The sequence below is a fragment of the Arvicanthis niloticus genome, chromosome 6 (assembly GCF_011762505.2).
Source record: "Arvicanthis niloticus isolate mArvNil1 chromosome 6, mArvNil1.pat.X, whole genome shotgun sequence".
In the NCBI taxonomy this organism is placed as follows: domain Eukaryota; kingdom Metazoa; phylum Chordata; class Mammalia; order Rodentia; family Muridae; genus Arvicanthis; species Arvicanthis niloticus.
In genome coordinates, this window is record NC_047663.1 from 57,042,964 (window position 1) to 57,115,052 (window position 72,089).

Consider the following 72,089-nt stretch of genomic DNA (forward strand, 5'->3'; position numbering starts at 1 on the left):
TGCTGCAGGTGAAGATATAAGGTGCTTTTCTCCAAAATATGTGGCAGAATAAAGACACCAAAATAGGTCTGTTTATACATATGTCACATAGTCTATTGTCCCACCCTGCCTCTCTGCTAGAGTTATTTGAAGGAGACAGAAAAAATAAGTCCTCGATAGCTTTAAGTCAGCTGCATCTCATTAAAATTATGGGACATTTTCACAAAAGCTGGATAAACCTTAACGACTCAGAATTGTTCAGGAGTCGGGGCCTATAACCAGTGTTATTGAGTATGCTTCTAGAGTGGGCTTCAACACAGGTTGGTCACTTCAACAAATGCTGGTGCTTCTCTGTATTGTTAAAATTTAAAATTAACTGGTGGGCAGGTTTTATATGTGTGAGACAGACTTTATAAGACTGTTTATTTATTGTTATTAAAATTAATATTAGTTACAGATAGAAAATGAAAGGCCAGTTCTTCCTCATGATTCCAATTTCTGCTCACTTATTACAATGTTCTACACAATAATAGAATAGTATATTTCTTCGCTCCTAGGAACATCTGTGAACAGATGCTGAAAGGCTTCTGCTGACACCTCATGTGACAGCTGACTGCCATTGTCCTAGGCAGGAAGGGGCAAACCACTGCACAGTGTCATTTCCTAGCTGATTCTCAAAGTCTTGACTTTAAAGCACTGAATTCATTTCTTCATAGCTCCTATATTGAAAGCAAATGGCTAGAGAGTTCTACACAGAGACTCTAGCTTAAACGTAAATTACAAATAAAATTCAGTTTCCCCTCCAGCCTCTCATGGGAGATCCTCGTCCACTGACTGTTTGTCCAAATGACCATAAAGTAGAGCGTAAATGGCACTCCCTTCGAAAGTATGCTCTCAACAGGAGACCAGATACCCTGAATCTGATAGACAAGAAAGTGAGGGATAGGCTTGACCTCAATGTCACAGAAGAGGACTTTCTGAACAGCCACTGATAGCATAAACACTAAAATCATCAATTATTAATTGGGACCTCATAAAACTGAAAAGCCATTCAACAAAGGGCACCATCATTCAGCAAAGCAGTAGGCTACAGAATGGGAAAATGTCTGATAGACAGTTAGTATCTAAAATACATAAAGAACTTTAAAAAATGATCATCAACAACAACAACAAAATAATCCAGTTAAAAACAGTGCCCAAACTAAGCAGAGAGTTCTCTAAAGAACAAACATAAACAGCCGAGACAGCTTTAAAGAAATGTTTAACATGCTTAGTTGAACATCAGGGAAATGCAAATCAAAACTACTTTAAGATTTCATTTTACACCCGTCAGGATGGTCAAGATCAATAAAACAAATGATAGCTCATGCTGTGGAAGATGTGGAATAAGGGGAACATTAGTTCATTGATAATAGGACTGCAAACTTGTAGAGCACTGTCTTAGTCATTGCTTTATTGACTAATAAATAATAATGTGAAGAGACATTATGAGCAAGGTGACTATTGTGAGAGAAAGCATTTCATTGGGGGCTTACAGTTTCAGAAATTTAGCTTATCATCATCACGGAAGGGAACTTGGTGGCATGCAGGTAGTAACTGAGAGCTACGTTATGAACTATAGGCAGAGGGGGGAAAGAAGAAGAGGAAGAGAGGGTGAGGGAGAGTGAGGGAAAGAGAGAGAGACAGAGACAGAGAGACAGAGGGGAGAGAGAGGGAGAGGGAGAGAGAGAGAGAGAGAGAGAGAGAGAGAGAGAGAGAGAGAGAGAGAGACCCTGAGACTTTGAGACTCTGAGCCTGGCGTGGGCTTTTGAAATGTCAAAGCCCACCCACAATAACACTTCCTCCAACAAAGCCACACCTTTAATCTTTTTAAAATACTGTCATCCCATGGTGACTAAACATTCAAATACATGAGATTATGGGGGCATTCTTATTCAAACCATCACAACCACTATGGAAATCAATGGAATTGCTCTTCAGGAAGCTGGGTATCCATCTGTCTCAAGATCAGCTTATACTACTCTTGGGCATATAACCCAAGGATTCTATGTCCTACTACAGAGACACTGGCTCAACCATGTTCATTGTTGTTCAGTTCATAATAGCCAGAAAGCAGAAACAGCTTAGATGTCTGTCAACAGAAGAATAAATAAAGAAAATGTGGTACATGTGTAGAATGATACAATAATAAAATATTATTCAGCTATTAAGAAACAAAATCATGAAATTCAAATGCAAATGAATGTAATGAGGAAAGCAGTCTTTCTTGGTGAGGTAACCAAGACCCCAAACCACAAATATTGTTGGTTTACACTTTTATGTGGATGTTAGCTTTTAAGCTTCCAATATGTTTGCTACAATCCAAATAACCACATGGATTAGGTACCTAATTGGGTACTAGGGAGGAGAAAATACAACATATTTTTGTGATGTGGCAATGGTGAAAGTAGAATAGGAGGACTGAATAGGGAACAAGATGGAAGAGGAAAGCAAAGCAGAGACTATAGGGAGAAACAGCTAACAGTAAAAGGCCATTAGAAAAACCATCTGGAAGCCTACCACTGTAGAAGTATCCTAAAATAGAAACAGGTATAAAAGCATTCCCAATAGAGTCATCAAAAAGCAGAAGGGACAATGTCCCAACTAGATATCATATGCCACCAAATAAAACCTGCAGTGCCAAGAATGCATTAGAGCTTGTTAAGTCGTTGGCCAAAGAGGCCCCAAGGAAAGCCTCAAGCATTACAGTGTTTTGTCAAAGCTACTGGTTGCTGTGTACAACATGATGGAAAGTCCCTATTACTGAAGTCAACATTTAAACGTGCAATTGAACAGAGAAGTCAAGATGGTACCTAACTAGCAGCTTCCCTCTACTGACTTAGCATTCATGGTGCTTGTCTTAGTCAGGGTTTGTACTCCTGCGCAAAACATCATGACCAAGAAGCAAGTTGGGGAGGAAAGGGTTTATTCAGCTTGTACTTCCATGTTGCTCTTCATTACCAAAGGAAGTCGGGACAGAAACTCAAACAGGGCAGGAACTTGGATGCAGAAGCTGACACAGAGGCCATGGAGGGTGCTGCTTACTGGATTGCTTCCCCTGGCTTTCTCAGCTTGCTTTCTTATAGAAACTAGAACTACCAGCCTGGGGATGGCACCACCCACAATGGGCTAGGCACTCTTCCCCCTTGATCACTAATTAAGAAGATGCCTTATGGCTGGATCTCATGGAGGCATTTCCTCAAGGGAGGTTCCTTTCTCTGTGATAACTCCAGCTTGTGTCAAGTTGACACAAAAAACCAGCCAGCACAGTGCTGGAAAGTACTCTGCATGCTACCAGAGGATGAAGGAAATCATCAATATTTTTCACCTACAAAACCTGTGATCTTTAACAGTGACTTATTTACAAGATACCATGGTGCATTGTCATGGCCCGAGCTGCCCCACGTTTGGGGGCCAAAAATGTCAAGGACCCCTCTATCAATGTTGGAACCTGCACTGCCAAAAGCCTTGGGGGATAAACTGTTAGAGCCCTCACTGCCCCAAGCTGCTCCAGTCCATGGGTCGGGGTTCAGCAAGAGAGAGAGAGAGTGAGGACGGACTTAAAGAATGGAGACCAGACAGAGTGTGATTCAACCCCGTTTATTCTTCAGTCTCTCTTCTTCTCTACAAGTCCCTAGTTCCTAGTCCAAGTTTCAAGTCTTGAGTTCCTAGTCCCTAGTTCCAATTGCTACTCTTTCCCAGTTCCAAGTTCTCTTCCAGGTGTTTGCCTCGAATACAAGTGTCTACTGTCTAATTCCAAGTTCTTCCTCCAAGTGCCAAATTCCTAATACCTAATAATCATTTCTTCTGTCTTCCTCTCACCTTTTATATGTCTCACTTCTAAGCCACGCCTTTAAGTCATGCCCTTAGGTCTTGTCTCAAAATCTGATCTCTAAGTCACGCCCTTAAATCACACACCTTTAAGTCTCACACACCCAAGGAAAGATCCTGGGTATCTAAAAACAAGATGTTATCATAGTGTGCTTAGCTGTTGTAGGCTGTTGTAATCAAGTCTCTTGTCAGGGTATATGGCTCAAGATGGCTGCAAGGATGATAGCCTCCTTCTGTCGGCTCCCCACAGTGCATTATTGGCATGAGTGTGAAAGTAACCAACCACTTTCTAATTGTACTGAAGGCCCATGCCATGAGATGAAATCAATACCTGAAACTGTTAATGTGGCCACAAACCTGAGAGATAGGACTTGGGGCAAACCTATTATTATTATTCCCAGTGACAGTCTACTATACCCATAGAAAAGTGCTTTGCTCAACTCACATCAGAGATGTTTCTTCTTGCAGTAAATGGGAACAAACATGGTGACTCACAACTGGACAGCGTGCAGAGAATGAGAGACTTTACAGTCCTCAGTCCTCAATGGGAAATTGTTACCAAATTCCTCCACTCAAGGCTCAGGTATCCATGTGGAAGAGGAGGCAGAAAAAATTGTAAGAGTCAGAGGTAATAAATGACCTCAAGGAAACAGTGTCTTCCAGACACACAGGATGGACGCACATAGGAACTCACAGAGACTATGGCAACATGTGCAGGCCTACACAGGTTTAAGCCAGATAGGATCCAGCACTGAGACGGACATGTGAATAGGGAGCCCCACCTCTCATCAAGAAGCTATCTATGACTGATACCTGCTGGAAAAAGGAAAAATCACATTTTTTTTTTTACAACAGGTCACTGGGTTTATTAACCACACTTCAGGGCATATACCATGCTAAGGTGTAGTTGTAATTGGCCAATGCAAACAAACTCAATAATGTTTTTGTGAACTTGTTTCATTTTGCTTTGTTTGGGCTTTTTCTTTCTTTCTTATTGTTCTTTTACTTGATTTGAGTTTTGATTTTGTGGTTTTGGTGTATTTTGTATTTTTTGGTTTGGTTGTTGCTGTTGTTTGTTTTTTGTTATTGTTTTGTTTTCTGAAAGAGAGGAAACAGAACATAAAGTTGGGTGAGTAGGGCGGTGAGAATCTTGAAGAGGATTGGGGCAGAGGGAAAACATAATTAAAATATATTCTATGAAAAACTTTTCCAATTAAAAAGAAATAAAAGAAAAATCCAAGGATCGTTTCTGAGCCTTCTGTTCACTGCAGGAAGCCCAGCCTCTGAGGTGGCTGTTGTCAGTCTTTTATTATCTCTGCTGCTTAGTGTCAGACATAGTAGGGTCATTGTCCCTGTGCTGGAGAAGCTATGGATGGCCACCAGATGCAGTGCTTCCCAATTATGTTTGTTTCAGGCAAATACGTGTTTGTCAGAGACTAATTGCTAAGACCGAGAGGAAAGCCAGGTCTCTGCGGCAGAGCTCGTCCCTCTCTCCTGTTTAACTTCTCATCCCAAATATGAGTTTTGCAAGTTAAACAAATTCATCAGAAGAATGTTTTTCAACTACGTGCCTCCTAAGGAGTAGCTGGCAGAGAAATAACAAAGGAGAAGGGTGTCCTGGGCAAACTTGTCGATTAACACTGGTCTCATGAAGGCCGAGACTGTAACTTCTGAATGTACATCCACGTGTGATTTATATTACAGTTATTGATTGCTTCTGCTACTTCAGAACTATGGAAACAGACTTGAATGTCATCAAGGAAATGGTTGAGGCTATTATTATAGTGCGAACACTAGCCAATAACTTGTGGTTTTCCTTTCCCATAAACTCAGGGGTTGAAACCCAAGGCCAAGCGGGAATCATGGCCATAAAAAACATGGGCATCTATTTTATTCCCTTGAACCATACTGAAGAGTTTTAACTACCCTGTTCACCTCAAACTCCACCCTCCGAAAATTTCAACCCCAAATCCCCTTAAAGATTAACAAGCTGACAAACCTTGCTAATGTCAAGGAGAGGGAACAGCTCCCTGCTTGCCACCGGAAACCAACTCCAGACTTCCTGTTTCTTCAGTGGAGGACACTATGTAACTATTCAAAAATGTAAGGCTTCTTCGAATATGATGACTATTACAGGACTGAGATATAGACTTCTCCTGCAGCCAGGTAGCAGCACTCAGCCAATGAATCAGCCCTCAGTCTGGGCTGATGTTCAGCAGGAAGATGATTTATAATGGGATACAGGGGCAGCCGGCGGATACACCTCAGAGGGTAGATAATCCAGACCAGCTGGGCATAGATTGTGACACTTCTTTCCCATTTCTTGTCCTTTTTTTCTACAAAGGTCTTAGAGAGGACAGCTTGGCGACACACAGAGATTTAGGCTGACCAAGAAAAAAACTGGTCCCCCTTCATACTGATACTGTTTTGGCCCAAGAGAAATATTCCAACAGGAATTAGGTTCAATGGAATTTATTTAATTCCAAAAACAATATCACAACAGATAGAAATACTATCTCTTTCTATTTAAAAATAAATATAATGACTAGTTGAGTACATTTTAGAAAATCAGATTTAATTGCAAGATATTTATACTGTTTTATTGAGAAAGCAATATTTTGCTGCAACAAACATTCTCAAGTGATATGCAAATGTTTTCTAATGTATATTATGTATAGGAACATAATATAAGGGAAACCTTCAAAAATAACAAAGCACACAAATATTATATTCAGAAACAATACTTTTTCCATAGAAAAAAAAATCCCCAAATTCTATTGTGATTTTATCTTTTTCACTTTAAGAGAAGCTGACTCATAAACCTGAGGGAATGTGGGTCAACAGATGGGAGCCAGGTATCTCCACTGCACGCCTCCTTCTCTACCTTTCCTAAAACACATGAAACATGTTCTTCCCCACCCCCTTACAACCTACAAGACACCCCTGACACCAAATTGTGGTGTGCTTTATATCCAGACAGTTACTGGTTCCTCAGTTCCCAACGAACCCTCTCTCTGAGTCCTAAAGTTCAATGTAAATTTTGGTGCTACCTGAGGCAGCATTAGCTCCTACAGGCTAAAGGCTCATTCTCCCACAAGACAGGTTGCAACATGCATTTGTGACTGTCATGTGCACAGCAGGAAGTCTTGTGGGAGAATGAGCCTCTAGATTTACATCAGATGTTAGCAGGACTCCTTTCTCAGAACCTCCCAAAGGCATCCATTTTCTACATTACACAGTCATCATACAGAATCTGACTCAAGAGTCTCTGGGTAGAGAAGTCCTCAGGGGCCAGACATAGGGAAGGGTATGGAGCACCTACTGTCTGAGTCTTTCTGTTTACCAGGTCAGAAGCTCTTAGAACACTTCACATGGAGTTTGTTGCTATTGTTGGTGATGGTGGTAGATGTTTGGTTACATGGCCATGAATGATCCTTTGACTCAGTCTCCAACCTCTGATCCTTTCCTAGAAGATAGAAGGCAAGTCTTATAATTCTGTCAGTCTATTCAAGACTTGATTTGTTTTTAACTGATGATGACAAGTCCCTAGTTTTGAATCTACTTTGTCACCTATCAGCTGTGCAAGCTATAAGAGCATCTGACTGACAAGACACTTCTACTGGTACTGCAGTGGCAATACTGTTACAGGAGTAACCATCTACTTTCTGATCAGATCTAAGGTCTGCTCTCTGAAATGGAATCCATAACTGTCACTCTTAAAGGGATCAAAAACCTGTAGATGGGTCATAGGTCCTGAGCAGAGACCTAACACTATTATCCTCCTAAAGGGGCACAGATTCAAATGACTCCTAATCATGTGTTGCCATACCCATCTGTGTATCTCTCAGCCTTTATCAAGAGAAGCTTATCTTTTAGTAGTTGGCAATTAATGTAGAGGCATCCCCTACCCAACTGGCTGAGGTACAGAGAATAAGAAACTGTGGATTGTTCAGCCCTAAATGGAACATCTATATCACACCCCAAGGATCAGGAGGCAGAACAATTATAAAAGCCAAACATGGTGGGATAATATCAACAAAAGTGTTTTCGGGATGCCACAGGACAGTTGCAAATCTGAACTCAGAGCTATTGTGACAGCATGCACAACACCTACATATGCTCAAGCTGGAGCCAAATTCTTTCATGAAGAAATGAAGGTAGGCATGAAATGCACCCAAGAGTTGAGGAGTTACTGCCATTGATAAGTGCCAGTAGTCAGAAAGTCAGTTTTCTTTAAGGATGTGGCTTCTACTAGGTCAACCATGCTCTCAGTCCTAGTTGGGCAACATAAACTTAGTTTGATGGGGTTGGTGAGAGGAAGGACTCATGGTTGGGTGAGTAGGGCTGATGGATCGTGGAACTAAGGAAGAGAATGAGTATGTCCAACATATATTGTATGAATTTCTCAAAGAATTGGTAAAAATATTATGTCATTCACTATGAGTTATTAAATATTTAAAAAAGAGATGGTCTTAGCACCTAAAAAATCCCAAGGTATTTAGGAACTTAGAGTCATAAACTATAATCAAAGACTAACAAGTGCAGTCTCAACTTGTAGGTTGTGACCCCTTAGGGAGTCAAATGACCTTTTCACAGATGTCACCTAAGACCATCAAAAATACAGATATTTATATTACAGTTCATAACAGTAGCAAAATTACAGTTATGAAGTAGCAACGAAATAATTTTATGGTTGGGTTCACCACAACATGAGGAACTATATTACAGGGTCACAGCATAAGAAGGTTGAGAACCACTGAACTAGTGGAACAAAACATGTTTCTAATACCCTTGGCTATTAAGAAAGTTAGAAGAGTTCTAGGAACTGAGTGTCAAGAATTGAGGACAAGGTCCAAATATTGTCATACCTCTGTATCTATAGAGATTTGGTTCTAAGTCATCCATAGATGCCCAAACTCACAAACAACTCAGGCTCTGGAGCAAAAGTTTTACAGAACCCATGCCTAGGCTCCTGCATCCTCCAGTCACCTCTGGGTGAGCTATCATGCCTAAGAGCATGGAAACACTGTTAAACACTGCATCCCAGCAGTGACTGTGTATGCTCAGAACTCATGCAGTATGTTGTATTTTCAATGCAGTTGGTTGACTCTGTAGATACAGAACTCAGACATGAAGCTCTGTGCATACTGAGGGCTGTATATTTCTCATTCATCACAAACTCAAGCTTGTCTCCCTGAAGTGCCAACCGTTGTCATCATTGCAATTCTCTAAGTTTTGTAAAATTGATCATTGAATAGGTTCCCCATGATGCTATGGCTCATTATCAGGGACCCATCATTGTCTAAATCAAGCTGTCACAACTAAAATTACTTTGTGACATTCATGAGGAAGGTAGGAAGCTCAGTGATGTAAATGAAGCTGACCAGGGAGCTCTCTTGCAAAGAAACTGAGGCACAGACAAGGAAGGGACTTCTGTTTTTCCACATGAAATGCTTAGAGTCATGGGAGCTCCGTAAGACTCTCGAGGAATGCTAATGCCACACATTCCTGAATGGAACATTATTCATGTGTGAAGATAATAGAAAGAATGTGCAGATACACTGGTATCCATTAAGTTTACAAGCCACAAACCTATACCCCCAAAATGAAACCTACCGATGAACTCAAATGTCAGAAGAAACTGTAACTCGGTTTGAAAGCAGCTCTGACATGTGGAGTTAGGAGCAAAGTTTTGGAAGGAAATCCAAAACTGTTTTAAATACCCATCTAAGCCTAAATAGACTTGAAAGACAATTACAGAACACTAAAATGCCATAATTCATTCTGAAAGGAAAGACTAGGGTTTAAAATGAGTAAAAAAATAAAAGGAAGCTTCCCAAATGCATGTGCCTGATACCGAATGAGGTGAAAAGGGGAGAGATTGCTCTCAGTTCTTCCTTGAAAGGAAGAGAGTCAGTGGAGACTGCTTTCTGCTGGAGATTGATAATTAAACAGGCAAAGGGCTGAAATTAAACTGTAATTGAATTAAAGGAAGATTTGAAACTTGCTAGTTCAGAGAGAAAATAACTATGCACTGTTCATATAGCAAAACACAGTAGAGGAAAATCTTTACTTCTATAAAAGAAAGAATAGAGAAGGAGTAATGTGGGCCAGAAAAGTAAATTGGTAGTTGTTGAAACAAGAAGACAGAAGCCAGCAGCTTGCATCTTAAAACAGGTTGAACATATTCTGTATTCAGGGACACAGGGAAAACAGAGGTAAGTCAAAGGATATACAAAGAAATCCGTGCTACAAAAAAAAAAGCCCTTCATTTATCATCATCATCACCATCATCATCACCATCATCATCACCACCACCAACAACAACAATAACAACAACAACAACGACACCATCAACAACAACAAAAACATTATTTGGTGTTGGGGATGGAACCCAAAGGCTTTGAGGATGCTAAACAAGTGCTTCATCATTGAACTACCCTTAGCTCAGGTTCATGTTATTAATATCAGAAAACAGAATCCAGGGCAACGTTAATTGTTAAGACACATGGAAAGTATCCTACATGTTCTAGTTAGTTTTATTGTCAGTTTGACACAACCAGGAACATCTAGGAAGAGGGAACCTCAACTGAGAAAATGTTTCCATCAGATCTGTCTGCAAGCAAGTCTCTGGGGCTGTCTTCTTGTTTAATAATTAATGTGGGAAGATCTGATTTCTCTTCGGGGATGGCTCTGGGTTATATAAGAAAACAAGCTGAAGTAACAGTGGGGAACAAGCTATTCACCACGATTTCTCCATGGCTTCTGCTTCAGATCCTGCCTCCATGTCCCTCCGCTGCCATTTCTAGATCATGAAATGAAAGCTATAAGATAAAGTGAACCTTTTCCTCCCCAAGCTGCTTTCAGTTTTGGTGTTTATCACAACAATAGTAATCCTAATTAAGACATCTAACACATGCATACATACACACACAAACACATACAAACTCACATACTCACACTTACATATACATACTCACACAAACACACAGAGATATTCACTCAAACATACCACACGTGTGTGTGCATGCACATGCAGACAGACAGACAGACAGACAGACAGACAGACAGACAGACACACACACACACACACACACACTTTCAGGTTGGATTCTCCACTGAACCCAGTCATTAATGAAAATGACAAATCCAGTGTTTTAGAGAAATTTTTTTATCACCTCCAAAACTCCAGTAAGGATACCACTTACCCAACCCTGGAAACACACATCAAACAGTTGAAGACTGGCAGAATCTCAAGGTGTAGTGAGCAATTTGGCAACAGGTTGAGGGATGGCTGAGAACAACACCCTGCTGCAGTGGAACCAGGTATTCTCAGTTCAGGATAGCAATGAGTGAGGGGGCAGTGCTATCCATGATGACAATCAGAAAGGATTGCTTTGCTAAAGTCAGAAGGCAACAGTCAAGACACATTTTAGTAAAATAAAAGGGATGGAGAAATACTCAGTCATTATGAGCCCTTGATGCTCTTCCAGAACACCTGGGTTCTGTTCCCAGTGCCTGTAAGGGCAGCTTAACTCTATCCTTAACTACAGAAAAAGTAATTGTGTACGTTTGAACTATATCTTTCAAAACTGAGGGTGAAATGCAGATGTTTCAAGTAGATACAGTATAATGCATTTTGGGAAGAAGTTCCCAGCTACACTGTAGAGTGAACCCATGGGCCTAGAAAAATAATGAGAGAGAAAGAGAGAGATAGAGCCACAAGGGAAACATTATTTATGTTTAATTGAAATACATATGTAAGACATAAGAGTATGTGTACCCACATATAAATAATTTAAATGAAGTTATGCCACTTGGAATGATAATTCTCCCCCTGAGAGCCATAGACATCTAGCAAACTCCCCCAGTGACAGGTCTGGCAAACTTTCATTTGATTCATAGATTGGAAGGATTCAATAAACTTCTCAGATAATATAAGCTATTGCCATGGCCATTGGTTGTCTCCAAGAACGGGCAGGTAAGACCATATGGCTGAAAACACCACACAATTTGGACTAGGACTTGATGAATTGACAGATCTCACCTGGAAGAATCTTCCCTGAGGACTTGCTCTCAAAGTATATAAAGGTGCAAATGCAAGATGCCAAGGGAGACAAGCAGTCAATTGCCGTACATAGCTGTGATTGCTATGAATCACAGCAATGTCTAGCATAGCAAGATAGGGCTTACAGTGTAACAATAGCACTTTCATCTTGACGTTACCCAACAGTTGTGATATTGAACCTGAAGCCAACTCAGTAGAAGATAATTCATACCTGGTACTGCAAACCTAGTCAACAGTGTATGGCCAGAGAAGTCCTAGAAAAGAACATACTACTGCCATTTTTGTAAGCAATATGATTTCCAGTTGTGTTCTAAATACTCATCCCATTACTCACTGGTAAGTGTGACTCTCAGTACTCACCAAAGAAGCTCCTTTTATGTATTCAATGGTCATTGTGACAGAGATCCACAATTGGTTACTATGCCAAGGACAAGTAAATGGGGGATGTCAAACCCCAACTGATATGTCTGCAATGCAAACTCTAAACCTCCCAGAAAGTCACAAGAGACTAGAAAGATTGTGAGAACCAGTGAATCATGGTACCTGTTGGGAGATAGCTTCTTCCAGACATAATAGGGAAGTTGATCCCTCAAAACCTCAAAAGCATGTCTGTCTAAACAGCACAAGTTGACATACCTATGTGGATAAAGAAAAATCTCCTAAGGTCCTGTAGCCCTCATTTTTGCCCCAGAGGCTGTTGTCCACCAGCCTGAGGGGAGAAAGGGGGCAAAGGGAGAGAGCAGGGTTTGGACAGCCATGGGTATGGATGGAATGACCTCTGGAGATGGCTGCAGCAAGATGAATCTATTTTATTGTTTCAGAGATGGGGCATATAAGGGCTTTTTAAGGGATATAGGTGAAAAGGCTAATTGGTCATGGCATCAAGCAAGCAGGAGGGGCTGCTTGGTCATAGTACAAAACCTAATTATCATGTGGGAGCTGATTGGTTATAATACAGGACCTAATTATCATGCAGGTGGGAAGCCAGAGTGGGATGTGTCTGCTGAGTTATGCAGTCTTGCGGGGAGATCTATACAAGATCACTTTTCAGACAAGACCAGCCAGGTGTGTTCAGGGACACTCTGCAGACAGAGACAGAGACAAAGAAGCCCCACTGAGAAAGAGAGTCTCCCATTTTGCACCAAGGTCAGAAAGCTTTCCACTCATGGGGGACCTCGAGCTTCTTAGCAAGGTTCTGCAACAAAGTCCCACCCTTCAATGAAAAGCTATAGGTAATCAATGGCTGTGAGAAGTGGAAGATCAGTTTTCTCCAAGACAAGCCTCCAGATAGGTTATCTAATCTCAAGGTTCATCCTTAAACACATGTACATTCAAGTAATACCAAACGGACTCTGTAGGGTGTGTATGTGCGTGTTTGTGTGTGTTTATGTACAAATAATTATTAAAGAAGAGGTTGTACATTTGAAAGAGAAAATGGAGGAAGTGGGAGGAGCTTAAGAGAGGAGACGGAGGGGTGTAAATGCTATAAATATAGTATTCATGCATGTAAAATTTGAAAGCATTTAAACTTAAATTTAAAAAGAATTTGTCATCCTCAGCAAATTCCAGTAAGGATATGTGGCAGAAACCAACAAAATGAAAAGAAAATGAGCAAAGGTGATGTTTGACACTTTGAAGAGATTAAATAGAATTGATACAGCTTCTAAGAAGACAAATCTAACAAAGAGGGCAACACACAAGTACAGACTGTGCATCTTGTATCCATAAATCCAAAATCTAAAATGTTTCCCAAATAAAAATTCTCTGAAATGATGTTAGACCACCAAAAAATGTCTTCACATACAAAGTTAGTTTAAAACTTGTCTGTGGCCGAGCGGTGGTGGCACACGCCTTTAATCCCAGCACTTGGGAGGCAGAGGCAGGCGGATTTCTGAGTTCGAGGCCAGCCTGGTCTACAGAGTGAGTTCCAGGACAGCCAGGGCTACACAGAGAAACCCTGTCTCGAAAAACCAAAAAACAAAAACAAAAAAAAAACTTGTTTGTGCCTGTCTTTAGTCTCTCTAAACAGCATATGACTTCATGTCTACATTCTAATCACTCACCAAGATACCTTATTATGGATGTGCACAAATGCATGCGGACAAACGCTGAAAATTCTTCAAACTCAAGATGTGAAGTCCTATGCCTCCTGTTGCCAGACATTATAGACCAGAGATACCCAATGTGGCTCCACAGAACTCAAGGATGACAGTTCAGATTGTGCTGGCATGGAAGAGGATTTTGAACAACTTATACTAATAAGTATGATGACATAAAATAGAGAAGTCCCTTTAGAAATACAGTACCAAATATGGAAATATATTACCAAAACCATCTCTGTCAAAGAGTAAACATATAAAAAGTAAAAATAAGTACAATTCTACAGAAACCATTTAATTCATAATGAAATATTTCCTCCCCAAAAGGAAATTCTAGCTGTATCAAACAGTTAAGGGAAAGTTAATATTGATCTTACAGAAGCTCTTTAAAACTACAGATGGAAGGAATGTTGAGTTAAGTGTAAGGCAGGCAAATAAAACTAGATAGATGTTATAGGGGAAAATAGTCACCAACCAGTGCCACATCATATTCAGTGTCAGCACTATGCTTAGCATCCAAGGTCAGAAGCAAAACAAAGGTGTCCACACCCAATCACTTTTATTCTATAACACCCTGGAGATTTCAGCCAATGAGAAAAAGTAAAAACAAAAAACAAACAAACAAACAAAAATCCCATTAATGACAAATATACTAGATACAGATAAATATATGTCTATACTCAAAATTACTGTCTGTGTAGGTAATCTCATGAAAATACAGACATACAAAGAACAGTGAGGAATGTGGGGAGGAGGGATGAAACAAATATACAGAATCACTAGCTTTTCTTCTTTCCTGGAATGAATAATTTGGAAAACAAATAAGATCACTTATTATTATTTTGAAATAAGATATTTAAGAAAAAATTAAACAAAAATATACAAGACTTGTATACATAAAATGAGAAAAACCATTTAAATTAACCAAGATAACTCAAAGATACAAATAAATGGATAAATATTCATGTTCATAATTTTGAAAGATTAATATTATTTAAATGTTTATTTACTTACATTATGATCACAATCACATTGAGAAAAGATTTATTTTTGTAGTTCTGACAGGTAACTCAAACTTTAATGCAAAGAGGGACTGGTTATAAAAAGAACTCACTAGATCCATGCAATGAACTAGAAACCAGAAACAGACCAACTGATTATGATAAGTGAGAAAGTCCCTTTATGCTATGAGGAAAGAATGGACCTGCACACCTCCCTCTGGTATGCACAAAATTAAAAATGATGTACATGCCTAAACAGTGGAACCTGCAGCTATCAAGTGTCTGGTAGAGACTGTAGAAGAATGTCATCATTACTTGGTATAGCTGGGCTGTCAGTTTTTCCTGAGTGAGTTTTCATAAACCTCATTTCTCAAATCTGCTTTTTGAGCCTCCCTCCCTCCCTCCCTCCCTCCCTCCCTCCCTCCCTTCCTTCCTTTCTTTTTCCTTCCTTCCTTCCTTCCTTCCTTCCTTCCTTCCTTCCTTCCTTACTTCCTTTTTATTTAGTAGAGGTGTCATGCTTCCTGAGCTGGCTCATTTCTTTATTTTAGCATTTTTTGTTTTCCCCAAAATATTTCCCACTTTGTTAGATATGAATATTTAAAACATCTCTTTTACTTTCATGGCTTTCAATTTCTTTGCTAAGCATATTTTAAATTTATTTTTGGAATTTCATGCATGTATATAATGTATCTTGATCAAAACACTTTCTCCTTCTTGAACTCTTTCTTTTCTCTCTCTCTCTCTCTCTCTCTCTCTCTCTCTCTCTCTCTCTCTCTCTCTCTCTCTGTCTCTCCCTCCCTCCCTCCCTCCCTCCCTCCCTCCCTCCCTTCCTTCCTTCCTTCCTTCTTCTTTTGTTTGTTTCGTTTGGTTGTTAGAATGAGCATATGTACATGTTGTTTCTGCAGCAGGCATTTTGTACTCCATTTCCTTCCTCTGCTCTTCCAAGCCTTTCATCCCACCCTCCTGCATTTGACAGTTCGGCTGCTTTTCCTTTGTCTTACTGATGTGGACATTTAACTTGGCTTTCTTGTCCATTTTATAAAGTTAAAGATTTTTTGATCTGCCTCAAAAATGATTTTGACTAAATTCTGTTGTTTTGGATCTAATATCGGTTTGATTTTCATTTATATGTAATTGAGATTTTAAAATTCTTGTTCATAATATTTATGGGGCTGTGTTCTTTCTCTCATTTCTAAGTATTCAGACTTTGTGCTGCTTCCAGCTGTTAATTTGTAGTTTTCTTTCACACTGTTACCACATAAGAGAGTCTGCACATTCTTTCCTTTGCAGAAACCAATGAAGGTGGAGATTATGATCAATTTTGAAAAATTCCCCTTAGGCTTTGTAAAGAATATGCATCCCCTGTTGGCTAAAAACTTTGACATATCTAGTTAATCAACCTTATTTCTCTTATTACCCAATTAGATGTGTTATGTCTGCTTGACTGAATGTGGTATGTTGAAACCATCAGCTCTCATGTTTTTCTACTGCTGTCTACATATTCTCCAGATCAGACTTAGAATTCATGAAGACATTTCATTGGAGGGACAATGTTTCATGCCAGACATATCTGTTTGCGGTTGATAAATATTACTGAACTGAAATGATTTATTTCCCCCTTTGATGTATTTCCCCCAGGACCATGTATTTAATACTGTCTAATGCAATGTTGTCATTTTGGTCTCATTTGTACTCACATTAACCTAGTATATATGTGGGTAGTATGCATAAAGACATGTAGTACAGACCTGGACCATATATATAATATACACACATATACATACCTAGTGTTCATGTATGTATAATATAACTTTGCACTTTGTGAGTTACATATATTCTAGGTAAATATTGATATGTCTATGTATACACATATACACACATATATTGTTGTGTGCCACTATGTTGTGGTATTTTCTGTACATTCATTGTCAAATAGCTGACATTCTTAATTTCTGATGCTTGCTTATTTTTAAAATGTTTTGAGTGAGTTTTAGATTAGTAGGAGATTCTAAACAGACAGTAGTCTGCTCCAGACTTCCCCTGGAATTGCATGACCGTGGTTGACAAGTTATTTGACTGTTATCTCTTTCCATTTCATGCTCCTGTTTCTGGGTCCAGATCACGTCAACACATTTTGTTGCTTGTCACTTCTCCTTGGGCTCCTTCAAGCTGTTATAGTTCCTTAATCTTCTGTGTCTCATCTCACCTCCTTCCCCATTTTGATGACTGATACTCCTGAAGAACATTGTTACAGATTGTTTCTGGAGTTTCAGAAGCAGAGTAGAATTCTAAAATGCATACATGTCTGCGTAGAACCCAGGGAGATGGTGTTTTTATGCGGAGAAAGTTTAGTTCAGATCAGAATCATCATAACCCATGTGTTTATGACTCTTGGTCTCCAAACAGGCCCTGTTAAAAGGTGGTGAACACCCTGAGGCTGTCCCTTTAGGTCTTTGGGTCACTGGGTCATGTCCTTGACCGCTACCCCTTATAACATTTTTCTTTCTAACCAAGAAGAGTGTGGCTTTTGTCTGCCACATTTTGATGCCCTGATTGTAACTACTATACAGCCTGAAGGTGATAGGGCCAATCAATCATGGCCATAGATCTTCAAAATTGGGATCAAAATGAACTTTTTTCTCTTTTATAAAGACCAAAATGTCCATGATGAACTCTGACAAGCAAAGAGGTCAGGACAAAGTCTGGGAAAGAAGTGTATATAATCTTTAATACTAAGGGATTTTTATAGGGGTCCCACTAATGTTCCAGTTCCTTCTAAAAACCCAGATTAAGGCCAGGAAGCCACTGCTAACATCAACAGCACTGAAACTCCACAAACCAAAGCTGATAGATACGGCTAAAATTAGGGTGTTGGCGAATGAGACATCACTTATGTCAGACAGAGTCAGTTAAGTGGTTCTTGAGCTGAAGACTTTGTGGAAAGCTGACTGGCATTTTGGTTTCACTACAACAGCTGATTCAACATCAATACAACCTCTGTTAGAAATGGGTGGAAAGGTATGTAACTTCCACTCACAGCCAGACACTATGGCGACAAGGAGAATCTGGGACTGGGTAGTGTTGGCCCTGTGTGTAAGCGGGAACTTGTACATAGATGCTGGGGCACTGCCAACTCTGAGTGCCTGAATCCCAAGAGTCTTGCCCTTGAACCCATGAAGTCAGAAAGAGGAGTCTGAGCTTGGAGAGCAGTGATCTGCCAGAGGCTCTAAAGGCTGCAGAGGGATACCTGGCTTCAACAGTTACGTTTATCTTTGAATGCATTTCCGGAAAACAAAGTCTTTGGGTTGGGAGTTTCATCTGCAGAATCATATGCTAATGGTATTTGGAAATCAGGCCTTTAGTCAGTATGTAGGATTGGATGAGGCTCTAAGGTTAGGAATCCACAATAGCACAATGGCATCATGGGAATAAGAAAATGAGCTGAGCTAGGACACTGCTGCTGCATCATATTCTCTGCTTGCAGGAAGCAATTGCCAGATGTCAATGTGAGGAGAGCATTTCTCAGCCTCCAGAACCATGTGCTAAATAACTTTTTGTGCTTTACAAATTTCCCAGACCGTGGTATTCAGTTGTAGCAATAGAGAGCATGATTGCCAGGGTGACCATCCTGTCTTTGCTCTTTAGCAGGTGTGAACGTGGGACACTTTAATTGTCGTGCCTCAGTTCCCAAGAACAGGCTGCTGTCCTTCCCCCAAATGGATCTACTCACCTCCCTGCGGGTTGGATGGTGACAAGTTCTGCCAGGAAAACAAGAAAGGAAATATAATAGCACCACAAGTTAGGAATTTTTCATGCCGATTAATTGCTACGGTTTATTAAGTATAGTATATGAATTCAATTATAAATGATGGGCTCTATGTGAAGATGCAGTGAGCAGAGCCATCTTCATTCCAAACATTTTCAGCTGTACTTGCTTGAAATTATTTGATGCAGAAAACATTGTGGAACATACTTCGTCTTCATGAATATCCTTGTATATGGTGAGTGAAGATGGGATGTGGGTTTGATGAAGGGTGGGGACTGAGGAAATGTGTACCATAGTGTCAGACATGACTCTAGCTTGTGTTCTTCTCAGTGGTTAAATGGACTTCATATTACCCTCTCCCAAGGACTGCTTATATGGAAGTGTCAGGAGATGTCAGTTGGCCCTTGCCCCAACTGACAGTCATATTAGTAAACACGGGCAGCTCCATCAGTCAGGAATCACTCTGGGTCTACTGATGAGTTTATTGTCACATCAGTGCAACTCAGTCAAGCCTTCCTGTTCTGTGCAAACAGGTGCACAATGGCTTATGTGTGAAATGCTTTCTCTTCAGCACACACAGCAGCCCCAGGATGAGCTGATTAGAAACAGTCAGCAAGCATCCGGTTTTTGGCAGACGTAAGTTACCTCCTCTGATTTAAATACAGGCATCCAGCTAACAATGAAGTCTGCTCATTTTTCTAAGACGTGAATCTTCTGAAAGAGCAGGAGGACATCAAGGAAATGGGTACACAATTTACAGAAATGAGAAAATAGCCGTTCCCAGTGGGCACTGACTGCATGGTCTGTTTTCTTATCTATAAAATGGAGGTTCCACTATGCATCCATTGATCAATTTTTCCCCCTGAGGGGAGAAGGTTCTGGAAATTGAGAGCTCTGTCATCTGAGTATTCTTTATGACTTAACCAGTTCTGTCTCCCTGGCCAACTGACACGTTCTCGTTGCTATAAAAGTTCTAAAGCTCAAGTTCTTCTCTGGTACAGATTTGTGTGTGGGCGACTCCATGGACAATCCCCTATTATCACCCTTTTTGCTTTCTTGCTTCCAGGATCATAGTCGGAAGCATTGCTTTATGTACTGTCTGAGGAAATGTCCAAGAAGCCCTGAGATTAGTCAACATCTTTATAACGGGCCGTCTCTGTACTGCTTCCTTATTCACCCCTTAGCACTCAGACTCACATTGGGAAATCATGGGAGTCTTCGCGGTTCTGGCTTCTCAGGGAGAGATTTCCATGTGTGGAGTCCAATCTGAGAGCTAAAATCTTTGCCAAAACACAAGTAGACCAGACCTGAAGAAAGAGTAGGAAGGGTTTAGTACAAGAAAGCCGGGGACAAGAACAAAAAAAAAAAGTTGTGGAATAGAAAATTAATCCTATTACCAGAGAGGACACTGTATCCACTGCCATTTTACCAGGCCCAAGGCAATGTGGGAAGTGTTTCTCATGACTATTTTGGTCCTCAAAACGACTCTGAAGGCTGCTCTTATGCCCAATTGAGAGACAGGGAAACCCTGACCACAGACACACAGCCAGTAAGTGGAGTAACAGAAACTCATGCTCAAACTCAGATGCCAGACTGCAGACTTCACAGCATCATTCCTGATGTCTCCTTGCAGATGAAACTAGGAAATGTGGGCAAAGCTGTAAGTGGCCAGGAGGAAGGAACAGAGTAGGGGACCCACCCTGTTCAAGTTGCAAGTCTACACTCCTCACTTTCACTGACTTCATCTTCAAAGCAATCCTTTCCGCCCTACTAGAGAGAAAGTTCATAAATTTCCTGACACTTAAGATTCTGAATAGATCAGAACCACACAAAGTTCTTTTAAGCAACAAGCACATTTTTGAATATGAAGTCTGGAAGCAAGAAAACCTGGGAACACTGTAGCCCAGTGCGGTGGTTTGAATAAGTTTGGCCCATGGGAAGTGGCACTATTAGGAGACTGACCTTCACAAACTGCATCCACTCAAGAAGGCTCAAGTGTGTGTCTGGGAAGGCTGTCCCCTGTATCCTTTATTCTAATTCCTTCCAAACTCCAACCTTGATGCTTGGTACTGCCCATGTTAGGTTGAGTCTAATACCCTAGGGTGACTCATTGATTCAGATGCTCAATTTCTCAGGAAACAGCTTCACAGATAAACCAGAAGTCTGTCTACTCAACTGTTTTCCTAGGAATTCCTCAATCCAGTGAAGCTGACAAACCAAAACTGACCCATCACACCAGCGCTTCACCCTGCCATCTCAGGTCATCATGGCTGCCATGACTGCAAGATGACTATAGCACCTCCAGGCATCAGAGAGAGTAAAATGCCCTCGGTTTGAGAGGAAAATGTTGATCAAAAGTTCTTTGAAGACTGCTTTAAAGACGGCTTTAGGATTATGTCTGTACCTAAACTAATCAGGTACAGACAAAGGAGCTTCAGTCTCCACAGTAATAAGACCAAATGGGAATTACAGCCTGGGTCAGAGGCTGCCTCTCCTAACCCTTCTCACAGGGAGGAATCAAAAATGAGAGGACACGAGCAAGAGAGTGTGTACGGCAGAGAAGTCTGCAGACTATAGAAGCTTCCCTGCTGGATTCTCTTGAATTCTTCCTACTTTTAAAATAAGGTATGTTATATATGTTGGGTTTTTGTTTCGTTTTTGTCATCTTGACACAAACTAAGGTCATCTAGGAAGAGGGAAGATTTTCAGAAAAAAAAAAAAAAGTCCATTAGGCAACCCAGGGAGTAGAATGCTATGGTTTGTATATGCTCTGCTCAGGGAGTGGCACTATTAGAAGTTGTGGCCCTGTTGTAATACGTATGACTTTGTTGGAGTAGGTGTGTCATTGTGGGTATGTGCTTTTAGACCCTGGGCTTTTTGTATTTAGACCAGTATTTTGCTAGAAGCCTTCAGATAAAGAAGTAGAACTCTCAGCTCCTTCTGCACCATGCCTGCCAGGACACTGCCATGCTCTCTCCTTGGTGAACCTCTGAACCTGTAAGCCAGTCCCAATTAAATGTTGTCCTTATAAGAGTTGCCTTGGTCATGGTATCTCTTCACAGTAGTAAAACCTTAACTAAGAAGTATTTTCTTATAAGAAAAAAATCCATAGTCCCATAGGCAAGTCTGGGAGTATTTCTCTGACTAATGGTTGATGTGGGTGGGACAACTTACTGTGGACTGAAACTGAGCTGAGCAAGCCACGAGGAACAGGTCAGCAAGCAAGTGGTGCTCCTCCATAATCTCTGCTTCCAGATTCTTGCCCCAACTTCCCTCCATGACGAACAACAACTGTATCCAAAAACAAACCATTTCCTCTGCAAGTTTTGTCATGTGGTTTATTATAGCAATGAACGGCAAGCTAGGATAGCTGACAATATATGCAATAGAAGTAACGAACCCCAGAATGACAACAAGAACTCCAGCCACAGCTTGGATGCCTGTACACCATTCACACGGTGGCTGTGTATGGTATGAAATCCTCAGTATCTGGTAAGGCTCATACTCTCAGCTCGTTGTGCCACTCCTAGTGGAGGGTCTTCTTATGAGTGTGTCTTCTCATAAACTGCTACTTAAGAGCACAAAAACATAAACATGAAATATCAATGCCATGGTCCAACAACATGCTGTTCTTCTGATTACAGTCCCAGCCTCTGTTCAGATTTCAGAGTAACCAGTGAAGCCAGTAGTACTTCTCACACAGCACACACAGGTCAGCTGTGCAGCTTCGTGCGAGTGTTCACCAGACAACACGTGGATTGCTGGGAGTGTAAGTGTTGCAATACCTTGTAAGCAATTCAGGTGTAGTCTGTGGACCATCCTGGCTCCAAGGACAGTTTCAGCTTACATGCAACTGTACAAGAGGATGCAGTTTACTGAGCCCCCTGTTTGGTGGCAGGCTGAGAAGCCCCAACTAAATGTCCTTGTGGAAATGTTTTAGGACTAGAAGCCTGAGAGAAATTTCACAGGTCACCAGCAAAGCAAGTTGGTGTGAAAATGCAAAGTTCTTATCTGTCTTTCCCTGAAGTTAATTGTATAATTTATACACACACACACACACACACACACACACACACATACAAACTCACACACACACATATACACACATCACACACATACAAAAAGATTCACACATATACACACACACTCACATACACATACCACACACATACACACAAAGATTCACATATATATACACACACTCATATACATAAACAACACATACACAGATTCACACACATATACACACAGACTCACATACATACCAAATACATACACATATGCAGACTCACATGCACACTTATACACTCACTATATACGCATATACACAGACTCACAAACATATCACATACATACACAGACATATACCACACATACAGATACACACAGACACACAGGCTTACTTGTGCACATATGCACTCACACACATCACTCACATACACAGACTCATACACATAATTAAACACACACACAAACTCACAAAAATATACACACAGACTCACACATATACACACTCACACATATACTGCACACACATATATACACACACAGACTCACACACACACACACACACACACACACACACACACACACACACACACACACACTATGCACTCACCTGTCATTTGAGGAGGCCACCTAATTACAGATGTTTTACAGGAGTCATTAGCTCCACCACTTATTTTACTATTGAATTCTAGTAACTCCCCCCTAGTTCTTAAGAATCATTTAAACATCCCAGTTGGGTAGCAATGGCTTCAAAGTTCAGAAACTCCAACCAGAATGAGTCCCATCTCTCCATGAGATGAGTATGAACATAGGGAAGGCCTATATAGGTGATACACCAGTGAACATACTTGTCTCATACCGAGGATTGGATAGTCATTCCTATGTCTTCAAAATTCTTAATTTTCTGGTCGTTCAGGCTGTTTTCCATATTTCTAAACAAAAAAAAAATGGTTTTCAAGAAAAAATTGGATCTCTTCATAAATGAATCCAAATATACTCTTTTCTCAGGATTGCTCATATCACTCCAGAAATATGATAAAGACCAAGTTAAGCTGTGAACATGAGTTATCAAGCAGTTTATAAAAAGCGTATGTATTGTGGTTTGAATGAGAATTATCCCCCAAAGGTCCATGTCTTTGAACACTTGGTTCCCAGTGGGCTTGGTAGTGTTATTTTGGGAGGTTATGGAATCTTTAGGTTGTGGAGCCTTGAAGAAGGAAGTATGTCATCAGGGGGTGGCTGTGAGGCTTTAAAGTCAGTCTGTCTCTCTGTCTCTGACTCTCTCTGTCTCTCTCTTTCTCTCTCTCTTGTTCTCTCTCTCTTGTTCTCTCTCTCTTGTTCTCTCTCTCTCTCTCTCTCTCTCTCTCTCTCTCTCTCTCTCTCTCTCTCTCTCTGTGTGTGTGTGTGAGTGTGTGAGCATGTGCATGCACGTGCCTGCGCTTCCTACATGTGAATGATCAGTCATCTACTCTTACCAGCATGTCACATGTCACATCTTCTCTGCCATGGTGGACTGTATCCCTCCGGTGCTGTAAGCCATATCAATCCCTTCTTTCTTAATTTCCTATTGTCCACACTGTTCTATGGCAGCAACCAGAAAGTACCTGATGCAGGAGACAATTTACATCCCTTGCCATCCTTTCACCTCAGAGAGCTGTAACATAAATGCAGCTTTATCTTGAAGAATCCTTGATTCTGAATCAAAATCTGCCCTGCAGACACAACAGTCTTCAATGTTGAGTACCTCCCTCTTAGTTAGGGTAAGTCCTGGTCAGAAACTCAAAGGAGCATCTCTGCAGACTCTGTGGCCCTACAATTGACAGATCTCTCTGTATAGGCCTGTGGCTTCTCATTTGGCTAGAAAAAAACAGGGTGACTTTTTTCTTTTTTTTTTTTTTTTTTCTTTTTTCTATTTTGTCACACTAGAGATTGGGCCAGGGCCTTGAACATGCTAGGCAAGAGCTCTACCACCAAGTCCTATCTCCAGTCTGACACTCCTCCCCTATAGAGTGTCTAACACATCATGAAGACACTTTTATCTGCCATTTCTTTTAAGTCTCACAAGAATCAGTTTCTTCTGAGCAAACCCAGAGAAATTATATGGTTTCCTTAGAAACTGGTAAGGTCATATGGCTCAAAGCTAAGCTCTTTCCCTAAGACCAAATGCTTTTCAGACTTTATTTTTAAAATCTACAGTGATATAGCATAGAGGGCAAGCCAATGAAAGCAAATGAACTTACATTTTCTGCGTTCACAGCAGCGCATGGTGGAACTATGGCCATGCCATTCCAGCCAGGCAGAATTAAGATAGGGGGAGCAGAGAGAGACACTGAGTCTTCCAGGGAACAAGCAGATGAAGCTTCATGAGGCTCAAGGGTTACTTTTTCCATGTCCCAAAGAGCACAGGATTTGCCCTGGTGTCAATAAATATTGAGTTGACAGTTTGTGCTCTACATAGAATTAGAGAGCATGACAGTCAGGATTCTTATCCTGTGGAAACTCTAGAAAGACAGACAGTAGGCGGTGATTTGGAAAGATAACCTTTCCTTTTCAAGTCACCTTGAAAGGAGTAGCAGACAAAGGACGACATGAGGAGCAGACAGGACGTGGAAAGGCCCATCTCAGGAGCTGATGTTTGGTGGACCTTAAGTGGATCAAGAGCAGCAAGTTGGGGAAACAGAGAATGTGTTCACAACAGGAGGGAGGCCAGACTCCAAGGCCTCAGCAGCTACAGGCATATGGCAAGGGCATTGTAAAAGCTGTTGTGTTTGGAAGCCACTGAACAGGCAGAATGTGGTACACGAGAGCTAGAAGAGGAGAATGCTTTAGGTCTCATAAAAGAGTTTGTATTCTATTCCAGTGGGAAGATGGCCAGTAACAGGCTCTGATTTGTAGATGCATCCTTCTGGCTAATAGCAAACAGGCTCAGACATAGGGATCACACTGAGGAACCAAACAGGACAACCCAATGAGAAAGATCCTCTGGCAAGGCTTGAGCAATAGACAATCACACTTCTGAACCCACTCTGGGTTTTGATGACTTTTTAGAGACAGGATCTCACTATGTAGTTCTAGCCAACTTGAGTGAGACACCCCACCCCACCCTGCCTCTCTGCCTCTCTGCCTCTGCCTCTGCCTCTGCCTCTGCCTCTGCCTCTGCCTCTGCCTCTGCCTCTGGCTCTGCCTCTGCCTCTGCCTCTGCCTCTGCCTCTGCCTCTGCCTCTGCCTCTGCCTCTGCCTCTGCCTCTGCCTCTGCCTCTGCCTCTGCCTCTGCCTCTGCCTCTGCCTCTGCCTCTGCCTCTGCCTCTGCCTCTGCCTCTGCCTCTGCCTCTGCCTCTGCCTCTGCCTCTGCCTCATCGCAAGAGGTGGGATTGCAGGTGTCCACCACCATGTGCCCTCTTAAATGATTTGTTTATTTAACTGATTGATTGATCCATCTATTCAGTGGATGGCAGCCATGGGCTTATTGTGTAAATGAGCTGCTTCTGCTGTGGGGCTTCCACATGGAAAGTGGAGATTTAGGGGACACTGGGGTGGTAGGGGAGTAAGTCCAGAAACAACAACAACAACAACAACAACACACACACATACCAGTTTTCTACATTTTACATGCTACTATTAATCATTTTTACCAGAGTTTCTGTTTCCTTGCAGAGAAAATCAAGCTTATTCAGTATTTTCAGAGTGCCAATGGTATCCCAGGCCTGTTGCTGTGCACAAGGAATTCAGAGGAATTCAGAAAGATACCTGGGGGCCTGGCAGATGACTCTTTGACATCTACATGTGTCACCTGCATATACATACATATATATGGATGACTACACAAACACACCAATAATAAACAAATGTAATTAAAATTGATTTAAAAGATCTGTAAACTGAAGGGTTTCAAGATATTGTGCATTAGTGAAACAATGTAACAAAGTGATCATGATGTAACAAAATGGTTCTGGTGAAGTTGGATAATTGCACAGGGCACAGAAGAGTCACACAAGGTGGGGTCCAGCAACTGTGAAAATGGGGCTTGACCAGCAGAAAGCAGGCCACCAGATCTCTGTTTTAAAGTGAGTGCTGACTGAGCTACGGTTGGAAGGAAGGGCATGAATCAGCCTGTAAGTAGCTGGCCAGCAGTGATCTTGGCAGGGTAATAGCCTGAATCTAGCATTGCATTCTGGACAGACACTACCAAATAAGCCATATCCTGGACCCACTAGCTGAGATCTTAAGGGATGTGGCTAAGAACAGCAGAAAGCAGGGAGCCACAGGGATGCAGGGGCCAATGCAAATAAGAGCCAATTCCAGTACGGGGTGGGATGGCCCCCAGAATGGAGCTAATATTGCTGCCTGCTTTGTCCCAACCTTCTCTATAAAACAAAGAATGCATCTTTAAATGTAAAAACGACCTTGAGCCTTGTTGAAAGAGTAGCCACTCCACTTTGCTATTTGGTTCATAAAATCTGAAGTATTTACTGGCTGGCCCTCTCCAAGAAAGGCTTGCCAATTCCTGGTGAGGAGCCTGTGTCCTGTGTTTTTGAGTTTATTAAACTCTATCCTGTGGGTGGACCAATGCCACTGAGCAGAAAGTAAACATGTTCTGCTTTGCATTAAAGATTCTCCTGGGTGTACAGAGGCAGGGGCCAGCACAGAGGGAGAGAACCTGACTCTATGGTCAGAAAAAGGTGTGAAAATTGAAAGGAGGAAAACTGTTTTAAACTTCAGTCTTAAAATCACATGGACCAAGTTTCTAGGGAATAAGAAATGAAAACTCTTGAATTTTATTATTAATTCCCCATAATCAATACAGTCCTGGGGAGAGACCATTCTTCTGCTCCATCTCAGGATGAGACCTGGAGTCTTGTATGTGCTAGGTAGGGGCTCCCCCAAGCTACACCCTCCCAGCCCAGGGAAGATCCTTACTTCTGACTCACACAACATAGATTCTAAGGCTGCTGTTGGTTAAACCATCACAGCAGCTGACATCTCCAGCCCACCAAGTAAAGGTAAAGAAGGATCCAGTAGCCGGGCGGTGGTGGCGAACGCCTTTAATCCCAGCACTTGAGAGGCAGAAGCAGGCAGATTTCTGAGTTTAAGGCCAGCCTGGTCTACAGAGTGAGTTCCAGGACAGCCAGGACTACACAGTGAAACCCTGTATTGAAAAACAAAAACAAACAAACAAAAAACAAAAACAAAAAAACAAAGAAGGATACAATGATAGTGAAAATCAGATAAATCCAATGTGGCCACATTGGGAAGAGGAGCAGAGAAAGGGGTTCTGTGTTAGCCTGCCCCCCATCCAGTTCATCTTCGGAGTGCTGACATAGGCTTAGGTTTAACTCAAAGGGAAACGGTATACACCACTAAGGATTCCTGGCCAAGATGTGGTCCTGCCCCATCATTAACTCACCAGTGTCCATCCTCCTGTCCACTGTGTGATAAAGTGGTCTGATAAGTTGATAGAGTTGTTAATCTGTCAATCACTGAAAGTACACTGTTCTCTTTGGGTGGGGCGGGGCTTCTATCCCATGAGGTTCTGTTCTTCCCCAGATTCAAGGTGGCTGAAGAGGCAAAGGCTGATGGATAATTTATGTCTGTGTCTTTAGCCACAGTACAAACACAAAATGAAAGCAGAGAAGTTAGGCGTTCATCCATCCTTTGATTGTGGGCCCACGTGAGGAGCCCGATGCTCTTCAGCAAAGGCGGCTTCTATGGGGCTGTTCCACAACTATGCTGCTAGTCTAGACATGGCTCCAGAAAATGAGGGTGTCCAGAAATTAAACTTCAGGTTATATAAATGTCTACAAAGAACCAGAAAAACTTCAAAAGGCTATTATCTCTGGAAAAGGAGGGGATATTTGAATTGCTGATCAGGCAGTGTGTGCCAGTCCTGAAGCTGCCAAAGCCCTTGTGAAACAGCCCAGACTTCCTGTGCACAGAGCCCGTCCTGTCCGTGCTTCTCTGGTGAATGCAGACAGAAAAGGGAGAGGATGGTGTTCCTACAAACCAAATGATAGGGCTGTGGAGAGTGGGGTTGGACCACAATACCAACTGTTGTTTTCCTTCCCTGAAAAGCAAGGGAGGAATGTGGTCTGAACATTGTGGTAATGGTGAGGTCTAGACCACGCCCCTTGCCTTGGCTGCACTGCAGTAAGCCTGGAACGCTGTCACCAGCAGGGTGCAAACTGTTCTGTGCTCACTGGGTCACCTCCCTGGAGCTGGTGAAATCTGAAAACAGAAGTGTTTCAGATTTCAAGGGTTTGATTCTGTTTTGTGTTGAATTAAGGAGTAGTTTCCTATGAAGCCATAGGATGGTTCTAAATACCCATTCACTCACGTTATACTTGTGTATGCATACTTCCTGGAAGATGCCGAGTGCCTGGGTGTTTTGGCTGGAATCTGCCATACAAGGGCAGGTGTGTGGTTTTCTACTTGGTTAGGAATGATGTCAGCACTCAAAAGGTGTTAGATTTTAGAGCACTTGGGATGTTCAGATTTCAGAGGAGGAATACTCTAGTTGTGTCTTATCTCCAAGAAGAAAAGGGGCGGTGCTGGTACAGGTGCCCAGCTTCTTGCACAGTTCACTTAGTGGTTGTGTCTTAGCTGGAGTTCAGTGTCACCAAATCTAGCTGTATGAGGCTGTGCTTTGTAGAACTTCTGGAATTCTGACACCCCCAACAGAGTAGCATGGTCTTCTGCTCCTTTGTGACGCTGGATCAGAAGCTGAGCTACCTTTGGGAAGTGAGCTACCTTTGGGAAGCTACCTTTGGGAAACTCACACAAGCAGAGCTTGTCCTTTGCCAGCCATTACTGTGACCTCCTCGGAGGAATTTCCCCGCTTTACATCTTCACCGGAGTGTCCCTTTGCACCCTCCTTCACGGCACTATAAGGACAAGATGGAAGAAATGCAGGCCCAGGCGAGAACTCTGATTTCCATAGGGTATGTTGGAAATCACTACCCAGGGATTCTCATGTGTACACCCGATGTACTTTTCTAAGATATTATCAGTGTCTTTCCCTTCCCTGTGTGCCCACACTAGCATGCTATTTCCAAACCTTTCCTTCTGGGTCTTCATATATAATTCAGACCTACAAGTATCTCATGGTTCACTGGAAAAACTATCCTTACTTGTTTCAGGTTTAACTACAATTGTGTAGTATGACAGATGCTGTCTGGGAGATGAACAAAGGCCTCAAATACCTCATCTGTCTGATATCTTGGGCATGAGGGAAGCAACTGACAGTGGAGATGGATGTGGTCTATAAATCTGAAAAGGGAAGTGGAAAGGAAAGGATCTATGTTTTAGATTGGGAAAAGCCACCAGAAACTCAAATTTCCTATAATAGGGATTAAACAATTGAAGTTATTTTTTTATTGAAAACTTTGAGCTACTAAACATTATAATGCAAAATGCAATGTGCTCTAGTGATCGCCCTGGATCTTACAAGTGAGGAAGGTCTGAAAGGGAGAACAATGTGACAGGGGTGTGATGAAGTGAACCTCTCCCAGATTTTTGTGTGTGTACATGTATGTGTGTGTGAGCCTCTATATACATACGTATTTGTGTTATATGTATATCATATGATGTATGCAATACATATGATATACAATTGATGTATATGATGTATATGTGTATGTATAAGTATAATGTTCAGAATGTTACACAATTTGTTTTGATCACATTCACCCCTTCCTCCAACTCCTTCTCTCAGATCCATCCCTATTTCCTACCTAACCAACTTTGTATTCTTCCTTTTTTAAAAGCCCCTCAAGACCAATGTGTATTGCCCAAACATTCTTTCATGTGCAATCTTCCACTGGAGCATGGCCAGCTTATTAAGTATTGGACTCTTAGAGAAAACTGTCTCTCCTATTTAGAGCAGCTAACAGTTGACAGTAATTCCATGGTTAGGGGTAGACTTTTGTGCCAGACTCCTTTCTTCATGCTGGAATTTTGTCTGGGTTGGATTTGCACAAGTCTTATACATGCTCTTGCAACTACTATGAATTTATGTGTGCAGCTTCCTGTCTGTGACCCAAAGACACTGTTTCCTTGTAATCATCCACTGCCATTGGCTCTTACCTACTCTTTTGCTACTTCCTCATTCCTGAGCCTTGGAGGAGGAAGTGATATTCCCATTGGTATTGAGCATTCTACAATTCCCTACTCTCTGCTCCTTAGCCAGTTGGGTGTCACTGTTTGCTGCAAATAGAAGCTTCTAAAATATGGAATGAGAGATGCATTGGTCTATGAGCATATTATAAGCCATCAGAAGTTGGTTTAATACTATGTCCTTTTAGTGGAATAATGGTAGAATGTTCTCCCCTAAGGCCTATGACATGTCTATCCATAGGTTCTTGGCTAGAGGACAGTGCTAGGTAAAAGTTGAAAACAAGAGCCATCTCTTTATGACAGGATGATAACAGAGGAAGTTAACAAAGAGTCCACTGAGTTGGGGGCTTGGGTGAAGTTGACTTGTGGAAGATTTGTCACCCCCTACACCTGGTACCTACCTTGGGTAGTGGGGATAATACCTTATTTCTCTCCAGTAGAAGTAGAATGTGAAAATCAAACTACTTAAATTGTGGCTCACAGCTCCAGAGACTCAAAATGTTTTTAAGCAGCAGAGAACTCTGTTCTATTCTTTGGATCTAAGCAAGATGCAGAGTGGGATTAAAGAAAATCACAGTCAAATCTGGCTCTTGTCTAGAACAGTAACATATGGCTATGAGGATAGGACAAGCATTTGGAAGCCATGTTTGAGACTGTCTACCTCAGATGCTCTTCTGTTAAGGTTACTGATGAAGACTCTTCTTGCCTACCCTCTGGTCCATCTTCTCTGATATCATTTTCCCACTAAGGGCTACCTGAGCTGGTAAGAGCTATGCCTTTCAACACAAACAATTCTGGTTACTGTGCCCATGTAAGGTATTTCAATAGACATGAGCTCAGCATTGTGCTCATGAGGATGTTCCCAACCCTCTTAAATGCTGGGGAAGGTCACCATTGCCTGAAGAATTCGTTGTTTGTTTCAGCTAGAACCTCATTGTATCTCTTCTTAGAGACTTTACTTTAAAAACAAATAAACAAAACCACAAAAAAACAAAAGCAAAACATCTTACCAATGTAACCTGCATGGCTTGTTCCTGATTGAATGATGAGGGAATGGAGAAAGGGCAAACACTCGGACACATGTGCAGAAAATCTGAGATCAAATAGATGATGCTCACTCTGATGGAGCACTACCAGCCATACATCAACCTGGAACCCCAGCATGGTTTATATACAGGCCGGGGGATGTTTCGCTAGTCTCAGCAGCAGGTCTCTGTAGAGGAACAGTCTCTGGTTTCAGTCATCCAGGAGGAGAAAGAGCTGCCCTTGCCAGTTTTTGCACACACTGGTCAATAGTTCATAAACAATGGGATTTTGACCAGAGGAAGGCTTAGCTCTTGCCTCTGAGCCTCACTGGGAAGAAAGCTTTCCTGATTCCTATGGGTCTTAGATATTGGTGTTCTCAACAAGGCTGTCCCAGTATCAACAATATACATTCACTCAGACTTCATCCACTCCTTACTCACTTGGAGCACTTCAGCTCCCATATCTGAAAATTACAAACCAAAGATCTAGGAGCCATTCCCTTTAAAAATGCAATTGCCAAGACAGGTTCTTTTTCTGTGGGAGGCTAGGAGCTACATTGTGGTGGGAGCCTGTGACCAGGCACAATGTTCCCTTGCTTTGGCAGTTTTTTCCTCAGTGATCCTTCCTCAGTTTCTCTCCCTCTCTCCTTTCCTCCCTCCCTTCCTCCCTCCCTTCCTCCCTCCCTTCCTCCCTCCTTCCCTCCCTCCCTCCCTCCCTCCCTCCACTTCTCCCTCCTGCTCTCTACAGCAATGGGATGGAGATGCTGAGCAGAATGAATAGAATGGAATGTTTAGAATGCAAAGAAAAGAAGCCTCAAGCATGTGGGAACTAAGAAATAAAATATTAGCCATAAAGAACACTGAGTAGGTAGAGTGGAACTGAGCCAGGCAGAAGATTCTGTCAGCCACAGTGCAGTGAGCCAGGTGATGGAGGCCGGGCATGAATACAAGCCAGCACAGAAAATGAAGGGTGGCTTTCTCACAGCTCCACAGTGTCTCTGACAAATAGAATGGAATTTCAAGGTTTGAGAATGAAAGCAGGACTGAGTACCCACTTCACCGGTGGGGGAAACTGGTGAAGGCTGAAAATGCCTGAGAGCAAACTTTGAACTAGGTTCAAGATGATCTCAGATGATGCTGTAATGAGGACTGTCCAGTATCTCAGGATGATAGTCAAAGAAAATAAACCTAACTGCAACACTAAAAATGAAGTTGTTGTACACACTGGCAAAATTACGTTATTATGGTTTAATGTTTGCCTTTTGTAATTCAGTTGTTGGAAACATAATCCATACATTCATAAGTACTGAGAGGGAAAACCTTTGAGAAACAATTGTCCTGAGTTGTAAGCACTCTGTCCTTATGACCTGGACAGTCTACTGAACTGATGGGTTGACGAGTTATTATGAGAATGGTTGGTTATCATGAGGTTCAGTCTGTTATGAAGTTGACTATCTTATGCATGCCCCTTTAATCATGTGATATTTAGAGCTCTCTTGGACCACTTTAAAGATTCCACCAGAGATGTCCCCAGTAGATACAGACTTTGACCTCATACTGACTTAACCTGTAGAGCTGTGGGCAGGACAATATTATTCATTCTCTATAAATTTTTCTAGTCTATGGCATTGAGTTATATTAACTAAAAATAGACTGAGGCAATATTGTTGTATACATGCACATAATCTTTATTCTTAGAGAAATATTTTCTGTTGAAATTCTTCAAATCACAACCTTTATTTCCCTCAGTGAAGCAATGAGTTGGGAAATCTGTGAACTCTCTGATATTTACCTGGTTAATATTTTATTTCTGGGACCAACATACTAAATTCTAAGTAGAAGACCATCTTATAGCCCCAACCTGCCCCTAAATTGTCTGGCTGCCAGAAGGCCTAAGGTGCCTCCAGAATGCTCTTGAATACAGCGTCTACAGTCTACTTTTGCAAGGCATGACACAGACAGACTCAAATCAACAGCAGAGAGTGTTGAGTGCCTGTCGTGTTTTGAGACTCTTCCACCTTCCTATTAATAACTGGGAGACTAAGGGTCCTCAGAGTTAAGGTTATTGAAAGATGAAGTGGAAGAGCTATGTGGGTGAGCTTTGATGTAACCATTAAATTAGTTCTGTGAATAAGCTAGGAAAAGTCTAGTTCGAAGGATGCATCTGACTCTGAGTTTATCTGTCCTCATGGTAAGGAATACATGCTTAAATAAATGCATCACTGCAGAAATCTGAAACCATCATGCTGTGCTGGAGTGGGGGATTAGCTACATCTGAGGAAGTCACAAAAGGGGAGCATTTGTTGTGGAAACTATCTTCTTTCTTTGTTCCCTTCTTCTTCCTTTCTAATCCACTGTCAATAAGTACAAACCAAATGTGCCCGGTAACGGGAATCACTACCGTGCACTGATCAATGACAACTATGTTCTTAAAAATATACCCTTAGGTGATGTCCTGAGTGAGCGCCACAGGATGTAGTTATCCACACCTAGACAGAATAGCAAATTACATAAGGACATACACGTAGGAAGAGAGTAGACTTGTATATTACCAGCCTACTGTCATCTATTCCTTGTAAGGCCACAATAAACAGAACAACAGAAGATTTACCCATGCCTAAAAGAAATCAAGACCTGATAAAGACAGGATTATCTAAGGCTGTTGTTAGCGTCATATGCCATGCTGGTCTATAGTAGTTATTCTTCTCTATGACTTAGATGAATATTTCAAAATGATAGGAAGCACAGCATTCTAAATAACATCATAGTGAGAACTATTTATTAGGATTAGTGTAATTCACTATGTATAAGTATGTGTTATACTTTAATATGACAGACAGTGTGGTTATTTCAATGACATCAGCATCACTCGACACATGAACACATGCAGTTCTGTGACATTCTGACATTAGGAAACAGAGAGGTGGGGTTCCATTACATAGAGCCTCCATTACATATGTATTTAACAGAAACCTCATCATCTAAAGCATGACTGCATGGCCCTCTTTTAAAGTTTGATGAGAAGGTGGCCTTCAACTTAAATGACCACTCTAAACAGTTTCCTGTTTTTTCGATAATATGTATGTTACCAAGACTTCTAATTTATAAAAGAAAAGTTTCACCTCATAACTCAAGTCTTTACAGAAAAACAATACAGAATACCTGCTTTATTTTTGCTTTTCTCATTAGTCTTATGGAGTTTTAAAAAAAAAAAACATACAGGGTGAAGACAGAGTTTCAGGTGACATCAGCTGTAGAAAAATTGACTTTCCTTTATTTATTGTGGTATTATTGTCATTTATCTAATCTTAGATGAAAGCAGCTTTGTTTGTATAATGGAAATTTTGGTGTGTGTGTGTGTATGTGTGTGTGTGGTGTTGTTGTTGTTGAGTTCAGGTCAAGCTTCAGGCTTTGGGCAGGCTTGGCAATTATTGTCTTGTCACTCTATATTCCATGCCAACATTATGACAGTAAAGTCACCGATTCACAGCACCTGACATGATTCTGGTTATGACACACCTTGGTAAGATATTAGAATTGGACCCTGCTGAATTTAGAAAAGACCACTTCCATTCCCATCACTGAAAATGACACCAGCTACAAGGACAGACTAACATTTTAACCATAAATTGAGAAGTTTGTCTTTCATAGATAAATGCTTGTAATTCTTTTCTCTGGCATAGCTTTTATGGCAGAATTATGGACAGGAAGATAGCATTTTAAAGAATTAATGCATCTGATGCTTCTTTGCTGGTTGTTTGTGTATGAGGAAAGTTGCTTGTGTTACATGGTCTAGATAGGGATTAATACAACTCTTCATCAGTCCTGTGAAATGCTCACATAAGAGGATCGTCTCAACTGAGGGAGCAAGGGCACCTAGAAGTCACAACTGCATGGCGGAATGCTGTAGCTGAGGAGCTTACTCTGCTACTTACACTTGTCTCTTATCGCGGATTGAAAATATTTTCAAGTGTCCATGTTGGAGATTTTATAGACCTTTATCTTGTCATTAGTCCCTGAACAGCACAGTGCTGCAATTACTACTATTGTTTCCCCATTGTATTGTACAGTATCAGGTGGTTTTAAGTACTCAGGGGTATTTGTATTGGTCCTAAGAAAATGCCTGTTTTGTAAAAGGTACTCGGGCATTGTGGATTTTGGTATCTGCATAGACTTGCACCCAATACCCTTTGAAGATTGAGGCATGATCTGAGAAGAAGGCACACTGCTGGTTAAAGCCACCTCTCTTCCAAACATTTAGCATCAAGCCCATAACCACCCTGATAGACCTATAAACTCAAGTATACTCCTGAGACATACAGGAGACATGGAAAGCGAAGAGATTGTCTTGGTTGGAGAAATTCCTACAAGGCTCAATGAGCTTTGCTGGATGAGAAGTCATAGACTATTAAAGTGGGAGGAGGTTCTGCAGAGAGGCCACCGGAGGTGAACTGGAAGGTCTCACCTCAGCAACACACAGGAATCACCTTGTTTCACCAGGTTTGAGGTACTGTAATCATATATTTCTCATTTCTTAGTTTGTCACACAACTGTACCTCAATTGATGTACATATTATTAAGCCCATGATAGTTATGGGCTTAAGGTATGTATGGGATAGTGTGACCATTTGATGTAGGTACACCATGTGTAACAAGCAAATCAGGATTATCGTTATTGCTATCTACTTAAATATTTATTGGGAACTTCCAAACTTCTCTCCTCTAGCTCTTTATAAAAGCTGTAACAGTTATTACCAGCCCTGGCCACTCCCATGCTCTGTAGTCCATGGAAACTCATCCTTCCATCTTCATATGTACCACAAGAAGATAAAAGGCTTGCAGATGACCCCAAAGTTCAGCTGAAATACTCATCTTAACCTCAGAGAGGCTACAGTAAAAAAAGAATGTACATCTCGAATAGGGTCATTATATCATGAATAGTTGAGTGAAACTGAAAGTTTAAAGAATGAGATATGGTAGCTGGAGGCAGTCAAACTATCCAGCCCTTGGACAATGAGTGAACAGAAATTGGAGATGTAAATTGTCTTCTCAGCTCAAATCAACACAACTTGAGAATACCTGGTATCCTAGTTAGGGTAACTATTGCTGTGATTAAACACTATGACCAAAGAAAAATTATAGGGATGAAAGAGTTTATTTAGTTACCCTTCCATATCACTGATCATCACGTTAGGAAGTCAGGACAGGAACTTAAACAGGGCATGAACCCAGAGGCAGGAGCTGATGCAGAAGCTATAGAAGGGTGTTGCTTCCTGGCTTGCTCCTTATGGCTTGCTCAGCCTTCTTTGTTTTAGAATTCAGAACCACCAGCCCAGCGATGGTCCCACCCAAAGTGGGCTGAGCATTTCCATGTCAATCACTAATTAGGAAAATACACCACAGGCTTGTCTACATTCAGATCTTATAAAGGAATTTTCTCAGTTGAGGCTCCCTCCTCTCTGATGACTCTAGCCTGTATGAAGTTGACATAAAACTGGCCAGTACATTCAGTGTCTCAGTCAGGTCACCTCAGATAAAAGTAATACTGGGTTTTCCATTTGTGATAGTGACATAAGATAGAGACTAGATAATTTAAAGGAAATATCAAGTGGCCTGCAATACATGTAGTATGTGGTTGTGATAATGTTTGTGAAGATGTCCCTTCTAAAACTGATGAAGAACAGAAGCCTTTTAATCTAGAGATGAGGATTCTAGCAGCCTCTTCATGGAGGTGAGAGGAAGGAATAGAGAGGATGCTGTTCACATGCAGAGGATGTAAAGACCTGCAGACTGAGCCTGATAGCAGGAATCCTCAAAACGAAAGTAATGCGTTGTGTGCATTGAGATTAATCCCAAAGAGGATGGAGCGCCCTCAGCACAGATGGAGCCTGGGCAAATGACATGGCACATGAGTACATAGCTTCTACTGACATTATGAGCTCATAACTGAAGCTTTGAAGTGTGCCTGGTGTCAGAACACCCTGGTTCTTCATGAAATAGGGGACCCTTCAAGAGGGCAGGATGGTTTATTAGCCACCAAGAGATTGGCACAGCTGGAGGTGAGCTGATTTCCAAGGCCAGTGGTCATATACATGCATGCTTACTGAGCTTCTACTTGGGATGAAGTGCATTCATAGTTGTCAATGAAAGAGTCTTGATCAGATTTCTGCACCTGCTTTATTCCAGTCCAAGCAACCCCATCTCCAGCTCTCGCCTCATCTCACTCCATCTGATAGTAGCAGCAGTGAGGTCATGTCTGGTCTCCTGCCAAAGTCCTTCAAAATGTTCCTACACAGGAGCCGACAGGAGTGGTCGGGTATGAGACTGCCTGCCTGCCAAACTCGTGGGTGGCAGTCCGGCTTCGGTCACTCAGCTCACACTCAAAGAACTCAGAAATCAAAGCTGTGGCTGACATCATGTTTGGGTTGTACACAGGACTTGCCACCATGTCTCTTCCCAAGTCTGAAAAAGCCCTGCTCAGCTAGCTGATGAGGCTCCATCTTCTGAATGAGATTCCTGTAGCAAACGGAATCATTGTTTCATCTAAGCTAATTTCTGATGGACAATAGACTTCACTGATACTCTGAAAATACGAATCAAAGGAAGATGTGATTTTCTGTTTTAGTGAAACACGAAGTAAAAGCCATGTAGAATCAGGTCAGCTCGTAAACACTTCACACTATGAATGATTATAAAGTCATTGACAAATTAAGACAGAATTGCATTTGGATAGGTATATAGGTGGGGGGAAATACGTGGCTAGGGAGGTTAATGACAGAAAATGGATACTTAAAATATAGGTAATGGTAGATACACACACACACACACACAAAGGCAGATACCTGAAAGAATAGATGGATGTATGGTGGATGAATAGTGAAAGGGAATGAGGGAGGAAGGAAAGAAGAAGGTAGGGAGTGAGGGCGGGAGGGAAGGAGGGAGGGAGAGAGAAAGAGAGAGAGAGAATATGAATGAATGACTAGCTTTATCTGGTATAGAATATTGAAATGGAAATTCAATACAACATGGAAAGAAAAAAGAAAGGAGTTTGGCGTCTGGAAATCAAGTCTTCACTGCATGGCCAAGAACAGGTTCCTTCATTTCTTGAGGTAAGCCCTTCCTCACCAGTCACATGAAAAAATCCTTGTGGAGTTAGGAAGAGCAATACAATGATCACACCATTGGTTTAATCGTTTTTATACAAAACATCAGGTTTTATCACTGAGACAATCCTGCAGGGGGTATTACTTTACTAACATCCTTTGCAGACAAGACAATTAGGCAGAGAGACATTTTCTCAGTGTTCCTGTGCCTCACTTCCGTCTGTGTCTGAACTCAGTTCTAGCTCTACCACGGCACCCGCCATCTTTATTTCTCACTGTGTCCCAGACACTGGGCAGGAAACTGGGTAACTGCCAAGTGAAATAGCATGCATGCACTACTGAAAGGCACACAATACAAAATGTATAAATGTATCAAATGCAGTTCATAATCAACCAATAAACACATCTTGCCTGTGGCTTGGCTAAATTCCAGGGACTGCTAAATCCAGGCACTCGTTTCTACATCACCAGTCTGGCTGCAACCCCAGGAAGTGCTGAGGCAAGTGTGCGGTCTGGTCTGAGCAGTAGCTTATCCTAGAAGCCTCAGAGATACTGACTTCCCTCCAGCTACCTCTGGCCTCCTGGCAGGAAGCCAACAGGCAAATCTTTGTATTGGATAGAGATACAGGAGGGGTGGGGCTAGCTTTCTGCCATCCGGAACTGTAATGTGGAATGTGACACACAGTCAAAGTGGAGGGCAGAACAATAGAGGGAAAAAAGAACGGAAGAAAAGTGCATTGGGGTTCACAGGGCTGGGGGACTAGGGAGCTTGGTGAGGAGAAAGAAAAGTTCTATCCCACATCCTGAGCCACCCACATTTCTCCATGTACTGTGATTTGGAAGGAGACACTGGGGGAGGAGCCGATATATTTGCTTTTAGCTTTCTAGCCCAGCAGATTCAAATCTGTGCCGTGTGCACTGAAGTTGAGGTTAGTCGGTGCCAGATGTATTGTTCAGTTACTGTCTCTGTTTTCATTAGGCATTTTTATACTTGATAGGCCTTTGCATCGCCTATGAATGACAAACAGCAGTTACGGAAACATGCCATGTGATACCAGTAGAAAACACTATCTAACCATATGTGACATTGCATAAGTGCCTAACACATAGGCACAGGCACAACTCTGCATCACTGAATGACAGGGGACACATTCTGAGAAATGCACTACTAGATATGGCTGTTACATGAGCACCTATGTGAACACGCAAAGCCCATTGCTGGCTTGGATATTATTACACTGCATGAAAGTATTTATGTACTCACTTGTGGAGCCTTACAGATGGCCACCAAAGGGCACATGTTTCAGTTCAGGCTGGAGATGGAGCAGGCAGCTGCAGAAATCTGCTGGTTTCTACCTGGTGCAGTACAGAGATCTCAGAGTCCTGGCTTCCTTTTCCCAGAACATATGCCCTGTCTGTTAAGATGCTTAGTCATCCATGGAACTATGATCTGTTTTTTAATTTTGACCCCTCCCAGGGTGCCCTGTTTTCTTTGTTCAGATTCCTTCTCCAGTCCATGTGCTCATGGGTCACCCATTACCCATAGACAGACGTACCTTTCTTCAGTAATAGGACATAAGCCTGAATGATCCTTGTGTTAGAGAAGAAGAGCTCTCACTCCCACCCTGCAGGTTTGGGGGCTCAAGTGCTATCGGCCTATCCCACGTCTCAGAACTATTTCTAGAGCTTCATCAATTTTCAAACCTCAAATGAAGCTCTTTCCAATTCATATCAACCACATCTACTGTGCACCCTCATTCTTACATTATCACCAGAACCAACAGCAGCAGCAGCAGCAGCAGCTAAACTAGTAATGTGGTGTTAAACAGAAAGTTCATGGTCAGGTTTTAGAAGTCCTTCATTTTATCTCACTCCCTCAAATAGTTTATGTGGGAGGTTCCATCCCATTCTCTGAAGTAAGCCTGCCTTATCCAGGCCACATTCATTTTCTGCTCTCTCTGAAAAATGGAGTCTTCATTACACAGTGCCACGAAGCACTGCCTGGATGTACTGGATGGTCTCTCCTGACATCATGCACAGAGCTTCCAACTCTATTCAAAGTCACAGTGGGGTGCTCTTCTGCATGTTCCAATAAGCCTGCTGAAGAAGACAGACTTCCTGGAAGAAGACTTCTCACAGATATGCTTTCCTGATTGACTCTGACCTGCTCATTTTGCCCACACTGGAGGTCCTACATCTATCCCCCAACTCTGGACCTCAGAGGTGCCATGCCCCATCTGGTCAGTTCAATTGGGTAAAACTTAGTTCTGTGCTCTTAGGTTTGGCTTTCTGTGGCCTATGGGAGGAACTGAGCCAGGTTTACCTGCCTTTCTCCAGGGGTGCATGCTGAGCCTGGTATTGTGCAGAAATCCCCTTTCAGCACATGCATCTTCAGCTAGCCCTTAGGCTTCTCTGGAAACTATGAGGCCTTTGTACCCATATTCCCCATACAACAGAGCTCACACAGGCAACTCCCTGAGTATTCAGTAGATGTGACCCCACTTTTACAAAAGGGGCTTGAGGGCCAATTGTGATGGTTGCTTTCTGTAGGCAAAGGCCTTTAATGAATATCAAATCCTTATAGCCAGTAACTTTTAATCCTTTGATCTTTATGCTGATCTTTCAGTTTATTCTATTATTCTAGCCATGGAGACGAGGGGTCCAGTAGCCACGAGTCAAGTCTCAGAGATTCACCTTTTGTTTTTATTGTAAACACTTTCTAAGTCACTACACTTCACTTTGGAATCTCATGTTTCTTGTATGAAGGATGCAGTGTCCTGTCTGAACAGTAACATTCCCATGCAGTTACTCCTATATAATTAGCCCATTATTCTAGGAGACAGCTGGATCATAACTATTTTCCACCCAAGAAGAGGAGGAAACAGGCTGGAGTGCTGAACTGGGAACTGTCCACGGTGTCCAGGACAGGCCAGAGCTGGGCGTTTAGCCATTCTGCTCTCTGCGGTTGCAGCCATTACAATGCTAGCCCTTCTTGCTTCTAGGATGTACTAACACTCTCGGGTCTTCCTCCAGTGCTGCCATCTTTATCTTTAGTGTGAGATCCACAGAAATCCCCTACTCCAAGTTCCAGAGGACAGTCTATATCATTCACGTGTGGTTATGTGACCTCAGTTCTAGTGACCATGGCCACCATCTCTGCTTGCCCCTCATGTCATGGCTACCACCCCTCCTCTTCCCTCAACCCTTTCCTTAAGTCACCGACCCAGTCACTCAGATACTTCCCAGACCTCTAAGTCCTTAACTGCTGTGATAAGTCCTTCCCATGGTTCCATCTCCTGCTTGACCTCCTTCCCTCCCGAGCCCTATTTTCTTCCACTCTCACATGGTGGCCTCTCTTGAAAGAGTTGGCTATCATATTTTCTCTACTTCATTATTGAACAATTTAGAGACACTTTTCCCAGTAGCCACTGGGATAGGATAATACTTATAATATTTTCTACCCCTCCCATTTATCTAAGCTAATATATCACCCTCTGAGGGTTGCCTTGCCTATACCAATAACACCTTGGGGGGAGCACCTTGTATAATACACCCACATTACCTATAATCACTCAGCTCCAAAGCAGTGTTGATCTTCACCAGTGTGCAGATTTCTCTCATTAAACACTGTTTTATGCTCCAAATAGATCCTTTAACTTAGAGAATTTGACACCCCATCGAGGCCCATCAAAAATGCTTGTTGGGAGAAGTAGTAGGGGGATCCAACAAGGCCAGCAAGAAGCTTACAAGACAGGTGGAGGTCAAGGTTTTGAAAAAGCAGCTTTGTAGAATAGTCCAGAAGGAAGGAAATGTGTGCAGTTTGGCCTGAGTCCTGACTGGCATCCTTGCAGGAAGGAATCAGGGGTGGGGGAGAGTGAAGCCCCATGAGCAGTTGTCAGGGAAATTTTTACTCTCCAAAGGGAGAAGGAAAACCAAAAGAAATCTCTCATGTTCCTATTCACACACATCGCCTAATGGCCAAGCGGGAACATTTGTTAGAGAGTGGATTGAAAAGAAGAGTTTAAAAGCTAAGACAGCCCGGTGACTATTTCAGAATAGCTTGCTAAAAGTCCAGGATAAATGCATGCCAAGGAGCTAAAAGACCTAGCACTCTAAGGCAAACAACAAAAGCGCACACACAACTCTTCATGGTCAACTGGCAAAATAAAATAGGTTTTTCTCCTGCCATTTTTCAAAAATGGAAAGACGGGCCAAGTGAAGAAAACAGGAAGGCATACACTAGAAATTAGACATGCCTAAAAAAAAAAGAAGAAGAAGAATTTAAGGGAGTATTGCTAAGGAATTGCAAGCCTAAAAATAATAGCCTCTTTATACCATGGAAAGTGCAAGGTCAGCTAGCAACTCCGGAGCTGGCTCAACAGATGTCATGCAGTCAGGACTCCGATAAGCTTTAAAGGACACCGAGGTCTCAACAGAATTTCACTTTTGGTGACTATTGGCTCTTTTCCAGCACTTACCTATGTTGCTTCATCAGATCCCCACAGCTTCTTGTCATGAATCTTCTTTTACTGATAAGGAAACGGAGGCACAGAAAGATCAAAGGACAGGGTCCCATAGCAATTCCGCAACAGGTTTCAGACATAAACACAGATCTGACATCCAGTCTACCTACCCTGTCCTAGCCAGCAAACCATCAGACTTATCAGGATTACTGAACCAATTAATGACACTGACCAGGCAAGCACAGGGCATGTGCATGAGGGCTCATTGAAAACTGACACATGGTGGCCTCTGAGCTGAAGAGATGGACATTGTGACCTAAGCCTCACTTGGCCCTGTCCCTCATCCCAAAATAAGCCCAGGTGAAACCTCAGCACATCGAGTTTTGACTTTATACCAGGTAAGTTTGTGCCACCTGTAACCAAGGCTAACTACTGGCTATTTTTACAAATATTGTACAGTCTACAAAAGGCTATACAATGTGTAAACAACTAACACATATCTGTCTTACCTGCTAAAACAAGGTTTGTCCTTTAAATAACCCCTTCAGAGGGCCAAAATAACCCAATGACTTAGACATTATTTGAGAGCCTTTTTTATTCCAAAAGAAGCTTAAAGAAATAGCAAGGTAAATAAAAATAGAAAGCAAGAAAAGGAAGGAAACATTAGAGAGACAAGAACAGAGGCCTGGAATGTCCAAGCTTATACTAGGGTTCTACTTTTTTAAATTTTTTTATTCACAGCCCCCTCCCTCCTCTCTTCCCAGTTCCACCCTCACAAATCTCTCTCCCAGTTGCCTCCTCCCCTTATCCCAAGAGAGGGAAGCCCTCTTTGGGTATCACCCCAACCTGGGGCATCTGGTCCCAACAGGTCTAAGCACATCTTCTCCCATCGAGCCCCAACCAGACAGTCCAGGTAGAGGAAAGGGATCCAATGACAGGGAACAAAGACCAGGACAACCCCTGCTTTACTTGTTAGGGGACCCACATGAAGACAACACTGCACATTTGCTACAATCGTGTAGAGAATTAGGTCCAGCTCCTGCATGTTCCTTGGCTGCTGTTCCCCCAAAGCCCCAGGTTAGCTGACTGTGGGTCTTCTTGTGGTGTCTTTGACTCCTTCTTGCTCACTTCTATCCCCCACTCTCCCACAAGACTCCCTCGGCATCTCCTGATGTTTGGCTGTGGCTCTCTGCATCTGCCTCCATCTGCTGCTGGGTGAAGCCTTTCAGGAGACAATTATGCTTGGTTCCTGTCTGGAAGCATAGCAGAGTATCATTAATAGTGCCTCTCACATGGGATGGGCTTCAAGTTGGGGCGGTCATTGTTTGGCTCTTCCCTCAGCCTCTGCTCTATCTTTACCCCTGCACATCTTTTCAGCAAGACAAATTGGGGGCTGAAAGTTTTGTGGGTGGATTGATGTCCCCCCTCCTCTGAAAGTTCATCCTGGCCATAGGAGGTGGCCACTTCAGTTTCTATATCCCCCTCAGGTAGGAATCTCAGGTAGGATTAGATTCCCTGTATCTTCTCCAGACCCAGTCCTCCAACTATTCACCAGAAATGCACCCCCACTTCCACTGATTTCCATTCTCACTCTAAGCCCTCTGAGCCCCTTCACACCTGATCGCCACTCCTGTTCCCCTCATCACCTCCTCTCCTACCCAGTCCCTTCTCTCCGTTTACCTCCAATGGCTATTGAGTTTCCCCTTCTGAGTGAGATTTGTGCACCTCCTTATTACTCAGTTACTTTGGGTCTATAGATTGTAGCATGGTTGTCCTACACTTTATGGCTAATGTCTACTTATAAATGAGTACATGCCATGCATGTCTTTGTGGCTCTGAGTTACCTCATACAAATGATAGTCTCAAGTTCCATCCATTTGCCCTGCAGTCTTCATGTCTTTGTCTTTAATAGCTTAATACTTTAATAGTATTCCATTGTGTGCTTGTACCTCATTTTCTTTATCCATTCTTCAATTCAGAGACATGTAGGTTGCCAGTTTCTGGCTATTATGAATAAAGCTGCTATGAACATAGCTGAACAAGTGTCCGTGTGGTATACGGGGGCATTTTTTTGTGTATGCCCAGAAGTGGTATAGTTGGAAGTTGAGGTAGAACTATCCCCAGTTTTCTGAGAAACCGATAAATTGATTTCCATAGTGGTTGTACAAGTTTGTACCCCTACCAACAATGGAGGATGTTCACCTTCCTTGATCCACATCCTCCCCAGTTTGTGCTGTCACTTGAGTTTTTGATCTTAGGGATTGTAATGGGTGTAAGAAGGAATCTCGGGATCATTTTGATTTCCATGATGTCTAAGGATGTTGAACATGTTTTTAAATGCTCCTTGGCTATTTGAAAATCCTCTGTTGAGAATTCTGTTTAGCTCTGGACCCCATTTTTAATTGAGTTATTTGAATTGTTGATGTCTAATTTCTTGAGTTCTTCATAAATTTTGGATATTAGCCCTTTGTCAGATGTAGGGTTGATGAAGATCCTTTCCCAATCTGTAGACTGCAGTTTTGTCCTATTGATGGTTTCCTTTGCCTTGTAGAAGCTTTTCAATATCCTGGGAGTTCTTATGCACAGGACTACATGATGCAATTGAGTGATTACATCATATTACCATAAGGATGCAGGGAAGTTCTTTCTCATGCAATCCCAAGAAATACAAAGAGTATCGCAAGAAGGAACTGGATGGGTAGTCTCACAGGGGCAAACTTTGATGCCTTTAAAATAATTTTGTGTCACAGTCATTTTCTTATCTGTTTGAGTATAGAAAGGATATCCATAAAATGGCTGAATTCTGTGGTGATTAGGGGTAAATTGTCAGCTCCTTAAGTGAAGAAACATTACTATTGTACTAGGGTTCTACAGAAAAGAAAGCGTTTTAAATGATCTGGAAGGAAGTATTCAAGAGTGATATTTTAGAAATGACAGTGCAAAGTGATCTGGTATAGTATCCAGTCACCCTTCCATATTCATAGTAGATTCTGTATGTAGTCAGTCTCAGCCAAGCGAACACTGAAAATACGACACACATACAGCTGTGCCTTTTGCCATTATTGAACAATATGGTTATATGATTCACTCAAAATTTATGGTGTATTAGGTACTACAAGAAATCTAGAGATGATTTAATGAATAGAGCAGGATGTGGGTAGGTTCAATTTAACAAAAAATTTTAAATTTAAAAAAGGATGTGTGTAGGATCTATGCAGATACCACATGAATTAACATCAGGGATCACAGCATCTCTGCCCTGGGTACCCTTGGAGGCTCCTGCAGCCAGTCTCCTTTGTGTGTCAATGGATGACTGTGTCCTCATTAAATATTTACTGGACACTATTATATTTCCCTTAAATGTGTCATTAATTCCTGAGCCCCTTCAGTATTTATCCACATGAAAATTTCATTTTAGTCAACAAACGACGGGACCCTCATGCCAGCAGGGCAAGATGGTAAAATGCTGTCAGGTAATGAAATATGCTGGGTGCTTGCCCTTCAGACAAGAAGCACTTCCTAGAGAATCTCCTGTAATTCAAGATAAATTTGGAGAACTTGAGAACCCATGTAAGAGTAGGGTAAGGAAGGTATCAATGTGGGCTTCACAGACTCTCACAACTATCTGTAGGTGTTTCTGTTTTAAGATTGCTTTGGATTTATTCATTTATTTTCTCAGCAGTGCCTCCAATATTTCTGCAGATGTTCTTACATTAGAGTACACTATCTCATCTGATGCATTGCTAAAGGTAGAAACCTCCCACCAGTACAGATTTCTCATCAGTGATCTAACACTATGATACAGTGAATAGGTGGTCTTATTTCCTCTGTTGTTGTGTTCAGGACAGTGTTTGTTAACTGTTGTGTTATAATAATAGTTCAGATTAGGAAAGATGAGCAGAATTTCTTGCAAGTGCCCAAGGACATTTCTTGTTTATACTTCTTAGGATTCTGTCACAAATAGTATGTAGTCCCTGTGCCTGGGTCAGTGTGTCTCTATGTAAGTCTATGGCCTCTGTGTGTTCCCATACATATCTACTTGTGTGTATATCTGAGTGGGTATCTGGGTGTGTGTCTCTCTGTGTACTTGTATGAGTGCCTCTGTGTGTGTGACTGTGTGTGTTTGTGTGTTTGTATGGGTACCTGTGTGTGTCTCTGTGTCTATATGGGTGTCTGTGAGGATGTCTCTGAGTATATGTCTGTATGGGTGCCTATATGTGTCTGTATGTATTTGTATGTATATCTATATGGATGCCACTGTGTGTGTATGTCCATATGAATGCCTGTGTTTGTCTCTTAGTATATCTATGTGTATGTGCCTGTTGTGTTTACATTGGATGTTATTACTGAAGTTACACTGTATTATGGCAATACCATAAAAATCTTACTATTGAGTGTGCCAGTTGGGCTTAATATTTTGCAATTCTTAGCATTTTTAAAAAATATGAGATTTGTGTACTTTATCTTGGCACTAAGCAAGAATTTAATATTTTTGTGCTGCATTCTCCGATTTGCCTAATTCAATATATGTGAGCTTTACGATGAAGAACAGCCATTAACAGCACAGAGCCAAGGGCTGGAGCTGGCAGCCCAGAAGTCTTGGCTTTTGCCCCAAGGCTATACTATTTACATCTGTGTCAAGGGCCATACTTTCTAAAGCTTTACAGTCAGGAGCCATGGCTTAGAAAACTGGAAAAACAGAGCATAGAGAATAGATACCAGGAGGAAAGATGGAAGAGGCCCTCAGAGCAGCCGATGATTACCTTTTATTATCACTACTATTACTATCTTCTTCTCCTCCTCCTCTTCCTCTTCCTCCTCTTCCTCCTCTTCCTCTTCCTCCTCCTTCTTCTTCATCATCATCATCACCCATGGCTTTGATTTTAGGATAACCTGCCACAGAATGTCTTTATTAATGATCTGTTTGCTCATGCCTGCAAACAACCATACCACTGAACAACATGTGTGCAGGGCAAGGATGAGGAGAAAAGACAGCGAAGGCTTTCCCAGAAGGACCTTTAAGCTCTTAAGCAAACATTTCTTTTGGAAGTGTGTTTGGTACTTCTGGCCACAAATGTCACAGATTCCTCCAAATTTAAGGACAATTTGGTCTATGCTCTGCATTCTTGCTTAGCTGTTCCTGTCCAAGCATCTGCATACACTTAACCATGGGAAGACAAGACCAGAATGGAGACTTGTCCCGATGCTCAGCCTGCCAGCTCTCAGCCTGCTCTGTCACAGTGATTCCAGCTGGTGGGAGGCCATTGACCAGGAAGAAATGGATTTCTCTTAACTAAATGGCCATCTAGGCTTCACATTTGAACAGAGACAACCGGATGCATTCATTCTCCTATCCTGAAGGAATTAAATGAATCCACTAGTACCACCTTGAGCTTTGGTCAGTTTGGAATCACAATGAAAAATGACAGTGTAAATAGCACCAGGGGTTTTCCCCATAATATGCTGATGTGTTGTATAGCTGCCATTAGGCAGATGGTTACAAGTTCAGGTTAAATATCCATTATCCAAACTGCATGAGGTGTGAAGTAGTTTTGTTTGTTTGTTGTTTTCTGTTTGTTTGTAATCTTAGAGATTTTATTGTAGTATGGGGTAGTATGGGGAATTTTGGAAAATTGGAATATCTTAGGGATAGGACCCAAATGTAAACATGAAATTTATTACTGTTTCCTATACCCACTGCCTGAAGGTAACTTCATCCCACATAGTAATTTCAGTAAGTCCTGAGAACTGCCTGTCTCATGAAGCCAGGTAGACTTTTCCATTACTGGTGTCACTTCAGAATTTAAAAGATTCAGGTTTTATGAATTTAAGATCAGGGACAATCAGCTTATAATAGTCACATAGTTGATTGTGTTGTCTTGGGAATACTGCATCAGTTAAGGTCAGAGGCTCCAGTCTTCTTGTCATGTCTCAGGATACTCCTGGGCCATGATGGCCACTGACACGAATGAGCCCAGCAACTTCTTTGTAGGACAATCAGACAGTTAACCATTTTATTAGCGTTCTATGACCTGCCCACATTTATGAAGTTAATAAAGACAAATTAGAATTCCAATATGTCCTCAACGACAGTGAATTGAGATTTGACTAGAAAAAAAAATGTAGCCTAAACTCTTTCACTTTACTTTCTGATGAGAATGGGATTGTCCAAAGCTCTTGGTATTAATATATCAAGAGACATTGACTTCCTGAAGAGCTCATACTGCAATAAACTCTTGTGAAGCTCATGTTTACTGTTCTGTCTTAAGATTTTTTTCCCTACAAATAAATAGGCAGGATTTTTGGCCCAGTTCAGAGAACCTAGAGGAAATAAACACAGTTCTCTGGTTTCCTTCTCACTGGTATTTTCAAGTGACTTACAAATGAGGACCTTATCAGCTGAGTGATCAAATAGCATAAGAACAAAACTCAGACAACCTAATTAAATTTTAATTCCAGATAAACAATGGCTAATTATTTGGTTATAAATAATTCTCATGCAATGTTTGGGATATACTCATTGTAAAAGATTATCCACTGTTTTTCTGAAATTCAGATTTTCTTGGGTATCATGTAATTTATTCAGCAAGCCTGCTTTCTGCCAAAGATTTAAGATAGAAACAAAGTCCCTCATACTCCCGACTGTAGTGAATTCAAATTGAGGCAGGGTCTGGCTCAATAGAACTGTCACCTATTTGGAGCCAAGCAAAGCAAGCCAGGACCACAGACTCCCTCTGAGCTTGCTCACCTGTCATCACTTCGCACACCTTGCATGAAGAGTGGCTGGGAAGAGTCTCGGCCATGGCCAGCAATGCATGAAAGACTTCAGCCCAGCAATTACTTTAGCAGACTTACGCTACATACATAAAACAGATGGAAAAGGCTATTTCCTGAGTATTAACTAAAAGGCAAAATATGCCAAGCCTATGGGAGCACTTTATTTTTTTCCATGTTCTCCTACACTACAAGCAAAACACACACAGGCACACACACACACACACATGCACATACTCACATGCATATGTACATACACAGTCATGAGAAAATATTTATTTCTGTAATTTCAGTTAAGGTTAGAAAGTTTCTATACAACCCCGTCTTTGTTGAAACTATGGATTTTTGTTTTCTTTTTACTTCACATTCCTGTTTCACTTGGCATCTTCACAAGATAAATTTCACCTCACATAGTTTTAGTATCCGTGGGCCTATTTATTAACATCATAATGGTTTTTTTTTTTTTCAGTGAAATCAACATGACACTGTTAAAAGAGCAACTCAAACTTCCAGTTCAAACTGGAATAGCTGCTGCCATTAATTAAGGAATTAATGAAGACATAGGGGGAAAGAAAAAAAAAAGAAACAAACAAAAAGACAAAAACTTTTACCATGCCCAACCGTTAAAATGAGGAAACAAACATACATTTTTCTTTTCTTTTGAGGCACAAACAGTAGGCCAAGGTACCACTTTGGTGGCCCCTAGAACCTGATAAAATAAGGTCACTGTGATTGCCAGCTACAGCTGGGTTAGGTGAGGGACAGCAGGCTTGGTCAGCCAGTCCTCTGCTCTGTGCTATGAAGAAGGAAGAAAACTCTGTTCTTTTGCCTCAGGGCCCCACAGGCTCCACTATCCGGAAACTCAATCCAAGATGGCCACTGGGCACAAAGTGCCCTGGGTGAGACTGTGCTGCCAGAACATGCTGGGGTTTGCTCTTTGAGCTGGCACCTTCACCAGAGCATGATGGGTTAGTTGTGGTTGTAAGTGAAACCAGGGAAGACTTTCAAATAAACCTACAAAAATAGACACCATGTAAAACTCTGTAACACCGTCAAAACCGCAATTGTTGATCAAATTGACTTCAAATGCATTATTTTTGGCTTGGGTGTTTTCCTCTGTAACTCTTTTTAGAAATCCTTCTTGGTCTGAACATGGTGCCTTCCATAATTAACTTCTGCTATTTCTTTCTTTTTTTCTATTTTTTTTTTCAATCTGGCCCACCATGACTCCAGTGGCATGTGAGATACCCTCTTTCCGTGTGTATTGTCAAACCCAAACCAAACTTTTGACCTGACTGCAGAAACAGAGCATGAGGGCAGATGGCAAGCAGCTTGGCCCCCACAGCTTATGCAAACCAGCTTCTGGGGAGGGTTCCTGGGGGGAGTCAGAGCACCGAAGAGGAAGTTAGCTGGACTCCCGAACAAATGAGTGCAGTATGAAGGGGACCTCGGGAGCCATTTGGTGTTCATTAGCGAGCATTCGGTAGCCGCTTTGTCATTTTTCCTGTTTGTCATAAAAAATAAATAGACTTTAATAGATGATCTAACCTAGCAGGTTTTGGCAACAATGTAGACTGCATCCCATCATGATCTCAATGGGTGTAATTTAGAGTAAGATGGAACGTGAAACCGTTTCCAGCGCACGTCGGGGAGTGAGTGACATAGATTTAGTCCCTGATTGTGCAGAAATGAAAACCAGGGCTGTCTTGGATGTGTATTAAATCATGTATTCTGTTTTATGGAGTTTGAGCTATAAACAGCATATTTCAGAATAATTAACCCTGTCATTTTTGACTTAAAAGTTTGTTTTTAAGGATAGGAGTGTTTTATGTAAAAAGCAGAAGCCTAAAGTGCCTTAATAGATTGCATGAAGGCCAAAAGAAACTCAAAGGGCAGTTCCCGTTAACTCACAGGTCAAAATTACCATCAGTTAGCAAGAATTAGGACAGGCCCAGTGAACCCAGGGGAAATTGTATGCTTGATGAGAAAGAGCTGGGATTCCAGGCAGGGCCTCTCGCCTGCCAGGACTGTGAGGTGAGTGGCCAGCTCCCAGGACTTGTTCCTTTGAGCATGACACTTCGGATAAGCGGCTTCTTTTCCACAGAGCCACAGCAGGAATGGATTAACCTCTGTGGCAAACTCAGGGTCTCTTATCTGGGGCCTGCTCAGATTTTCTGCCTGGTGGGTGACATGTCTTGATCTTAGTTACTCCTAAGGGATTTTCCTTGAGATATAGTTTTTTGATTTGTTCTGGATTTGTAGCCTATACTTTGTTTTCTTTGTTCTCAAAATATGGGAATTTCCTCCATGCAAATTCAAGAGATCAGTTGCATGTGTAAAATTCCTAAGTTTTGAATGAACTTCTCCGCACATTCAGAGAAGGCCAATGCTCAGACTCCCCCATTTCTGAGCTGTCAGAGGCAATCTTCTTTCTGCTGTGGCTTACAGAAGAGAAAGGTCAAATGATAGATGCCTGGTTAAAAAAACTCAATAATATTTATTAATACACTGTAGTATATTAACAATGCATGTATCACATCCAGCATCTTGCCAGAAGAGATATGCCTAAGTAGTCTAGTTAGATTCGTGAGACACAAAGATTGGGTGACATGCTTCACCCAATGAGTGGTCAAGAGAGTAACAGGCATGAAAATGAGACAACATTCCTTTCTTGTGGACTTGGTAGAGAGCATCTAATGCTTCTTTCAGATTCTATCCTTCTCCACGCCACAGTGTCATCATCTATTCTGTCCCTCAAGCCCAAGCCCACGTAAGGTTTGTTTCACATGGTGTTTATGAATGTGATTAGTATTTACAACTTTCCAAATGTTCTCTCATGAAATGGATGGTTTTACTTATAAAGGTCAATGATCCAGGAAGAAAAATCAATATTTACCTAGAAAAAGGCAAAAGCATAAACACTGATCAAATATGTACTCTTCCAAAACACAGCTCAGAGAAAACATAAAACAACAAGTTTGCTTGTGGTCCTCATGCCAAGTTACCCACACGAATAGGAACATCTCTCATATCACGGATTGAATGAACAACTTTGACTGGCATTGTCTTACCGTCCTTTGAGGCAGCAATGGGAATCTTGTCTGTGGATGGAGACTTTACATAAAGTATTCAGAGTCTGCACAACCCAGACTCCAGTTTCTCTGAGGGGGGAAAAAGGAAAAAACTGGCCATATAATTTCAGAACATTTGGTGTGTCCTTTCTTCTAGTCGTAGCACACTCCTGTGGCATAAAGATTGTTGGTCTCATTTCACAGGAAAAATAACTGTGGTTCAACAGGTAATAATTTGCCTTAGGTTTCTGTGGCTTCAGTGGGGTGAAGCTAAGGATTTCTGCTAAGCAAAACAAAACAACGTAACAAAACTGTACAACTTTTCTCTATCGTGTTCGGGAAGAAGCCTCATGATATGCCAACCATACATAGGAAGCTTAGTGTTCATATCTACTTGTTTCATAATCCCAAGGACCAAAAATGAGGATTTTGACCACAGCAACCTGAAATGTGTAACAAATTTATCCCTTATTTTGGTATTTTCTTATTCATTTTACAAGTGTGGCAAGTGTTTGTTTTCCAAAAGAATAAATCAAACAGTATTAGGATTCTATTACAAACTTTCTCCAAAGGTAAGAAACTTTTAGCCATTTAGATCTGTAGTGGTTAAGTTCAGTTGTCTGCTTGATGGAATACAGAATTCTCAGGGGGCTAAGGATCTAGGCATGCCTGTGGGCGATTATCTCAGTTAGGTTAATTGAGGTAGGACAGCTGACTCTGCTGGTGGCAGCATTCCCTAGGATGGGGTCCAGACCTGAATTAAAAGGAGAAAGTGATCTGAGGCCCAGCATTCTTTGCTCCCTGGCAGTAGATATGATGTGACCTTGACTACTGTCCACTATGATGGAGGGTGTCCTGAAATTGTGAGCCAAAATCAACCAGCCCTCCTTTCCTAAGTTGTTTTTCGGCATGGATGTTTTATTACAGCAGAAAGAAACGTAATGAATCCTGTCCTCCCAGAAGGCTCTGATCCCAAAGGCCATATATGTGGTTTTCCCATGTGTAAAAGTGTATGTGAAATTTCCACAAATCAGATTATCTGCACACACAGTCATCCATACATCACTCGTTCTTTTGAGCAACACACCTTCCAGAACATTACTATGTCACATGGCATATGTGTATCAGCATCTTTCCTTTGAAAGCTATGTGGTGCTACTGCTACACATCCACATCCATGGGCTGTTTTCAGCTTGATGATCCAGCTGATCGTTTTCTGCAGTAAGCACACTGAACTCCACATATGTTGTCAAGTGCACAGAGAGGATTTCAACAGACTTGGGCTTGTGACTATTACTTTAAAAAAAAAGATATGGCCTTGTTTACTTCCCATGGTGTTTTGTTGGTTTTTTTTTTTTTTTTTACCAAGAATCTCCCTCAAGGAGCACACAAGAGGGTGTTTTATCCTTCTAAACCCCTGTTTTATCCTTCTAAACCCCAACTAACCCTGAATTGTATTGAAATGTCAAACTTTTATCAGAGTAATTGGGAAAATATGGTATGTCACTTGTGTTTAGTTATAAAAAGTGGTACCATCAAGCAACATTCTGTTTGAGGACTGCTTTCTTTTAACAATTACCAAGTCTTTGAAATATTATACACATCTAAGACTTTTGAAAAGCAAAAGCAAAATGTAGTCTCTATCATATATGTTGTAAAATTTCTATTTTTATATTTTGTGTGTGTCCTTTCCTTTGCAATGTTAAATAAAACTGATTACCATGTATTAGACTGAAAAATCTCTAGAGTGTAGAAATTGATCCTTTAGGCTTTTGATATTTGTATGTCCCGTGAATCACTGCTACAATTAAGATATCAGTCACACCTCTATCACACGTTCCTGTATAAGGCCCCCTCCCATCTCTATTCACCTATTCCCATAATTCCCTTCTGCATATCAGTTTAAGTTTCCAGGTTTTCCCATTTAGAGAATCATTCAGACTGTATTTCTTTGTCTAGCCTCTCCATTCAGGACCTTGTTAGATGTATGTTTACCTATTAAATGCTTAATGGACATCTAAGCGGTTCCTCTTGTTGTAGATATTGTCAAAAGTTCTTCACTCCCCACTTTTTTCTTTAAAAAACAAACAAACAAACAAACAAACAAACAAACAAACAAACCATGATTTTGACATCAGAAGAGACTCCAAACTGGTTAGCAGCATGTTCAAAGTCTTCCATTAGCAGCCACAGCATGGAGACAGTTCAGTTCCTGGATATTGTTCTCAACACTTGAGCTTAGTTTATTTTTACTTTCAGTCATCTACCAGTTGTTTATCTTACAGGGAACTGCAGGTGCATTTTGCTAATTAACTATTTGAATGTCTTTTAATGTGTACTGTTGCTACCCTTTATCTAGTGTCTATTTTCTCCTGAAGTTGGTTTCTTTCCTACTATCAAGTTTGAAGAGCCATTCCTATGCTATGAATGCAAATCATTATTAAGTATTGTGGGCTTTCCAAATATGTTCTGCAAGTCTCTAGACTGGTTCTTTATTTTCTTTCAAAGGAAGGAAGGCCAAGTTCTGTGAGATACAACTCACTTTTCCTTTCCCAGTTCATAATTTTACTTTATGATGTCAAAATGTTTTTCCATAAACAAATATCACAAAAGTTTTGCCCTGTTTCATTTTAGAAATTTTGTAATTTTGCTTTTACATGAAGATATATGATCCATTTTTATCTAATTTCTTATCTGGTGCATGGTATAGTCTGGAGTTCCTTTTTATATCAAGTCTGATTGAAAATACCATCATTCCTACAAAGAATTAATTACTCTATAATTACATCAAAAAATAGTTGTTGGTATACATTTTAAACAACATTATGATTCTCTTTGCTGTTAAATCTACTACCTTGTTTGTTTTTATAGCAATTTTGTATCAGTGACATTAAAATCTTGGAATTAAGCACTGTTAGTCCTTCCAGTTCTTGTAGAAAGTGTTCTGGCTACTGCAGGTCCTCTCTTTTCCTATGCAGACTTTAGAACAATTCATCACTTGGGTTCTGTTGACATGTGTCTTTGAATACCATTGACTTCCCTGCCAATGTGTGGAAAATCAGCATCTAAACAAAAGTGTGTCTTTTAGCCACACACAAGGGATGCTTTTCAATTTTGTAGGTCTCCTTCATCTCTACCAGATTTATTTTGGGGTTTTCAATATAGTCTTTCACAGTTTCTTTCCAGTCTGTCAGTAAAAATTTTAAATATTGTAATCCAGAGGATTGCAGGTAATTTTCATATCCTAAATCCTCACTTACCAGGTCTATTAGGCTTTTTCTAAGTGTCAATTTGTAAAATAATGTAACCTAAAGTATAGTTTTCTTGAAATGTCTCTGCTTTCTGACCCCACCCCAACCCATCCCCACCAAAGTGCAATTCTGAATAGAAATCACAAGAGTAGTAATTCTTGTCTCCTTCCTGAGTTTACAGGAAAGCATTGCTCTCATAATAAGCTCAATGTTTGTGGGAGTTTCCCCACAGATGTTAACAAATTCCCAGTTTCCCACCGGCTTCTACAAAAAGTCAATGTCACCACTCACATGTGGTTGTCTCTTCTACTAAGACAGTGACTCTTTTGTTTTATAGAGCATGGATACAGTGAATTGAATCGGTTGATATTTTGATATTAGACCAAAGTTGGAGTTTGAGGGTCAATCCGCTAACTGTGCTCTATCACACACTTTACATATGGTTGGATTTGGTTGGCTCAAATGATGGTCAGAAGCCTCATGGATGCTTGTGGATGATACCGATCTTTCATTTTCTAGTGTGTTTTCTCAGAGGATCTGAATCTCAGCCTGTGGAGCATGTGAGTTAGATACATGAGGATGGTTGCTTCCTAAGGCAATTAATCTAAGATAATGGGGAATAAAAGAGCCTGATCTGTCCTAATAACTTTGTAACATTTCTCCCCACAAGGTGGATATCACCTGTGACATCACCATCATTTTAACATATGGAAGCATGCTCTATAATGATGGTACAGTGATGGAATTGCCTAATGACACATTCCTCAGACTGTGCCCCTACCTACCATAGGTGACATGTAAATTTCCTTCCTACTGGCCAATCTACTGTTATTCTACTGTACACAGATAGTTATTCTTAATTTAAGTTTGATTTTTAGTTATACTACAAAATGAAAACTGAAATTATTGGCATTTAAAATTATGTTGTCTTTTTCTTGTTGTAGTCTACAGTGACTTTGTGCTCCTTTAAAACTGTCAACTACCAAAGACTTTCTTTACTTTGAGGCTAATTGATAATACTTGGGGCATTTTCTTCATGGGTTCAGAGACTGTATATTTAGGTTTGGCATAACGATGTAGGCTTAAATTTCTATTGCTGGGACAGGAAGACAGGCAAGTCTCTTGAGTTTTCTGAACAACCTAACTGGCTAGTCCAGTAAGAGACACAGTAGATGGCACCCAGAGAATGACATCAGAGGAAGTTGACTTCTGCTGCACATACATTGTTCCCACCACATGACACATACACACATAATATAACCATTACTTTCTTCTGAATGTTTCTTATCTGTGGTTGATGGAACACAAGTACACAAAATATGTCTCTTTGAATGGTTGAGTATAAACAAATGCACAGTTTTTTTTTGAAAGGACACAATAGAAATTTGTCTGTCTATCATCTATCTATCCATCTGTCCATCTGTACATCCGTCTGTGCATCTATGTATCTTTCTGTCATCTATCAGTCATCTATCTAGCTATCATCTATCAAAGCAATCAATCATCTTATTTACCTAGCTAGCTAGCTAGCTATAATCTATCATCTATCTTTGACAAGGTCTTTTCCCTACTTTACAGCAGAGAGAGACTTCTTTCATGTCTCCCTTTGGAGGCCCTTTGCCTAAAGCCAAGATCTCTAAAGAACATTGAATTGTGTTCTTAATGATTGTTATTAGTGGTCAAAGAATACTCTGAGCAAAGACAAAATGAAAACAATTGAAAATCTTGAGATTCAGTATCTCAATCCAATTGTCTATTGTCTTTTGTATTCATTTGAATATTAATGGACAAAGACATTACTATTGTTTGCTTGTTATTTTAATACTGTCATTCTCTTTCTTCCTTTTCATTCAGCAAAGGAATCTGTCAAACATATAGCTCTTTTTTTGTCTAAGGCTTTTGTCCCAAGAGAACACATTCCTTTTGCCCAAGTTAAGAATCTTTCTGGTTTTGCCCAAGCCTGGTTCATTAGACTTGCTGGTAACCTCATTTGACAGAGTATTGATGTGCTGGCATCCTAATGCCAAATTTAGACTGTGTGATTTTCATAGTAAACTTTATCATCTTCCAAGAGCCTTGGTGCTTAGCTAGGTTTGTATTTTACTAATGATCCATCAGATTGCTTGGTGAAGACATCAAGGTATACTTTTTAAAAGACAATGAAAGAAAACAGAACTGCTAGGTACTTTGCCCTGGATTGCTTCATGAAAATCTTTATTTATTCTCTGTCTCAAATGTTAAAAAGACATGCTATGAATACAGCTACCACAGAGGACAGTTGACTAGTTTCTTTGACTTTCTGCTTCATCTGTTATTTGCAACAAGCAAACAGGAGTAATCACTTATATTGGTAAGGCTTAAAAAGGCAATTGAGCTGACCTGAAATCTGATTTCCTTTGGGAGCCTCCTGGAGTGCAGAGGTCATGGCTGAAACAGTCTTGCATACTCTCCAGCGCCAAGGCCCCTGGCCATTTTCCATCTTCTGTGGGTAATTTGCCAAAGTAAACTCTGGATAGATGGGGCCTATCCTAAGTCACTTTTCCTCCAGCCATAGCTGGAAAATTAATCTTGGTACAGAAGATGGGGAACCCCCACACACACCCTGGTAAAAAATATTCACAAGTTTAAGAGTGAGAATTCTGCAAAGTTGTTAAATGTCATGAATGTGACCTAAACAGAGACTTGTGTCCCTGCGATCTCAACTAACTACAGCAGTTAATTTAGCTGCTGTAGTTCTTTTGGGAGGGAAATTAATTTTTCCTGGGCAGAAGATCTGCGGTGACCCCTTAGCACTTTTTATTTTTGCCTGCTGAGGTTTCTTCATCCCTGAATTTAAGATCATCTCTGTGTAGACACACACATACACACACATCACCACTACCACAACAACACCACACTGCACACAAATTATTGAGAGACTGTAAGAAACAAAAATGAAAATAAGAATTAATAACCAGACTGTAGGTTTATATGCTGGGTACATCTCTGGGAAATGGGGACTGTGGCTAAAATAATGACAACCACCTAGGGTTTGTTATTCTGTCTGTGTGTGAGAGAGAGAGAGGTGGGGGATAGAGAGGGAGAGAGGATGTCTTGAGATCTATGAGGAAACGGAACTGGACAAGGATGAATACTGAAATCCAAGGTCAAAGCCTCTTTGAAAAGAAAGCTCTTAGCCAATGATAGAGTCTCACCAAAGCTTTGCCAAACAAGATCTTTCTATGTATTTCTATTGCTGACATACTTACTGTTCAAGGGAAACAAAGGCAAAGGGGTTTTGTCTTTTGACACTCAGAGCTGAGCAAGGACAGATGCTTTCCACTGAGGAGCTGGAAGGAAACATGGAACAGAACAAAATGTAAGCCCCTGCTCTGATGGCTTTGCTTTCTGCCATAACAATACTTTTACTCATAAAATAATGGACTAAAAATGCAAATGGCCAGCCATTTTCCACACACTGGGCGCCTTTGGGTCCTATGAATGCTATCAGTCTCCTCGGTGTAAGCTGGAAGGGGTTTAAAATGACTCCGAGAAATGGAAACTCTAGGCATTTCAGCTGACTCAAGATTGCTTAGGTCATGTCAGCCAATTGATCCTGCATACATTTGAGGTGAGTCCCAGGTTAAACTTCAGAGACAGTCTCTGCATCAAGTGAAGAAGAAAGAAGGACTGAGTAAGGAGAGCATTGAGAAGAAGAGAGACTTGAGCGAAGGTTTCAGAGGAGAGGTTGGTGTGCTTCATCAGTCTAACTGGTTCTAGACTTCTGAGCAAATTCATGTCATAATAGGAGACAGGGATGTGAACACAGCAACAGAGATGGACTGAGTGCTATCACCCAGACCACAGTCTGCTCCAGAAGATTCAGTGAGAATCAGGAAGAATGAGCGAGATCTTCCTAAGAGTGACATAAGGCAGAGGGAGCATCCAAGGCTGGTGACTCAGCAGCAATCCACCACCGTGGGCCATGGGAATGGCTCAACAGAGAACTCACAGGACACTACTTATTCATGTTTTTTCTTTTAATCATTCCAGTTACCCAAGGTTATGATGTGGCAAACCATTGCCCTAAGGTTGGTGGCAGCTTACTGCTATGACACAATTCTGGCATAACTTCACTTTATCTCATTATGTCATCTCACCTCTTTACCTGAAGGTTGGGGACAGTACAGGATTTTGAGAAAGACCAGTCACATGGATTTTTGTCACCATGCATTGTTATTGTTGTTGATCTCTTAATGTGCCTAACAGGAATATGCATGGCATCCATCTAGTTCAGTACTAGCTACAGTTGCTTGTAGCCATGGGATTTCTTATATGCCTTCTGCAGATAAAGAGGAATGACTTTGAGACTTGAGCTTACTCCAGGGTTGAAAGGCAATGCATACACTGGCCTGTCCTCCTGGGATGCTAACACTGAGGCATCATTGTGAGTCTGGGATGCCACTGATAGAGCCAAGGCATCTATCTGGTCTTTTTTATTACAATGTGGGAACCTTGTTGCTATATCAGATCTTCCCAGCTACCCCAGTGGTACTCATCTCCTACCAGCACTGCTTCCATAGGCTCTCCTTCCTTGACAAGACAAAGACCTATCTCATTATTTGGGAATGAACATGTGTCATGTCTCTATGAGAACCTTATCCCACCAATCTGATGAACCATATAGAAATATATTTAGTGACAAACAGTAAAGGCCTTTTTACACCTTAGACCTCTTGGTTTCTGTTGCACTCAGTGACAAGAGCCACTGTTTAAAAGGTATTATTACTACTGGTGTCATTGATATTACTGTAGCTGCTGTTGCTTTTGTTATTAAAAATGGAAATGAATGAGAAGTTTAGAAACATAAAAAATGAGAATCTGACCATGCATCAACAATATTGTCTTAAAGATACAGGACCTCTGATCAAGAAAATCCATTTGTGATGGGCCATTGAAGGGTCAAGTGGTAGATGTACCTAACATAGTCATTCTGGCCAGTTAGAGGTCTTTCTTTAATGCATGACTTATAGGATTGCTTCACAGAGTATCTCTTCACAGAGCATCTGATCCATCTGGTTGTCTATCCAGATTCTGACAATACCCGCAGAACCAACTGACCAGGCTCAAATGGATAAATCCCAGAGTGATGGGCCAATGATTTTGTTTCAGAAAATTGTATAAAATGTCACCCCTTCTGCCTGTCATGTGAACCCCTGGCTGCTACAAGTCCTTCAGCATTTAATTATGAGTTCTTTAGCAGTGCTTGCAATGCCCATCTACCTGGTGGTTGGGGGACACAGTATCATCTTGATATTGACTCTGGAAATGGAGGCTTCACCAAGCTGACATATCCAGTGGGTTACAGACAGAACGTGCCCTTTCAGATTTACTACCTGACTGATTCTAAGATTTAAATTCTCTGTGGCCTTTGATACATTAGGAAGGGAACACTGAAAATGTAAAATTATGATTATTGGATGAGATTTGAAAGCCCTGAGCAGAGCAGATGCTGAGTGTTTGCCATTTGCTTCCATAACCACATTTAAAAGGCATTAGGTGTCACAATCATGGGGTGATTTTTGCTTGGCTCTTATCATCATCAATATTATATATACCATAATACGTGTGGAAGATATATTTTTATGGTATTGCATTTGGGAGTGAAAAAGTTATTGTTTTATTTGAGACTCATTGAAACGCTGCTGCTGCACTAGTGATAATGGCCTTCGGAAGTGCTGCACATTCAAGACGTCCCCACCAGAGCTCTTTAAATCACTCCCTTCCGTGGTACCATCTCTCCAGGAAAGTAGCACATTAACCTCCATGACTGTGGTTATCTCTGGTCCCTTTTCAGTGCAACATTTGGAGCCAGAATACAGGGACTGTAACACAAGGATGCTCTACTTGACGTTCTGAGTAAGTTCTTGGGCACTCCCATCCTCTCCGTGTTCAAATTGAGGTTACCAAATCTGCAGTTGAAATGTCTCAATTAAGCTTTACGAGATGGTAGCAGGAACACACAAAGAATCTTTAAATTCATGGCATGCATGTTTTGTGGAAATGAGAAGGGCTCTGGGACATGTTTTCACTAAATAAGACAAATACACATGCACGCCCCACTTCAAGCCCTGAAAGAGCAAGGGATTAGAATGTTGGCACCATACCCCAAGAGCTGCAGAGATTTGAGACCACTCATGTATTACTTACTTCAGAAAGAGAAGAAGCGAACCAATGGCAGTGACCTCAAGTAATGTACCTTAAGGAGGTAGGAGGTAGCCTGGAGCAAGGGGTGGATAATTTAAAACCAGGGAGGACTTAGCCCGATAGGCAGCTCCCGTCTGCAATCACTACTTTTGCTTGCAGACATCATTGGTGGCAGGCATTTAGAGTTTCAGAAAGAAACTCAAATTCCTGTTTATATAGGAAGTCTGATTTGGGTGTCTAATTTTAATTGTGTGTGTCTAAACATGGATGCATATAGTCAAGTGGTGATTTATCCTGACCTTCACTCTAATAAAGGACTCAGGAACTTGGGGAATTCACTTTGTAGTAGTTTTTTGAGGCACAGAGACAAGACTAGGAATATAGGACTTGGCTTTATTTAAAAAGAAAACTTAAAATTTTTTATTCTTTATGAAAAAATATAGCTGCATGTGCTGGTTAGACTTTTGTCAACTTGAAAATTAGAGTCACCTGGGAAGGGGGAACCTCAGCTGAGGAAGTGTCTCCATCAGAGTGGCTTGTGGCCATGTCTGAGGTGCATTTTCTTAATTGCTAATGATGTGGGAGAACCCAGTCTACTGAAGGCAGTGCCAGCCCTAGTCAGGTGGGCTTGGGCTATATAAAATGTAGCTGAAAAAGCCAGAGGGCAAAGTCCAGTAGGCAGCATTTCTCTATCGTCTCCTTTTTCATTCCTGCCTCGATAGGCCACGATGGCTTCCCTCAGTGATGGACTGTAACTCTCAAGCCTAATAAAACCTCCCTTCAACCCCAAGTTGCTTTTGGTCAATGTTTTATCACAGAGACATAAAAATAAAGTAGGACTCCAATCTGAATGTTTATAGTTAAGAGATTCTTAGGCTGAAAGTTACCTGCAAAGTGATTCATTCTCAGCACCAGAGACTCGTTGTGGAATTGGTATCTGATCAAAGGGGCCAGAGGCGTTGCTCAGCACTTTCACGATTCATGAGGACATAGTGAGGAAATGGGCTTGTAAATAAGATCCATCAATCCTTTGACTTGAACTTCCATCTTTCAGAAGAATGAACAATAAATCGATTGCTTATAAGCCATCCACTTTATAATACATTGCTACTGCAACCAAGCAGACTAAGACACACATCCCATTCTAACAGTGATGTCTGTGTATCTTAGGATTACTACTGCTATGATGAAACAGCATGGCCAAAGCACTTGGGGGAGGAAAGGGTCTATTTGGTTTACACTCCCACAGCTCTGTTGACTGTCAAAGGAATTCAGGGCAGGAACTTAAGCTGGGCTGGAACGTGGAGGCAGGAGTTGATGGAGAGGCCATGGAGGAGTGCTGCTTACTGGCTTGCTCTCTCTGATTGCTCAACCTTCTCTTTATAGAACCGAGGTCTACCAACCTAGAGATGGTACCCACAGTGATCAGGACCCTCCTTCAATTATCACTAAGTAAGTGCTCTACTGGCTTGCCTTACACCTAATCTTATGGAGGCATTTTCATAATTGAGGTGCCCTCCTTCCAGATGACTTGTCTCATGTCAAGTTGACATGAAACTATGCAACTCAGTACTGTTTTGTTAGAATTGACTTTTAAAAATATTTGGTTATTATATGTACATGGTTATTTTGCCTACATGTAGGTTTGTGCCTGATACTGGGGTACCATATGGTTGTGAATCACCTGGGAGTTGAATCCAGGTCCTTTTGAAGAGTATCCAGTGCCCTTAAATGCTGAGCTGTCTCTCCAGGTTCTGTAAAATGACTTTTTTAGGTGATTGTTTTTTCTAAGCCACTTATTTAAGGAGTGACTGACATACTAAAAACCCATTCACAGGTGATGAATATGGGATGTGTTCAGAGGTCACTCTAGTTGGGACTTACAGCACCAAGGACACCTTTGTCACTGGATTGCTCCCTTCCTGTCATTTCTAATTCTCATTTATCTGATTTCTGTGCTCTTGCTCACCTCAGTGATTTCTCCTTCCTGTTGGGGATTCAACGTCCTTCTAATGGTTTCATTCTTTTACTTTTGCTCAAGCATGACAACGATTTTTAATAAAAAGAACCATAATCCTATGTGTTGGACTGATGATCATTTTGGAAGTTGGATGCCTGTGTGAAATCATGACCAGCATCAAGAATCAAAACCTAAAGTCCCCAGTGGCCCATGGCGTTTGCAGTGGTTTCTCCATGTCAAAGACCTAACATTCTGATCTCCAAGCAGTTTACTGACAGTCTTCAGACTTGCGTGATTAGTGTCATCTTGGGGTACTGTTACTTTTTGTCTGATTTGCTCAATATTCTGTTTGTAAGTTAACATATATGAGCTTCTATAGCAATTCTCATCGTTTCTATAGTGTATCTTGTATGAGGAGGACTATGAATTTATACATTACTTTAAAAAAGTTTTAGGTGTCCATAGAAATTAATGACATCACTGAAAACAGTATATTTTCATACTTGTATGCCCTACGACATTCTCAGGTTATGGTGAGCACACTCTTCCCTCTGACACTGTTTTCTTAAAGGGGAAATTCTTGCTTTTAATGTCTTGAAATGCACAGTATGTTGTCATTCTATATAGTCACTCTCTTGTGTTTTAGGTCAACACTTTCTCCTCCTCTTCATCAGTAACTTATTACACAGTCACCAAACCCTTCCATCTTTCTCCCCTCTTCCTCCTTCGACACAGATATCACCACAGTTGTACTCACAACTTCTATGAGATCTGCTTTTAAAATCCCACATATAAAGTCATGTGTCATTAGTCTGTTTGTGCCTAGCTTATTTCACTTAAACATGATCTCCATTTCTATATGTGTTATCATGAATGACATAATTTTTAATTAAACCTCTCTCTCTCTTTCTGTATGTGTCTCCCTGTCTCTTCTTATGTATGTGTTATCAAAATCTTGAATATATATTTATACACATATATATATACATTATATACATGTACATGTACATATACATCATATACATACACAAATTATGTATATGTGTATATGATATACATGATGTACATGATGTATATGATGTACATGATGTATATGATATATATGATGTATATGATGTATGTGTATGTGTATATGTATATGATGTATATGATGTATATGATATATATGATGTATATGATGTATATGATGTATATGTATATATTTGCTGTTGAGTTTTCAGATTTCCTCATGTTCATGGACAGTTTTCCTGGATATAACTCTTTAAGTTGTATCTTCATGATCCTTTTGTCCCTTCACTTTCCAGTTTGATGCCATCTGATCTATTTTTGCTTTGGGTCTTATTAAAAACATCTTGCCTCCTTGGCAAGAATTCATCTTAGGTTCTCTACTAGGGTTTTTAGACCCTGAGATATCACACATAGTTTTCATTCCTTTCAAGTTGATCTTTGTGACTGATGAGGTATGAGGGTTTAGCTTTGTTCTTCTACATATAAAGAACCAGGTTTCCCAGCACCACTTATTGGAGAGACTCTACTTTCTCCACTCCTTGTTCCTGCATTTTTAGAAAGTATCCAGCTGGCTTGGGGCTTGAGAGATGGTGCAAGTCAACAGACAGAGCTTCTAGGGGACCTGAGTTTAGTTCCCAGTTCCCAGATGTAACTCCAACTCCATGGTAAGTGAGTCACTTGACCTGTGCAGTTACACATACTCATACATATACACTCATAAACATACACACATTCATAGACACAAAACACGGCAAAATAAATTCTTTAGACTCAATAGGAGTTCTAGAAATTTTCTTCCATTTAACAGATTTATGTGTAGTCACGCTGGTACCATAATATTTTGCATACCATGGGGTTTTTTTTTAACATATTTTGAAGCCAGATAATATAATGCCTCATACTTTGTTCATTTTTTTTCAAGATGGTTTTGGCTATTCAGAACTTCTTTTAAAAAATACTTGCATATTGATTTTGTAAACCACAACTGCTGAATTTGTTTGATCATCTAAGAGGGCTTGGTAGACTCTCTGGAGTTTTCTGTATACAGACCACATCAGCTACAGATGCTGACTTTTCTATTTCTTCTTTTCCAGTTCAAATACATTATCTTCTCTTCTCTGATTTCTTTGATGATGTCTTCCATTTCAGCACTGACTAAAAACGCTAAAGGTGGTCATGCCTGAATGATTCCAGATCTTGAAGGTGACACTTCCGGGTTTCCCCATTCAGAGTTCTCTTACTTTGTGTCATACTGCATATAGCTTTTATTGTATTTAGGTGTATCCAGTCTGCAAACTGTGTGGTTGTGCTGGCTAGTTTCATGATAACGTGAAACAAATTGTTGTCACCTGAGTGGAAGGAGCCTCTATTGAGAAAATACTTCCATAATAGTGGGCTGTAGGTAAACCTGTAGAACATTTTCTTAATATGTGACTTATGGGAAAGGTCCAAATCCATTGTGGTGACCACCCCTAGGCTGTTAACAGGTCTTTGGTTCTATAAGAAAACAGACTGAGCAAGCTATAAGGAGAAAGGCTAGTAAGCAGAACCCCTTCACAGTCTCTGCATCACTCCTGCTGTAGGTTCCTGCCCTGTTTGAGTTCCTGTCCTGACTTCCTTCAGTGATGCACAATGATGAGGAATAAATAACCCTTTCTTCCTCAACTTGCTTTGGTAATGGTGTTTTACCACAACAGTGGTAACCCTAACAATGACAGTGTTTATAGCTTTATGGATGTTGAGCTATGCTTGTATCCCTAGTGTGTGTGTCCCGCATGCGTGTGATAGAAAAACCTTTAATGTGGCACTTGTTCCTGCCAAGATTCCTTTTGATATATCCTGGAGAACATTCCAAATACTGATGAAAAGAGTGTGCATCGTGAGGCTGTTGGGAGGGGTATTCTCTAGATAGGTGTTATATTTATTCAGTCAATGATGCAGTAAAACCCCAGTGTCTCCATGGCTGTGAGTGAATGAATGGTGTGTACCATCCTCCCCACTATTGTCTCCTATGTGTTCTATCAGCATTTACCGTGATGCTGGCTTCATACATTTTTAGACGTATCATTCTCTTCTGTTGAACTGATATCCTTTCTCATTACACAATTACCTTCCTTGTCTGTCTCATTACTGCTTGTAAATGGGGCATATTTTATCTCATATAAACATGGCAACTCCTGCTTGTTTTTTTGTAATTGGTTTATAGGGGATATCTTATTCCATCTTTTGACTTGCGGTCAATGTGCTTATATTCATGTGATGGATGTTGATCATATTCACCCCCCATTCACCTTATATCCGCCTCCCACTTTTCAAAAACCAACAAATCCTCATCTTAATTTCACATCAGTTTTTAACAAGACACTGAGTTTAATCAGTGGTGCCTCCTTGAACACAGGTGTATGGGGAAGGTTTACTGAAGTGAAGTATAGGCTTCTTACAGGTGGCTATACCAGTGATAAAAAGTGAATTCCCTTCCTTCAGCAGCCACTAACTGTTGGTAAAGAATCTGCTTATACACTGCCAATGTGCTAAAATGTTTAATTAGGTTGAATTCAAATGCAGTGGACCAACGCATTCGTTCTAAGAACTTTAAAGACTATGTAGCATTTGGGATGTGGCATGGCTACTACTCGTTACCTTTAGAACAAGTTACAGTGTGGTAGTAAAAGTGGAATGGAGTATGTAAAAGTATGCAGTTTGGCAAGGAAGGGGATGTGACCACACTTAATGCAGTGAAAGGGTAGTGGTGAACAAAGCAGATTTGAAAATGTGAATGATTTTGAAAGTCTTTCATTTAGTAAGTGTGTACATAAGACAATAGATCCTCCAGAGCACTGCTCGCACATGGATGTGTATGGAAATATTTCTTCCTATGTGCAGTAATAAAGACACGCAAACGCTATTTCAGTGTACCAAGGGACCAGACTACCTGGGGATCTGGCATCAGAACTTCAGTATCATCCGTGTGGTGCTGTTTGGTGACCATGGAGAATATGAGTCATTAGATCATAGAGGCTCATAAAAAGGTTCTGGAAACAACACAACAAGAAAAGCAATGTGTAACAAGGTTGAGTTTTCTAAAGGCAGACTCTTACAGCTCAGTGTGTAAGCAATAACATTGAAATCATAGATTCAATGGAGTACCTCAGGATGGTGGATGCATCAGAAATACAGAATTTCTGCTAAGAAAAGCTGTAGGTCTAAGTGAAGCCAGCTTAAGAGGAAGGCCACCTGTGTAATGTGAGCTGCACAGTTTGATGTTTTAAGGTATTGGATTTTGGTCTTGCCTTGGTTCATCTTTTCCCTGTTTACTTATTAAAGCCTTTTTTTTGTATTGCTGCAAAAGGAAGTATGTAACTTGGTTTTGGATTTTATTTTATTTTATTTTATTTTATTTTATTTTATTTTATAGGGCTTAAGAGTTAAACAATTAATTACTTGGGACTTCTGAAAGCACCCTTGGAGTTTAGACTTTTGAACATTGAAGGTACTAAGATGAGTATGGGCACTCTTCATTTAGGATAAATATATTTTTCATTATGCAAAAGACATGCTAGGTACCTTGGGTAGAACATTATGGTTTAGGTGTGAAATGTATGGTTTAAGTACTGTACAGGCAGGCTCATGTGTTTGAATTGTTTGTCCCAAGTATATGGCACTGTCTTAGATGTTTGTGTACTCTTCAGGGGGTACGGTTCAGCTGGATGAAGATGGTCAACAAGATGCAGGCCTTAATGCTTTTCCTACCAAAGTTATCTTCTCCATGGTTGGTGCCACACAAAGCTGTAGGCATGTTAGCAACTATGGGATGCTCCCAGCACTTTAGATCAAGCTTTTTTCCCGTGATTCTGCCAATGAAAGAATCAAACTCCCTGAACTATGGGCCAAAACCTGCCATGGTTAATCGTGGTTGTCAACTTGATATGTCTGGCAAGAGAGAATTTCAAATTGGTCTGTGGGTATGTCTGTGAGGCATTTTCTTGATTGATAATTGATGTAGAAGGCCCAACTCACTATGATAATACCATTCCTAGACAGATGGGCCTGGGCTATATAAGAAAAGTATCTGAACTAAGCCTAAGAGCAGAGCTGGACACTGCATTCCTCCACAGCTTCTGTTTCAAGCTCCTGCCTTGAGTTCCTGATTTAGCTTCCCGCAAGTCAGGAAGTGACTGTAACCTGTAAGCTAAAATAAACTCTTTTCTCTCAAAGTTGCTTTTGGTCATGGTGTTTATCGTGTTTATCTTAAAGCAACAGAAATAAAACTAGAACATCTCCTATATACCCCCATAACAGGTACTTGCTCACAGCAATGAGAAAAGTGACCAATACATTCTTCACATGTTGTCTTTAAGGCACGTGTGTCATAGTAACATACTAATGTCTGCCAGCATGTACATTTGTAACCTTACCACCACTACACACATACACCTGAAAGATCTTAACATCTAGGGAAGGTCCCAGAAATGCATATTACATGGTTAAATGCATTTTTCTTGAAAACTTGCTAATGTATGGAATAGATGATTAGTATATTCAGAAAGGACAACAACTAGAACATATACATAGATATTCAAGAAAATGTGAATATTTCCACCAACTCTACAATTTCCCAGCTATCCCTTAATGATGCAAACATTAAAAATAGGGATAGCACTGTTTATTAATTACATGTTCTTTCAAAAATTTTATACTCTTATAAGCATCCTTAAAGCTCCCCAATACACTTGCACAAATATTCACACAAAAATAATATGTATATACATACATTTATACACACATCACACACTTGTATATATTATACACATGTACACACATATACATATACACAAAATACAAGCATATTGTACATGCAAACATACCCATATACATATGTACATGTAAACACATGTAATATCACATGCTGGATCACATAAACACATATCACATAAGTACATAATATACAAACACTCATGCACATGCAAACATTTACACATATGTATACATGTATACACAATATATTTATACATACATGCACACATACACACACAGGCAAATATATATGTATATATACATATTCACACATTCACTGGTTCACATAAACACACATACAGTCACACATATACACAAACATTAACAGACATAATAAATAATCATATTGAATTATACTTATGTTCCTTGCTCTTTATCTCAATTATGTCTATGGAACCAATATTTTAAACATTTCTCAAATTTTTTTTAAATAAAAGCTTGATAATTGCTTTTTTGGAGAGTCTATGTTAAGATCAGAAAGTATATTATTGCCTATTACATAGTCTTCAGGTAGTTCTAAGTCAACTTTGAACCCTTCCTCTTCAGAGACTTCGAACCTTATGAATAAACAGGGACTGACTCAGTGAGAAGTATCCAGTAATATTCTTGAACTTTCATTTGGGGCATGTCATTTGTCTCCCTTAAATGGAGAATACTACTGCTCAGAACCAGTATTTAGTGGTATGTGGTCAGTTCTTTGAAAACAGTTAGTAAACAAATGAAGTTGCAGATAATAAATGTAGTATGTAGCTGGATACCAGAAAGAATGCCAACATGTATGGGCCTGTTGGCCTGGGAGTCATAAGCACTGGCCGTTTAGAGGACATTGGAGGTGACAAAGAATATTCCAGCCTCTCTTCCTTGTCACTCACTACACTGCAGTGCCCTACAAAGTATGGCAGGCTGTGGAAGCCAGTGTATTCATGCACACAGAAAGACCAACAAATCTTCTTGTTACAAAGATGTGCTCCCAGTGATAAAGCAGATGCAGCAGCCTAACAAGAAAGAAAATGAATGAAAAAGACAAACCAAGTCTATGAGGCTACCAACCCCATGCAGATGCCAGCCTGGCTCTTCCAGGACTCTGTAGATTCCCACTGTCCTTCTTTGGTTGAAGGATTAAAATATGAGGAATGTGTAACATTACGGGGACATGTTATCTTTTCTTGGGTTCCACAAAGTAAAGCAAATGAAGGTTATAAAAGTATACTTTATGGCAATTTACCCTCCTAAAATGCAGATACTAAACTTGAAACACCCATAGTGAAGCTTGAGAATATTGGAAAGGCCTCCAAAGGTCTCTTAAAGACAAACATAAAGTGGGGTCATGAAAGGAAGAAGGGTCAAGCTGGAGTGTCAAGACAACAGTGTGGCTGGAATGGACTGTGAGAGGGCCCGGGAGTATAAATAGCCCACTAAAGGGATTGGTTGCAGGTTTGCAAGCTATCTAGGATGGAACCATGCCTGTGGCAGTCTCATGATGTCCTGGGGGAGGAGCCAAGAGTGTACTAGGCAGATGCACATTTTTTCCTTGTGATTTGCTGGCTTACAAGC